The following is a 60,948-nucleotide window of genomic DNA, read 5'->3' on the forward strand; positions in this document are numbered from 1 at the left end:
TTATCCTCACCATTTCTTATTTTCTAGCCAGGATGAGTGATAATAATATTGACCTAGTGAGCGATTCCCTAGTTGAAGCTTTGTTTGCCTCTATAATGGGGATGCCCCCTATTTCTCATCTCCCTCCCTTTGGTCACAATTACTTGGAACTAGAAATCATACCCCTATCTGACGATTCTGACTCAAAAATGGTATCTAGAAATCATACCCCTATCTTTGATTTGAAACTGACTCAAAGCTGATCATTCAAGCATTTTCTAATTTGGATATTGTTCATTCACATCTTCTAGTTAAATGGAATAATACTTTACACGCTATAAACTCCTTTAGATTCAAGATATGTCACATTTTTATATATGAAAATACATGTGTAGATAAATTTGTCGATGCATGTTTTTTTATTATGACATTTGATGAGATTCACTTCCTATTTGTGCTTTTACTTTTTTTAAATAAAAAATAGGTTTATGCTCTATTCGGTAAGACGCATTTTCGAGCTTATATCTTACAAACTCATGATAATTTAGACCTGTTTAGTAACAGTCTTTTTCATCACGGGCCTAGAGCTTATTTTACTAACTTATATCTTATTTTTCAAACGCTATTTCAAATAGCGTTTTTACTTATAACTTATTTGTTATAATTTTTCTTTCACTTTTATCCTTATTATTTTAACAAAAATCCACTTTTGTTATTTATAATTTATTTTAATTTAAAATAAAATAATTATGTATTAAATGTTTTTTATGTTATTTTATATTTATAAGTTAGTTAAACCGTTAATTATATCAAATTCTTCGATTAACTTATTAGCTATCAGTCATCAACATCTGCCATAAATTATAAGGTATCAGCCATTAGTCATAAGCTATAAGCTATCAGTTAACTTATCAGTCAATTTGTTTTTTTTAATCTAATAGAACCTTAACATATCCAACTATCATTTTTGTTAATTTTTTTATGAGATAAATTTTGTGTCCCTCAATTTTTTTCAATTTAATAAATTATTTATATTAAAAAATAAGAAATGTATTTGAGTATTTTAAATTCAACTATTTTATACTCGCAAGGAGAATAAACTGACCCTAAATCCATTTATTATTATTATTATTATTATTATTATTATTATTATTATTATTATTATTATTATTATTATTATTATTATTATTATTATTATTATTATTATTATTATTATTATTTTGGTGTAAAGAACGCTTATCATAATTTGAGTTATAACTTTTGAGCTACAAATGTCCTAATTCACATGTGTAGAGATAAGATTCTCTAAAATAACTACCAACATGCAGTTGTTCAATTTTAATACATGTGGGGAGTGCATATCAACATCTTAAGTTTTTTGATTCTGAATCTGTTCGTTTTGGTGTTCGGATTTATTAAAGAACCTTTGACATTTTTTAAAGAATAAAGTTTCTTGCCGAAAGAATTAAAAGTTACAAACAACTGAAAATATGGTGTGCTGTAAAAAGAATAAATCGTACACGATTTGAAATTTGAAGTCTCATCTAATTTAAAACTACATTGTCAATTCTAAATTGACGTGATCAAAAGCAATAGAATCAATATAATATATTCCTACACGATGGAAATATTCCAAAAGAAAAAAGGTTGACCTTTCGGTAAATTAACTCCAAAAGATAAAATTACAACAAATTTTTTTTTTTAATGATTTGTTTTTTGAACACTTAGTACTAATATATCCATTTTTCTATCATAATTGATAAACTCATGTTTTAAATAAAAAGTAGATCAATTAAGATAAGAGAAAATTTTAGATATAATTTCTTAAGTGTGATTTTTATTATTTTTCAATAAAAAATGACAAGTATACTTAAATATCGTTTTGAAAAAAAATATATGAGAAAATTACATGTGTAAGAGAAAATCATACACTTGTCATATTATCATTAAAAAAATAGTAAAGATCACACCAAAAGAATTATATCTAAATTTTCTCCTTAAGATAATTGGTATTTGCTTTTATTTTTAAATAGGGACGCCAATTGAATTGGCACTCTTTATTTTTTTTAATTTTCTTATAGATTTTTCTGTAGATATGATGTTTCATGCAAATTGGTGTTTCAGGAAAAGGCAACGTTTCGTGAAGTGTTACTGTAGGCAAAACAGTGCAAATCATTGATAAATCTGTTGTTATAGGCGAAATAGTGTACAAGTTGGTAAAAACCTGTTGATGTATGCGAAACAATGCAACGTTTGAAAAGTGTTGTAGTAGGCAAAATAGTGCAACACATAGCAAAAGTGTTGCTGAAAGTGTGTGTTTCATCAAGGGTCGCAACCTTATGAAACAACACCAGTTTGACCTATAAATTAAACATTTCGGATTCCAAATATTTCATTAGAAAAGTCTATCATCTTCACATAACTTTCAAACACTCTTCGCTACATTCAAGTTTACGTTGGTTTTGCGCAGACTCAAAAAGGCTGAATTATCTTGGGTATTCCTGCATCAAAACTCCAAGACAAATCGGTAGTGCTTGAAATATTATAAGGAATGAAGACAAAAACATTTAAAATATAATTTAAAGGTAAAAATATAAATTAAACATCATAAAAAATGGAATGCCATCAAGTTTTCAACATGAAAATATTAAAAAAAAAAGTATTTAACCAAAATTAATAAATTTAATTACTTTTCAAACAATTTATTTTTTTGTATAATAAATAATTAACAACAATTGAGCAGGTTGATGAAATGGGGCTTAATTGATCACAATAAGTGCAGCTTCTGTGATGCAGTGGAAACTCAACAACATTTGTTGTTTGACTGTTCTGTGATGAAGAATGCGTGGAAAAAGGTTCTGAACTGGATCAATATCCAACATGAGCCTCTGAACTGGGATAGGAAGTTGGAGTGGATTGTACTGAATTGTAGAGGGAAAAGTAAGAGAGCTGCTATGTTAAAATTAGCTATCACTGAATGTATATATGAGGTATGGAGGTATAGGAATGAGAAGAGTTTTAATACAAACACAAAAGATAGAAACATAGAGGAAAGAGTTATAGAAATGATTGTGTACCGGGGCTGGCATAATAGTAAGATGAGAGATTATGTAGCACAGCTGATGGTGCAATAGGTTTAGCTTGGGTTTCTTTTTTAGCTTGGGTTTCTTGATTGTGTTGGGCTGGATCCAAGCGATCGCCTTGTATAGTCTGTTTTTGAATTAATCAAAGTATTTTATTGATTCAAAAAAAAAATATAATTAACAACAATTCTAATTGATAATAGAGAAAATAAGAGATGCATTAACCAAATAAAATAACTTCACATTTTCATTCAATAAAACAACTTAGGGTGTGTTTGGATTGGCGGTGTATATGATTTTAGTAGAATTGAGTTTGATAGAATTGATTTTATAGAACTGAGCTTAGCATAATTAATTTATGTTTGGATACATTTATGTAAAAGTGAGTTGAACAGTAAATTTCAGAGTAAAAATCACCCAGAATCAATTCTGGAAGTAGAAGCTACAAATTCTAGGTTAAATAGAATCAATTTTGGAATCAGAATCAATTCTACATTTTATAAAACAAACATCTCAAAATCATCCAAAATCAATTCTACATCTCTAAAATTGATTATAGATTTTCCAAAAGTCAATCCAAACATGCTATTAGATGATTTGATAGATTGATGATTTTTTATTGAACAATCGTATAAAAAAGATTTACACTTACATGTCCATTAAACTTTTACAACAATTACTAAAAAAAAATTATGCATCCCTATTATTTGTTTACATTACATTACTTTATAGTGGTTAAAAATAAAAGTTTAATTTCTTTCAACATTTAACTAACGGTATTAAATTTTATTATCTTATTTAACTTTAAAAAAAGAATATTAGAAAGAATATTTGTCGTTGAAAAAATTACACTTAAAAATAACGGAAAAAGAATAAAGTAACTTTATCAGAATAGTATCAATTATTCAAATAGTTAAAGCCACCAGGAAAGAATATAAAGTTGTCAGTAAAGGTCTGACGTACAGAATTTGGATTTTCAAGTCTTGTCCAATTTCAAAGCATCACAAATTACCTACCGACTAACATGACCATGTCACATGTGAAAACCACAATTTCTATGATTCGAATTTTTCAAAGAAAGATTGCACAATTCAAGAGAGGTGACAAAATAAAAACATAAATAAACGTACCTAATTTCTTGGATTTTTATATTATAAAATTATATTGAAATATAAAAATTTTCACGAAACAATCAAGTATATAAATATAGTATTTTAAAATTTTTAATAAAATATATTATCAAAGATAATAATAATATAAAAGATGTATATATTGGTATGGAAATGAGTTTTATCTATAATATAAGGTGGGGCAGGCTGGCTCCAAACGTAACAGAAAAGCTCAACGACCAACAGCCAACCAAGAGACAAGCTAACAAAAAAGTACAGCAAAGATAAGACGTTTCTAGCAATAAAGAATATCATTAAAGAAAATGATATCATGTTTATTTACATGCAGAATATTTGTGAGCAGTACTGAAAATTTAAATAAAGTTTTTTTAAAGTAAATTATTTAAAAGGAATATTTTAGTAAAGTTTTTAAACCATGTAAACGTGTTCTACAAATGGAGCGATACTTAAAGAGTTATCTGGACTTTTTTAACATAAGAGAAATTGAAACAGCTTAGAAGCATTCTGAAAGTTTGGAACAAGGAAAGTTTTGGTTGGATTGATCTCAACATCGAAGCGGCAGTAAAGAAGATAAAAAGTAGGACGGTTAATGAGTCGGACTGTGCAGGTGCTAAGGATGAGATGTGGAGACATTTGCGTCATAAAGAAAGTTTACTAAGGCAGAAATCCAGACAGAAATGGCTTACGGAAGGGGATCTTAATACCAAATACTTTCATCAGGCTATAAAAGAAAGAAGAAGGAGAAATAACATTGTAGCATTGCAAGATGAGGATGGGAGTATTATTGAGGATGTAGGCGGGGTGCGTAAGGCGGTGCTGAATGCATTCAAGGATAGATTCATGGAACCAATGGAAATTAGACCGGAGCTGCAAGATATCGGGTTTAACAGGCTGTCTGAGGAAGATAGAATATTCTTAGAAGCTGAATTTTCAAGAGAGGAGGTTCGTAAGGTGGTTTGGCAATCTGACGGGAACAAATGCCCGGGCCCTGATGGATTCAATTTCAAATTCATCCAGGAGTGTTGGAGCTTTATGGAGGAGGACATTTTCGGGTTCATAACAGAATTTCATAAATCAGCAACTCTACCAAAGGCAATCTCAGCTGCCTTCATAGCTTTAACTCCAAAAATTCCCAATCCCCAGGGGCTTAAAGAATATCGTCCGATTTGTCTAATAGGGTGCTTATACAAGATTCTATCTAAGTTATTAGCAAACAGAATCAAGGTTGTGTTGCACAAATTAATCTCTTTGTCTCAATCTGCTTTCGTTCCGGGTAGGCAGATCCTTGATGGGGTGCTTGCTCTGAATGAAATTATTGATCATGCTAAAAAGGAGAGGAAGGAGTGTTTTATTTTCAAAGTGGATTTCCAACAAGCATACGACTGTGTTAGCTAGCAATTCCTGAGATCTCGGTTTAGGAAATTCGGTTTTGGTTGTTCTTGGAGCAAGTGGATGGAAGCGTGTGTATTCAACAGTTCACTATCGATTCTGGTTAACGGATGCCCAACAGATGATTTTGCGGTGGAGAGGGGTCTAAGACAAGGAGACCCCTTGTCTCCTTTTTTGTTTACGTTAGTGGCTGAAGGCCTTAATGTATTAGTTAATTCTGCCGTGGCAGCCGGTTCTTTCGAAGGTTACAGTATTGGGGATGGTGTTGATGTGAGGATTCTACAGTTTGCGGACGATACGGTTATCGTCGGAAAAGGAAGCTGGAATAATTTACGAAGCATCAAAGCGATTTTCAGAGGCTTTGAGTTAATTTTTGGGCTGAAAGTGAATTTTCACAAAAGCAAAGTGGTTGGTGTGAATTTGGAAGAGAATTTTATGGATACAGCAGCACAATTCCTGAGTTGTAGCAGGGATAAACTTCCCTTCAAATTTCTAGGTATTTCGGTGGGTATAAACCCGAGAAGGATAGAGTCTTGGAAGGATGTTGTGAGTGGTGTTAAAAACAGATTATCAGGGTGGAAGTCGCGGCTTTTATCAATCGGGGGTAGAGTCACACTTCTTAATTCGGTGTTGTGTAGTCTCCCAATTTATACTATGTCTTTTTACCGTGCTCCCGTCAAGGTTATCAAAGATTTAATAAGCATTCAGAGTCGCTTTCTTTAGGGTGGAACCGAAGATAAAAGAACCATAAACTGGGTTAGCTGGCACAATATCTGTAAACCCAAATCAGAGGGGGGGTTGGGAGTCAAACATATCGGCCATTTTAATAACGCGCTTTTGTCTAAATGGAAATGGCGGTTATTGACTGAAGGGGTGGCACTGTGGAGTCTTATTTTAAAAGCTAGATACGGAGATGTTCATAAAGCTGTGTTTATGAGTGCATTGTTTAAGTCGGAAAAGAAACATTCAGTCTGGTGGAAAGACATGATGGTGGCAAGCATACATAACTCTAACTTTGTTGATTGTTTTGCAGGTAACATTTCATGTGGGCTAGGTGTTGGTAATTCTATACCATTCTGGTTTGGCAGATGGTTGGGTGGTAGTACATTAAAGCAGTTATTTCCCTTGTTGTTCAGCTTATCAAATAGTCAGTGGGGATTCGTGAGCGATATGGGTTCGTGGCAAGGGCAGCAGTGGTCTTGGGACCTTCACATAGAAGCTGGAAATCTTTTAGATAATCCAATTGCAGTCATAGAGGCCCTGGAGCTGGTGGAGATTTTGGCCGAGATTAATCCAATAGTGGGACGTGTTGATTCTTTTAAGTGGTGGCCTAATACCGATGGGATCTTTTCCGTGAAGAGCTGTACATCTTCCTTGAGAGAACATCAATTGGAGCGGGAGGTAGATGCAAATAGTTTAGTGGTGATAAATAGATTTTGGGATACTGCTATTCCATCAAAGATAAAAAATTTTGGGTGGCGTCTTATATTAAACCGTTGCCGGTGCGAGACCAATTAGCGCATAGAAACATCATACATAGGGAAGAAGATAAACTTTGTGTGTTCTGTGCAGTAGATATCGAAGACATTGATCATCTTTTTTTCAAATGTCCATTCTCCAAACAAGTGTGGAGGAATATTGCTCTTTGGCTGGATGTAGATTTGGTGGGTGAGGAAAGTGGACACAATCACTTGGAGCAGTTCATTTTTAGTTTGATTGGTAAGATGCCAAAGCAGAAAGTGTGTTTGGTTTGGTTAACAACAGTTTGGTCTATTTGGAATGCAAGAAACAACTTCATGTTCAACAATGAGGATGTTGTTCTAGATGAAGTTATAGTTAATATTAAAGTGGTTTCTTGGATTTGGTTGGTGATAGGGGCTAAGACAAGAAAATGTAATCCGTTATTTTTCTGGTTCCAAGCACCTTTAGATATACTAAAAGGTGTGTAATGTCTCTGCTTATCTTTGTAATGGCTTTTGGGTTGCTGGTACTACTAGTACCTCTCCCAGCTTATTAATCAATTTGGCTTATCAAAAAAAAAACATACATATTTGTTTCTATTTATTTATCAAACTAACACTATTTAAATTAAGTAATTTTGTCGAATCTCAATGACATTAATAAATCACATGTGAATATAAGATCAGTGCTAGTAAGCAATACAATGCAAGGCTCAAGTACAATGTCAAAAGAGAAAAGAATGTTACATCACCGCATAGATGTGGTAAAAAATAAGCACGAGCTTTTTAAATTTTCGTAAACGAGAGTGCGTAAATAAATTAAGGATTAAATATATTTTTAGTTCTTATAAAATTATTACTTTTGACTTTTAGTCCATATAAAAGTAATATTGACTTTTAGTCCTTATAAAATTACTTTTGCACACAGTTTTAGTCTCTCTACAGGGACTAAAACTGCGTGAAAAAATAATTTTATAAGGACTAAAAGTCAATATTTCTTTTATAGTGACTAAAATTAAAAATTGAGATATTTATAGAGACCAACAACATATTTAACCCATAAATTAACTAATGAAAGTATGATTCATTTTGGAACATGAATTATGTACTTGCTAAAAAAGTACAATGAGGTAACCCTGTGTTTGGAAGTTGTTTTTGTTATTTAGGATACTTTGGTTGTATTCAGGGTTAGCTCACGCAGAGTGGTAAGAAGCTATGTATGTGTATTTGTATAGGAAATTGGATGTTCTGCCTCAGTCTTAGGGTTGAGGTATTTATATAGAGGCTCATTAGAACTGGGCTACAGAGCAATTATGTCAGCTCTTTTCTCTAGAGATGTGGAGAGGAAGAGACTAGTTCTTCCTTGAATCATAGAGGAAGCAATTATTCTACTTGAGTTTGTTGTAGTGGGACAGGTCATCTCTCACGTCTTTTGGATAATTGATCAGTGGGAATTAGTCCAAACGAATATGGCCCTAATTGGGCAGCCTATTATGGATATTCATGCGGCCTCACAGCCTATTTCGAGCGGCATATAACTTCGTGAGACAACTCACCCCCTGCCTGTGTGTTTGGAGTTTCCATATTCTTTCATGGAATATCCCCTCTTAGGATCCAATAAAATCATATTAGTACACAGTCCTTCAGTGAAGGTCCAACAATGTACTTCCTGATAAGGCGACAAGGATCCTTCGGTGAATGTCGATCGATGTATTACTTGATAAGTCGATAAATATTCTTCAATGACTTGTGCTTTTATTTATTGTGCTTTAAAATGATTTCATTTAATCTTGATACTCATGAGATAATTGTCATGTTTAGATCTTTTGTGGGCAACTTATTAGCCTTTTGTGTGGCAACTCGATTACTTTTAGCTGTTTTGATTCGTCAAATATCTTTATAACCGAAAAGAAGTACATTCTTAATAACTCATTCCCAAATTCACATATGTCCCTCTGGTCATAGTTATCGTAGACGCCACCAGAAGCGACATCACTTAAATTGAACTTGAAGCCCATGTCAGTTTTATCGAACCACGCGGTGAGCGTCAATTGTACTTTCTAGAAAAGTACAATTAGGCATCCCTATGTTTGTAAGGCTAATTTTGGTGTTTATGCGGTTTTGCCGTATTTAGGACTAGCTTGCGTAGAGTGGTGAGAAGCTTTATATAGTTGTTTGTGTGAGAAATTGGATTTTGTGTCCTCAACCATAAGGTTGTGGTATTTATAGAGGCCCCTTGGGTCTAGGCTAGAGAGAAATTATCTCAACTCTCTTCTTTAGAGACGCGGAGAGAAGAGAATCGTTCTTCCTTGAATCATGGAGGAAATGGATATTATCTTAGATTCCCTCTTTAAGTTCACTGTAGTGGGATACGTCATCTCTCACGTCTATTGGATAAGTGGGTAGCAGGAATTAGCCCAAAGAAATGAATCCCAATTAGGTGACCTGTTGTGGACATTCTGGTGGCCTCATGGCCTATTTTATTTGATATATTGCTTCGCATGACAACTCGTCTCTTGCTAGAATGTTAGGCCTTTCATATTATTTTCATGGACTATCCCTTCTTAGGACCCAATACAATTATTACAGTATAAATTATAAGCATACTTACAAGAAATCCTATGGAAATTAAGGACACTATGGTTAGGAGAAAAGAAAAGGTGAAATAATCAAATAGCTCGGGATTAAGGTTTGGTACACCATCAAAGTTATATTTAGAAATAGAGTGGAAATTATTGTAGGAAATGAGTAAATGAATAGTATTAAGTAAGTGAAATGAATAGGAGATCAGGAAACAACTCTGAAATTTGTAGTACAACAAAACACTTTTAAAGGTATTAGTGCTTACGCGCCTTAGGTTGGATTAGCATAACACCTTAAGATAAATTTTAGAGAGAATTTATAAGACTTATTTTAGGATATACCTCGAGGAGAAAAGATTTTTCTAGAATGGGGTCTAAATGGGAATGTAATGTGTGTACTAAGAGGTTTTAAGGGCGTGAACGGGAGTATGGTCTTAGGGACGTAATTGTAGAGAGTAAATCAACTTTGAAGTTTTTGTCGACTTTTGATCTTACTATATATAATACATGCCTTATAAAAAAAGAGGAGCATCTTATCAAATATAAGGGTTGGGTGAATGTTCTCAGGTAATTTTTTTTCTTATTAGGAAATCATATATGAATATTTGCCTGGACGGTAAAGTTATACCATGAGAGAGCTTGACTATCCAACGTAGAGTATTCATTTCATATGTAAGAGTCTCTAGGAAAATGAATTAAAGAAGTCACATGGGAGCTCCATAGATTAAGTGTTGGCATTTAAAGAGTGAAAAACAAGAAAGTTTCTAACACAAAATCTTGGAGGGAGGGTTCTAAAACCACAAGAAATTGTAAATGATATGTGGAACAAGATGACCCAAGAGATTGCAAAATTAGATAAAGATACGTTGGAAGAATCAAGACTTTTTGGACTTAGGGGTAAAGAATATAGGCGGTGGAATAGAAGTGTTAATAGTAAAGTTAGGGTAAAAAAAGGAATGTTTTAAAGAATAGTATATGCGTAAAAATACTAAAACTTGGGAAAAGTATAAGAAAGTTAAGAAAGAGACTAAAAAGGCACTGAGCGAAGCAAGAATCCAAGTTTTTGATGAGTTATACCAATCTTTAGGAAGCAAGGAGTGAGAAAAAACTATATATAAGCTTGCTAAAGGAAGAAAAAGAAATACAAATGATTTGCATTACTTGAAGTGTGTTAAAGATGAAGAAGGAAAAGTCTTGGTTCAAGGAAAGGATATAAACGATAAACAGAAGACATATTTCTACAATTTATTGAATGAGGGATATGATAAGTCACCAGACTCTAACATGCTTGAAATTAGAGAAGAAGATTGGAACTACAATTACTACAGTCAAATTAAAAAACAAGAAGTAGAAAAAGCATTAAAAAGGATGAGTAACAATAAGGTGGTTGGGCCAGAAAATATACCTATTGAAGGTGGAAAAGTTCTTGGAGATAGTGGCATTGATTGACTCTTCAAACTCTTTAACAAAATTATGAGGTCAAAGCAAATATCATATGAATGGATAAGAAACACTTTAGTTATGATTTATAAGAACAAGGGAATATACAAAATTATGCAAATTATAGAAATAATAAACTTATGAGTCATACCATAAAATTATAAGAAATCATGATTGAACAGAGACTAAGAAAAAGGACTCGGGTTATTGAGAATCATTTTGGATTTATGTTTGGGAGATCTACCATGGAAGTGATTTATCTACTACAACAAGTAATGCATCAGTATTAGATAGACCAATAAAACTTACACTTAATTTTCATTGATTTGGAGAAGGCGCGTGATAGAGTGCCTATAGAGATTTTTTGGAAAGTCTTAGGAGAAAATGGGTTAGGATTACCTATATTCAAGTTATCCAAGATATGTATGAATGAGTATCGACTTGTGTGTGGAGACATGATGGAAAGACAGAGGATTTCCCTATTACAATAGGATTGCACCAAGGTTCAACTCTAAGTCCCTATCTTTTTACTTTAATTTTGAATGTACTCATAGAACACATTCAAGAGCTAGCACCGATATGTATGCTTTTTAAAGAAGACATAGTCCTACTTTGAAAATCGAGTGAGGATTTTAAATGAGAGATTTGAGATTTGGAGACGAGTCATAGATGCATTTGACATTCACTTAAGCAGAAGTAAGACAGAGTACATGCAATGTAAGTTCAACAAAAGGATAAATGTTTCTAATCTAGAGGTGAAAGTTGGAGACCATATCATTACACAAGTCACACGATTTAAATATCCTAGGTCTGTATTACAAAATGATGAATAAATATAAGGGGATATAAACCATCAAATTCAACTTGGATTGCTGAAATGAAGGAGGGCCTTAGAAATGTTATGTAACACAAAAGTACCTCTCAAGTTAAAGAAATTTTTTAATCGGACAACAATAAGACATGTGATGCTATACGAGACAACATGTAAAGCAGTTAAGAATCACCACGAGAGTAAAGTAAGTGTAACAGAGATGAATATGTTGTGTTGGATATATGGTAAGACTAGACGTGATAAGATTATTAATGACAATATTTGATAGAATGTTGGGGTAACACATAGAAAAATCGTGGAAAATATGCTTAGGTGGTTTGAGTATAAACCCGAAAATTCTGTTGTAAAGAGAGTACATCAGATGACGATGAGTCAAATAGTTAGAGGTAAAGAAAGATATTGAAATAAACAAATTGGAAAGAAATATGATCTTATATAGAATTAGGAAAATATATGTGCGCCCGCACAAATAAATTTATTTAATATTATATAAAATATATTTAAATAAATATGAAAATTTAAAATGAATTCTTTAATTGTAAAATAAATAATGATAATATATATTAAATTATATTAAATAAACATAAAAAAGGGCCCGTGAGATGAAGAAAGAAAAAAAAAGAAAATTTTGATATTTGAAAATAAAATTTTTGTCCCTTAAATAAAGAGAAATTTTAATTAAAATATGTATTTTACTGATAATTACCTGTGAGATGAAAAGTTAGTTGCGTGCATGACTATTGAGAGTTATCCAATTTAGTAAAATAAATTATTATTCTTATAAAATTTAAAAATAAATTAATTATTATTTTTTAAAATAATAAATAAATAAAATTATTTAAATATGTCGTAAAAAATTAAATGCTAACATTATATAATTTTTTACACCAATAAAAAATTAATATAATAATTATATATTTACTTATATATTAATATATTATAAATAATTTTTAATATGCGTAAAAAGCATAAAAGAACTCTATTTTGTTGGTAATTTTAAAAAATATCTTTATTTCATAATGTATAAAATATATTTAAATATACATGTAAATTTGAAATGAGTTTTTAAATTATAAAATAACAATAATAATATAAACTCAATTGTATTAAACAATCATACATAAAGAAAAAAAACTTGTAAATTGAAGAAAAAAAAGTAGAAATTTTGATATTTAAAAATAAGATTTTTATCTCTCAATTAAAAGTAATTTTTAATTAAAATAAAATATGTATTTTCTGATAGTGATACGTAAAACAAAAAATTAGTTATATGCACGTTTATAGAGAATTATCCAATCTAATAAATAAATTATTAATTTTATTAAATTTTAAGAAAATTAATTAATATTTTTAGTAATAAAAAATAAATATAATTAATTAAATATTCATAAAAACAAAATTAAATGCTAACATTGTAGACATTTATACACGAATAAAAATTTAATATATTAATCATGTACTATAATTATACTTATTAATATATTACAAATAAGTTTTAATAGGCATAAATGTGTAAAAAAGAAAGAAAAATCTATTTTGTTGGTAATTTTAAAAAAAATCATATATATTTACTTGTATATTATAATAATTTTGAAAAATAAATATGTTTTTAGTTTACAAATGTGAAAACAATAAAATATTTTAAAAAATAAAATGAGCTAAACTCATCTATATCTAATTTTTTTTTAACTTGTTCTTTTGTTGTTTATAAATAAAAATGAAATAAACTATAATATAAAAAAATATATTTGTCTGTTCTCACCTGTTATCTTTTGTTCTATTTTTTCCTTTATTCATTCATGTGTTTTTTCTTCTTTATTTTACATTATTGATAGATTTGAAAAACAAAAATATATTATTAACTATGAAAAGTATAAAATATTTGTTTGTACTCACTCACTTTTTTTTTTGTTTTATTTTTTATTTTTTAAAATATAGTTTTATGCTTCTTCATTTGCATTGTTGATAAATTTTTTTACAAAATTATTAACTATGAAAAGGATAAAGAAGATATAATCATAAATATATATATATATATATATATATATATATATATATATATATATATATATATATATATATATATATATATATATATATATATATATATATATATATATATATATATATATAATATAATTTGAGAAGAATGAAATGATGAGTCAAAGAGTTGAAAAAGAAATTGTAAAATAAGTAAAAACTTGACACTTAAGATCATTTGTTTGAAGTGGAGTTTTGTTTTGAAGTGGAAGTGAACTAGTTAGATTATTAACTTTTACTTTTTTTAACCTTTTGCACTTATAAATAATTTAGAAGTGAAAGACAATACATAATTTGCATGTATATTTTATTAATAGATTTATAATTAATATTATGCAAAATTTGATCAATTTAACTGAATGTTTTTTTTAATAACAAATTTAAAAAAAAATACAAAATAAACTAAAATTTCAAATAAATTACCATATTAACCATGTCTAAGTTTTTTGTCCGCGTAGGCACTTTCTATTTTTTTTTTTTCGATTACCTGCAGATTTGGTGTTACATGTGGATTTACCTGCAGAAATATTTAATATTTAGTCTGCAGGAAAATCCGCAGGTAAATTCGCAGATAAATCTACAATAACACCAAATCCACAACTAACACGAAAATATTTAAAAAAAAATAGGAGGCGCACCAAATCCACAACTAACACGAAAATATTTAAAAAAAAATAGGAGGCGCCGTGTAGGATGGTGCCTAGATGGACAAAAAAACCCAAACATGATTAGTTAACTAATATTTTTGAAATGTTAGTTTGTTTGGTATTTTTTTTTTTTTTAAAAGTTGGTTATTATAAAAAAATCATCAATTTAACTTACTCAAAATTCAAAATTCTCTCCATTTTTTTTACACCAATACATATTTAAGGTTGGATTTGAATTCAAGGCTTCTTCCCTATACTTTATTTAATTGGCAATCAAATTTCTTTTAACATGAAATCTTTTCTACTATAATCATAAGATTAACACCGATCAAATTACTACAACCCTCGCAAAACCGAACAAAGCCATGAACTTCTCCTCAAAACAAAAGACAGCTCCCCCCATCAATCAAATCTTAAATAATTTTCAAATATCTATCCATTATAAACTATCTACGTGGTCCATTCTTGCCTAAAAAAAGTGTGGTCCATTCTAAAATTTGAAATTCTACTACCAAGTGCTACAAGTTAAATCGAACAAGAAGCAAAAGTGAGAAATAACATTGAAACGGAAAAAGGAAAATGTCTTATGTTGTTGTCATAAACGATGTCTGCCATGTCAAGGCCTGCCTTTACCTAGCTGGAATTCCACCCCCACCATATTCTTTAGACCCACCCATGATCCTTCCACCACCTCCTCTACACCCCAATCCTCGCCGCCCTCTCTTCCTTTCTCGATTCCCATATCTTTTTCTCAGTTCTTTCTGACTCTATACCTACATACTCTATCACCTGAAAAAAAAAAAAACTCATATTTGACCTGTCAATAATCAACTTCAACAATTTTGACCTTGCTCTTATTTTTCCTATTTCAAGTTTTCCCACCTATTTTATATTCCTTCCTCACATTACATCACATAATCACAACACAAACAACATTTCCCTTCCTTTGGTTTTAAATTCAACCTCAACCTCTTCTTGCATTGCAAACCATAACCCTTCTTTCTCCTCAACAAAAAACTAAAACCATATAATGAGTAATACTCTCATCAACTCCATATTATCAATACCAACATCTTTGTCTCTAACCCAACTAATCCCATACCTAATATGCTTCATCCTTTTCCTTCTCCTCCTTGAACAAATCTCATACCTCAACAAAAAACGTTTCATCCCAGGCCCATCTTTGGTGCTTCCCTTCATAGGCAACGCCATCCCATTGGTACGTGACCCAACTAAATTTTGGGACCTTCAATCCACCCTAGCAAAATCAACCCCTTTGGGCTTTTCAGCAAACTACCTTATTGGTAACTTCATAGTCTTCATTAGAGACACAGAACTCTCTCATAAGGTTTTCTCCAATGTTAAGCCCAACGCTTTCCATCTCGTGGGCCATCCATTTGGGAAGAAGCTCTTTGGTGAGCATAATCTTATTTACATGATGGGCCAAGAACACAAGAATCTCCGCCGTCGGATTGTTCCTAATTTCACTCCTAAGGCGCTTTCCACCTACACCTCGCTGCAGCAGATTATTATCCTCAAACATCTAAAGTCATGGGTTGAGAAAGCCCGAGGAAACTCTATTCCCATCCGTGTTCTGGCCCGTGATATGAATTTAGAAACCTCTCAGACGGTTTTCGTGGGCCCGTACTTGGGCCTGAAAGCCCGCGAGAGATTTGAAAGAGATTACTTTCTGTTCAACGTTGGGCTCATGAAGCTTCCCTTTGACTTTCCTGGGACGTCGTTTCGTAACGCGAGGCTCGCTGTTGACCGGCTCGCCGGAACCCTAGCTACTTGCACTGCGATGAGCAAGGCCAAGATGGAGAAACATGAAGAGCCGTCGTGCCTCATCGATTTCTGGATGCAGGATACAATACGAGAGATCGAAGAGTCGAAGGTGAATGGAGTGACAACGCCGCCGTTCTCCACCAACGCTGAGATCGGCGGTTATCTCTTTGACTTCCTTTTCGCGGCACAGGACGCCTCCACCTCGTCGTTACTATGGGCGGTGACGCTACTGGATTCGCATCCGGAGGTTCTTGATAAAGTCAGGGAGGAAGTAGCCAGAATCTGGTCACCGGAGTCGGATACGCTAATAACCGCGGAGCAGTTGAGGGAGATGAAGTATACACAAGCGGTGGCGCGTGAGGTTATTAGATACCGACCTCCGGCGACACTTGTACCACATATAGCGGCGGAGGATTTCCCGTTAACGGAATCATACTCGATTCCGAAAGGAGCGATCGTTTTTCCGTCGGCGTTGGAGTCATCGTTTCAGGGTTTTACTGAACCGGACCGGTTCGACCCAGACCGGTTTTCGGATGAGAGACAAGAAGATCAAATATTTAAAAGAAACTTTCTAGCGTTTGGAGCTGGGCCCCACCAATGTGTGGGCCAGAGATACGCTTTGAATCACCTTGTTCTGTTCATTGCTATGTTCACTTCATTGATTGATTTCAAGAGAGATAGAACGGACGGCTGTGATGAGATCGTGTATGTTCCAACTATTTGTCCCAAAGACGATTGCAGGGTGTTTCTGTCTAAGCGGTGCACAGAGTATCCTTCCTTCCATGGGGTTCAGGAGCATGGGAATTGACTATAATGCTCCTGTTGTTTATTTAAGGTTTTTTTTTTTTTTTTTTATATTTTTAAATATTTAGCCGTCGCAAATGATGTGTTGACTTTGAATTTATTTTTTATTTGATGAGTTTGATTTTCTTTTTTTTGATAAAATGGTGGGTTTGAATTTGAAATGTTACTAGAATTCTTGTAAAAGTCTGTGTTTGAATGTGATAGGTTATATTGATGATTGGATGTTTATTGAAATTCAAATAAAATGAAAAAGACTCCAAATTCATTGAGATGTGGCTCTTTTTCAACTTTAGGGATGATGATGTATTTTTCTAAAATGTGTTTCTTTTTTCTATACGAGAAAGACAATTTAACTAGGTGGTGATTGGCATGGATTAATACTTAATTCATGAGTTGGTAAACTAAATAGATTAGTATATGTAAGGAAAAAGATGTTTGAATAAGACATCAAATACTGTCCCTTTACCTAGATAGATATGATGTTGATTAACACAATGGTATTATAATATTATTAAAGCAGTCCACGTGTCGAATGCTGAAACCACAGATATATTGGATAATAGATTCTCTCAATGACCGAAAGAGAGTGGAATCTAACTCTAATATGTAGATTTGACTACTTTATGGTTGGGAATAAATACAAAGTAACTTCAATGCAATATACGAGTATGAGTAACGCTATTATTAGACCATCTTTATATACCAATACTTACAACAAATACTGTTCACCGTATTTATACGGTGAACAATATTTTTTAAAATAAAATAATAATATTTATAAAAAATATTTTTTATTTTTAAAATTACGGACAACACTGTTCATGTAGGGACGTGCATTAACCAACTTCATTACTGTATTAACTAAATTTTTATACTGCATTAACCAAGTTTGATGATTGCTAAAAAATACTTTTAGTACCTGAATGTTGCATTAGTCAACTTCATTATTGCATTACCCAAATTTTTACACTATATTAACCAAGTTTGGCGACTGCTAAAAATTATTTTTAATACCTGAATATTGTATTAACCAACTTTATTAACCATGTTTTTACACTGCATTAACCAAATTTGAGCAATGCTATTCTTACACGCATGAACAATACTTTACAGTAGTCATCAAATTTGGTTAATGCAGTGTCAAAACCTGGTCAATACAGTAATGAAGTTGGTTAATGCAACATTCAGGTATTAAAAATAATTTTTAGCAGTCATCAAACTTGGTTAATGCAGTATAAAAATTTGGTTAATGCAGTAATGAAATTGGTTAATGCACGTCCGTACATGAACAGTGTTGTACATAATTTTAAAAATATTTTTTTTTTATAAATATTCTTACTTTATTTTAAAAAATACTGTTCACAGTATAAATACGGTAAACAGTGTTCAGTGTAACTATTGGTGTATAAATATGGTATAAGAATAGCATTACTCATTCGAGTATACTATTTAAGAATTTATGAAATAGTGAAAAAAACAAAACAAGTTTTTATAGCTAAATTCTTAGGTGTTCATGATAAATAAATGGCAGCGCCGGACCAATAGATATTGAGGCATAAGGCGGATTTTATAATGAAAAATTTTAAATTAATAATAATAATAATAATAATTATAGAAGTAATTTAAAAAAATTAATTATTTTTATTTTCAACGTATAAAATTATTTATTAAATTATTAAAATCAACTTTAATTTCAAAGTGACAAAAAAGTTAATTTATTTAATAATTATTAAGAGGTTGATTATTTTAAATAAAATTTTATTAACTTTAATTTTAAAAAATTTATTTCTTTATACTCTATCTTTACAAAAGAAATTGATATCATTATTTTAACATTTTAAAAGAATTGAGCTTTTTTATATAATTCTAGAATTGATTAGTTGAAGTAAGTTTGGAATTGACCAATGTCTCACTTTCAAAAAATTAAATCGAGTGATACATCATTTTATTTGCAATTATACTTTAATGTCTGTTTAAGGTAAAAACTAATTTTTTTTTGTCAATATCAATTGATTTTAATATTAAATAAAATATTATTTCATTGTTCAGGTGATTGGATAGGAGGTTTATATAAATGGATAAAATAATACCAGTAAAAGAAAGTAACTTAAATAGAAAAAAAAATAGAGCATAAAGCAGAAGAGATGCAGCGGTAATGAAGTCGTTGTTAAGGCTTTCAAGTCTCCTTTTTTGGTTTCGTGGATTATTAGGAATCGGTGGATGAATTGTATAAATATAGTATCTAATTGGAATTTCATAGTTTCTCACATCTATAGGGAAGACATCAGTTGTGGAGATGCTTTCGCTAACCTAGGCCTTAGTTTATCTAATTTGACGTACTATTTTTCCATTCCTGCTTGTATTCAAGCAGATTTTGTAAAGAAACGGCTTGGTTTGCCATTCTTTAGATTTAGCTCCTCTTGATAGGGTTTCGGTTGATGTCCCCCCTATCGGCTTGTACCAATTTTTGTTATTTCAATACAGCTTCATTTTTAAAAAAAAGGTCAGTAGTATAGCAAAATTTGTAGAATCAATAAGTATCTTGAAACATAGTGACAAAGTAATAATAATTAAATGTTATTACTTTTTTTCAAAGTGAATTAAATGTTGCTATAGAATATACAAGGTAAGGAAAAAATAAATTTAGAGGTCCTAGGCAAATGCCTAGGTTGCCTATACCAATGACCGGGCCTGATAAATGGGTACCGATATCTTTAGTGTAAATTGGTTTATATTTTAAATTTATTTTAAATAAAATAATTGCAAAAAATAACATTGAATAATAGCATTTGATTGAATAAGAGTATTGATATCCAATTAAACTCAAGGGTACCAGAATGTTTACCTTCATAACTTTGTATTGACATTTCATATTTCGCAAAAATATGAAAATATATCAAATTAAATGGAATTACATAGAATTTTTATATTTTTTTAATTAAGGAGAGGGTCAAAGCCTCAAAAAGAAAATAATTACACATAAATTTTTCTAGATGAAACACATCAGTTTGAAAGAATTTAACAAAATTGTTAAAACTACTACTAGACCTATTACATAGACTTGATACGTCTTATAAAAACACTCTAAATTAACAAGGCATCATCATATAAATTGGCTTCTCTATAAGTATGAGTGACTTGCACATACTCATGATCTGCTATCAGCTTCATGATGTCTCTGATCAACACCAAACAACTTGCATTACTGCCAACACCACCTTCAATAGCTTTCACCACTAGCCTAGAATCCACATTTAATTCGACTCTCCTCAAACTTAACCTCTTGATAAGTTTGAGCCCTTCATAAACGCCTCAACATTCTACCACAATTGCACTACAGTGCCCCCAAGTGTTTGAAGAAACCATTGATCCAATCACCTCTCTCATATCTAATAACTCTCCCACAACCAGTTATATTACCCTATTTGCTAGCTCCATCTGAATTGAGTTTCACCATATTATCCGTAGGCGGTCTTCACTCAATGTTCATACTTCTCACTCCATTCCTCTTCACTTGCACTGTTAGATTCTTCGCATGATCATAATCCTTTCTTCTTTATAAAATGTGAAAAGTTGGCTCACTAGGTCTCACATACAACTCATCATGCTCTTCCTAATTTCTCCTCATCCAAATTGCATGACACACGGTAGTCCACACACAACCTTACCGCTTGATACCATCTCCATGAAACTTCAAATTAACTTTCATCCAGTAATGAAGATCCAAAGAGAATAATTCATCAAAAATACTACTCAGAACGATACTTTTCCAAATATGTATAGCTTTAGCATTTTCCATTGAGGCATGCAGAGTAGTTTCACAAGCATTACCAGACTTAAAACTAGAATGGCCAAGCCCTTTCATGCTTTTACTAAGTTTGTTAGGAGCCTATCATTCTTCATGAACCATACAAAACTTCGATATCTCTCTGGGGATTTGATTTTCTCAAATCAGATTCCAAACATCATCCACCAATTCATCCTCAAAACCTACTACATAATGATAAACCTCCTTCATCGAAAAAAAACCTCCATTTCCATTACCTGCAAATTAAAAAAATGTTAGCTTCTTTCCACATACAAGGAGGCAAACACGATCTCATTTTTTCCAACCACTCCTGCGACAACCAATCCTAGAGGATACTCCATATCCATTCCCTTTGCTCATCAACCAAATCACACACCTTGGATCCAATCAGACCAGCAAGAATAATATTCTCAATATCACAAACTTTAAACTTTAAGCGGCAATTCCATAACTAAAAATTCCTAAAGTAATTTGGATGTGCTTGTTTTCCCTTTTAAGACTGTATAATACTCACAAACTTGACATGCACTCAAAAGAGTTTGTTAATTGGTTACTCACCAACTCACAATGAATATAAGTGAGTTGAATCTAATGGGAAAAATATTTGTACCTAAAGATGTCATTTTCAATTAAATAAGTTATCCATACATCGAGTTATTTTCTTTTACTCCATCAGTGTCAGCTACTCCCATCTATATTAATTCCAATATGTCATTTCCCTCCTTTATCATTCATACAATGTCTACAACTCATTATTTCACTTCTCTTGTCTTTAGAACCTCTAGTAATTATCATATTGTACACACCCCTAATCCAATTAACTAGTCCTTAGACCCCAATACCACTCCGACCTTACTTCATTCTCTTGCAACATCACCTATTGAACCCACCTATATCACTAATTTTACATCTGTAAGTGAATATCCCCCTTCACCACCTCATACATCTACACATACTAACTTATCCTCATCCCTTGAGACACATGCTTCTATCTTGACCTCCTCCTCACTTTATACCTCACATATACGAGTTCTCCTCGCCCTCATAACTCATCCCCAAAATTCTGACCATGTGCAAAATAGAGCTAAGACGGTATAATCCAACCCAAATTTTACCCAACACTTCTCCTCACTCACATTGAGCCAATCACATACGAACAAACCTTGACCAATCCTAAATGGTATGCAACAATTCGTGCAAAATATGATGCATTAATCAACAATAATACTTGGATTTTGGTGTCTCCACCAACATACAAACAACCTATGCATTAATCATTGAAATTCTGGGGTGTCAGGCTTCAGATGTCTTATGACATGTTGGGACATCTGATCAGAACAACATACAGGCAAGGTATACCAGTTCATAAACGCTATTGAAAAGTAAATGAACATACAAAATTGTTAACCCAGTTCGGTCTCAACAATACCTAATACGGGGGCTACCAAGCCAGGAAGAAAATCCACTATTAGTAGTATCAATTCGAAGCTAAACAACCTCATGTTTACAACTCCTCACTTAATTCCTACCCAGTGCAACTTCTACCTAAGAACCTCCTAGATAAGAGAGCCCCTATCACTTTCAATCACCATAGTGATGTCTCACATTAACGACCCATGTTACTAATATTGACGGTCCTTGACCAAAATTCTCAATAACAAACATAACACGATTAAGACTCACTTAATCGAAAACTACATAGTCAAGACTCTTGACTAAGAACAATACTTAGAGTTGCTTAAAATCTTCCTCCAAGAACAATAATCAACATTATGCTTCATAGCTTAAGAGAGATAACACAACCTTACAACTCAAGGAATAGATTCCAACTCACATGTCAAGTGGATTACAAGACAACTAACTCTCATAGAGAGTGGTACAAACGACAAGCCCTAGTATTTCTATATCTTGGACCTGTGCCTTTTCTAGGTTACAATGCTTCTATTTATAAACTTTTCCCAATTGGATTTGAGCTTCAAAATTACAGCATATTAGCTGTTACAAATCTGCAGAAGATTCTGCACAAAATAGGTCTTCAATCAAATCTTTCTAAATTATCTCTATATTTAGAAAGTGAATATTCTTCCGGATTTTGACTTTAATCTTTCAGTCCTACTAATCAGTGCCTGAAGTTCAGCACATTATTCCCAAAATATTCTACATAAGTCAGAATCCAAACCTATCCAATTAGCTCAAACCATAACAGCCACGATGTCGAACAACTCCAACATAGGACATCTTGTCTGACATATTGCTCCAGATGATGAAACATTCATCTCAACATGTTTCTTCATATAGTAGGAAATCTTTTTAAATAACTCATCCTATTTAACATAGTGCTCCTATATTTGTTTTACTAAAATTAATGTCAATCTTAAAATCAGAGAACTATCAATCGTTATCTTATAAATTAATTTTGTAAGATTGAGTTAAACTTAAACACATTTTTAAAAATAACTATAAATACATTTTCACTTTCATTCCTTTCAATCAGGGATCTCTATAGTCACCAAAACTCCTTCCCAAGCACACAAAATTACATTTTTACAACATTTCTCCAATCCTCAATAAAGAAAATTTTGCATTTACGATTTTTGTTTAAGAATAATCATAGTAGTGAAGAGGGAAAGAATTGTGTTTAGAGTTTGTCATATATAAGCGCATCAATAAATGAATCTAAATATTAAAATTAATCGTGCACATATTTTATTATTAGGGATAATAGCTATTTTGCCCCCTGCCATATGGGCGAAGTTTGAAAAACGCCCCTGTAAAAAAAAAAATTTGGATTCGCTCCCCAACATATGAAGATTCCTCTGTTTTGCCCCTTCAAGAAATTTAATATTCAAAATTATTGACGTGGCAACCATTTTTTTATTTTTTAAAATTATTTATAATGATGTGGCATGCTTAGTTGGAATTTTTTATTATTTTTAATAATTTTTAATGACGTGGCAGGCTTAGTTGGACTTTTTATTTATTTTTTATATATTTTAATTCCATGTGGCATGTTTTAATATTATTTAATTATTTGTTTGTTAAAATGTCAAATATTAAGCCAAAATTTTGTCTTCCATGGGTATTGAACCCATGACCTAGTAATTACAAGGGGGCACCACCAACCACTAGGCCACTTTACTTTTGTTGTTCTATTCTTACTTTAAGTACTTATATTATAGTAATTTCTGAAAATATGTTCATTAAATATTTATTTAGGTTCTTATATTTTAATATACGTTTTAATATTATTGTTAATCAATGGTAATGTTTTATTAACCAATATATTAATGTTAATATATTTATTTAGGTTATGATTTTTTATTATATGTTTTATTATTATTATTATTAACTAATAATATTTTATTAACTAATATATTAACATTAATATATTACATGAATTGCATATTTACCGTTAATATTTAAAATATTGTAACATAAATATTTAAAAAATTATTAATTAATAACAATGTTTTTCAAACTTCGCCCATATGGCAGGGGGCAAAATAGCTATTATCCCTTATTATTATATGAAGAAAAAAATTGCTCAAAACATGATTGTTAGGTAATTTTCTTTAGGAGTAGATACACATTTTTTATTATTTGGATGTGTCACTGATTGAACAATTTGAAATTATATAACATATACTTCTACGTGTTTAATTTTGTGTTGACGGAATTAATATGGAATGAATTGATTATATAAAATAAATTCTGACTAAAGATAAAATAATTTGTAAGGTTAATAGTCATTTATCCCCTGCCATATAGGTGAGTTTTGATTTACCCATTTTAAAAAAAAAAAATTGGATTACCTCCTATAATTTTTGGGTACCCCTAAGCGTGTAAAAACCAGGGGGATAAATCAAAAAAATATATTTTACAAAGGGTAATTTTTCCTCTTAGGGAGCAAAAGACTTAGAATTTTAAAATTATAGGGGGATAATCCAATTTTTTTTTAAAAGAGGTAAATCAAAACTCGCATATATGACAGGGGGATAAATGACTATTAACCCTAATTTATATTTGAATATATTCATTGAAAAAAGAGCTGAACCGTAAACTTCACTATAAAACTCATGTTTTAAACTCAAGTTATAATTAATTCTAATTCTAGAGAGATGCTCCCATTTCATTCTAGAAAACTTTTCTATAACTCGGTTTAGTGTCTTTCTTCCTTTATGATGGTCCTATTCTTCCAATTTTATGGTGGGCATCTCTCTCTCTCTCACTCTCTCTCTCTCTCTCTCTCTCTCTCTCTCTCTCTCTCTCTCTCTCTCTCTCTCTCTCTCTCTCTCTCTCTCTCTCTCTCTCTCTCTCTCTCTCTCTCTCTCTCTCTCTCTCTCTCTCTCTCTCTCTCTCTCTAGAGAACATTTTTCTTCCATCCATCTTTGTTCTCATGTCTTCGCCATAACTAAGTCTTTCCCCGAACTTTCTCTTTCTTCACACAATCAACCACCAAGCTTCCTTTTCTATTTGTGACTATCACCGGAGCTACCACCACCAAAAAAATGACAAATTTGTTATGAATTTTCTGCGCATCTAAATCACAATAATGGTGTATGCACATCTCTCCTCTGTAGTTGCTCCTACACTCTCGTTGTTGGCAATCTTTCCTTCACCACCGAAGCCGCCATATAAAGTTGTTTAATTTCGGTTATGTATTTGTTATGTATTTTTGTCTTTTAGGGGTAAAGGTTGCACAATTGGTGTTTAACAAAATGCTTCAAAAGAGTTTTGTTTCCTGTAGCATGTTTATGCGTGTCTATTGAAATTTCAAAGTGAGTGAGGAAGCTTATGAGTCCAACATCTATTCCAACACTATCTCTAGTCATCAGTTAATTTATGAACACTCGAGAAGGTTGGACAATATTGAGAGCAAATAAAGTCGAAATGTGCAAACACAAGTCAAAGAAATCATATGTAGTTGAATTTGGAAAAAAATTGTGATTTCTCACTCCCACATTGCCATTATTGATGTTTGCAAGAGAGTAGATTGTTGGATGAAATATTAATTTTGGTTTTGTTGTGCCTTAACTTGCGAACAATCTATGTATAATATCTTTTATGACTAAGTATGATATGTCTGTTTCCATGGTGGAAAAGTGATAAACTCACGTCTAAGGCAGAAGCTACCTTTTGGAGTTTCTTTAAATCACGGCATGAAAACACCTAGACGTATGTTTGGTTGCTGAAACGCCAAACCAAACATGCACGTAGTATTTTCTCTTAGAAGTGGTTCTAAGCTATGTATGGAGTTGTTTACCCTGAAATTTGATAAACACCGCTAATCTCTTATTAAAGGCTACTTGCAAGACCGACTAGAAAATCTCAAAACAATGTGCATGAAATTCTCCAAATAAAGTGCATATAATCAAAGCGTGAATGATTTCGACACTGGGCGAAATCACTTGAAATGATTTGAAGTAAAACTTGACGAAAAAGTAAAGAATTCGACAATGGAAAAGGATTGTAAAACCAAATGTAAATTCAAAAGTAAAGTTTGCTTTAATGTAAAAGATGGTTATCAAACATACATTGCACTCTTGGAACTTATTTCTCTCTTCGCTTGGTACTCTGAGTTATGTGAGTTTTGTCGTAAATTTGACACACCTAATTCTATCTCAAGAACTACTATTTATATTGAAATCTAAATAAGTGCTAAATGCAGACTTTTCTCCACTAAATTTCACGTTCCCTATTGCATGTTCTTCGCTTCGAAAAACTGCTTTCACGCGTCCCTTTAATCGGATAAGGCTAAAAAGGAGTTATTTATCCACGTTGTGCATCTCAACTGCCATGGTCGAACTATGCTCTCTTGTTTGTCGAAAAATTACTAAGTTCATAACTCTTCTTTCGAGCAACTTGTCGATATCTCAATAAGCTATCTTCATGTTGAAAAGTTTCCTCAACATGTGTCGACCGTGCTCCTGAACATCACCAAATTTGGGGACGTCGAATACTCTCTCTTGATATGCTGAGATTTGAGGATGTCGAAAATTCCAGCTACCAGAAATATGTTTCATTTCAATTGTCTCATGATAATGTAATTTTTGTTGGTTTGACTATTAATGAAACTCAGTTTTATTCTAAAATCAAAAAGTTATAATCAATGCTAGGGGTGTACATGAGTTGGGTTGGACCGGGTTTGGCGTAACCCGTTACCCAACCCATTCAAACTTCAATGGGTTGAGTTCGCCGTCCAACCCGCAATTTCATTATCAGGCTATGAACAATGGTTTATGGATTCAACACCCTTCTTTTTCACTTTTTACACTCCACATCATCTTCTCTCTCTTCCACCTAATAATTCAACACTCATTCAACGTTAACTCACTACAATGGTTTTGTTTAATTCAACACCCTACCCCATCACTTTTATTTCATATTCTTACTTTCTTTTATATTTTGTTTTTTTTATTATATATTAATAATTATTGAATGAAATTAAATTAAAATAATTAAAAGTTAATTAAATTTATTTTAATTTTTTCTATTTTAATAACTTATTTGAATTTTATTTTTTTAATTGTGTATTTTTAATTAATTTTTTTCTTCCAAGTAATAAAGATGAGATATAGGGATAATTATTATTAAAATAAATAAAGTTACAAAATTTAAAATAAAATACAGTAAAATAGAATTTTGAATGTTAAAGGGGTTATTGTTGGGATCATTTCACTAAAAAGATGTTTAGAACTACAAACAAGAATTTATCGGAGGCTAAATAAAAAAAGTAGAGAGAAAAATGTCGAATTTTTTTGTGTCCAAATCAAATGAATCAAGTCTCTATTTATAGACAAAAAAATTTATGAATTTTGGTGAAAATAAAAATAAATAAAAAAAATTAATTTATTATAAAATATTGTTCTAAATAATTAGGATAAAATAAAAATCTAAATAATAAAAACAACCAATAAAATTTGGAAATTTCTTTACCCACCTCCTTATGGGGGTCACCCCCAGCGAAAATCCCAATTTACCCCTGCTTCGGAAATGCATTTCCGAAAATGCATTTCCGAAGTTTTTTTTTTAAATTTTCTCAGACTTCGGAAATGCATCTCCGAAAACACCAAATGGGGGGTGTTTTCGGAGATGCACTTTCGAAAACACCTTTTTTCAGATTTTAGTGTAATTCGGAAGTGCATTTCCGAATTATGCAGAAGTCTATTTTTTTTATGCTTTTTCTAATAGTCTCGTACGAAAGATATACAAAACGTATAATATATACAAAACGGAAAAGCCGAACAAAACAAACGACATATCAACGTAAAATACTAATATAATATATAAAATTCAAAAAATATATACAGACCGAGTCATAGTGTGCGAAATATATAATCCGAATACAAAAAAAATAAACCCGGACCCCTACTGGGTATGCCTAACCCATCTCTCCCTGGGACCTCCTCTGCCGCCTGTATGCCGCCGCACAGCCCGCATCAGTGTCGATCCTCTCCATCACGGTGACTGCCTCTGGACCGCCCTGATCAACGATACCTCGATCCAATGCATCCCGCCCAAGCATCTCTATCCGCAGGCAGATCGGCATGAGATCAATGGCGTGGTCATCCTCGGCCTGCTGGTTCTCCAGGATCTCCTCGTGTGCTGGCCTAGGAGCGCCGGGAGCGTCGGGTCTCATCAAAGGATATGTTACCCGATAGAACCATGTGACATACCCCTCTACACTGTGCCAGTCCTGGGTGACCCGAATGCGGCGATACTCCTCCGGGACCACATGACGCTCCCAATCCTCAAATATGCCAGTGAGCTGCACTCGGGTCACTGTGTCGGGAGCAGCCTCAAAAGGTGACCTGGGTATCATCTACACAAATCCAAACTATCGCATGCACCGCTTAGGGAGATACCGCACCATGGTGTTGGTCCCGCATGCCAACCAGCCAGAATATAACGAGATGCTGTCAAAGGGAACAACATCAGTGTAGTCGCTGAATGGCCTCCAACTGATGTCATCGTGCATCATGCGGTCGAGGTACCCACGGTATGGTCCCACTGCATTCTTCCCCCTCAAGAGAACATATCGGGAGGCCCTGGGCATGGCGTCCTCGTACGCAGAATCAACGCGGAAGCCGTGGATGCGGGGGAAGTAGGAGATGACCCAGCTCTGAAACACAAACACGATAATGTATTAAAAATAAATACGAAACATAAATAAATATGAAACAATTAAAATGAAACGTACCGTAAGTAGTGTGCAGGATCCGGTCAACTGCCTGGTCCTCCAGTTGGAGGCCTCATTCAGCTTCTGGTATAGGTATGTCAGAATAGCTGACCCCCAATTCCACTGGTGAACGGTAGTCAAGTCCATGAAATAGCGGAGGTAGGTCACGTTGACGTACCTTGCACTCTTGTCCACAAAGAGTACATCGCCTACCACAAACATGTATCAGCACCGGAGAGCGCAGACACGGTGATACTGCACAAATAGGGCGTCATCCGCCTCCTCGGATTCAGCCGCCGCCACAAGGTGGTGCTCGAAATAAGCTTTCAGTGTGGTGAACCGGATATGAGGCCCATTTGTCGTCTGGCACTCAAAGTCAGCAACTTCTGGCTCCATACCCAAATAGAGCGCCATCCACTCACTGGCTTTGATCCTCTGAATCCGAGAGTGGTCCAACAGCAACCCCCTGATCGGCAAGTGGAGAAGACACTACACATAGTGCATGGTGATCTTCATCTCCCCAACCAGTAAGTGGAAAGAAGACGTCTCCCTGTGTCACCTCTCCACAAAGGCGCCCTGCATGCTGTGGCTGATGGTGGTATACCCCGTCATGCACAGCCCACTAAGCCCTGAAGCTCTCACCGCGTCGTTAAACCACTCAGCCTCCGGTTTAAAGAGATTGAAAACCTTCTGGGAGTGGTTCACCTGTTTCAAAGTCTCTCTCTCCTGTTACAACAAAAATAAATAAAAAAGTATGTTAATTAGACCGTTAAGAAAATCTTGAATAAACAGCTAAATTAAAAACGGTTAAATAATAAAGTCGGGCAAATTATAAAAAATACCTCTCCCCCCCAGATACGCCGAGCGACGTGCTCGTGGTAGGTAATCAGCAAGGTAGTGTCACTGGGCCCTCCCGGATAGCCCTCCTCCTCCTGCTCCTCCTCCTCCCCGTGTGGAGGGTCAACATCCGGTACCTCCTCCGCGTCGTGGTATGTTACTGCCTCCTCCTCCTCCTCTCGTACCTCCTGCTGGCGGGAAGAAGATACCCGAGCCAGAAGACTCCCTGATCCAGATGCAGAAGTACCCTCGTCCATCTGCACGGGAACTCGCACACGTCCCCGTCCCTGCCCCGGTCCCTGCGTCGACGCCAGCTGCGCCGCATGCTCGCATCTAGCCGACGCAGTCTGGGTCTCTCTACCCTGTATGATGCGTGCTGGGTTGCCTGCCATGTTCCTGAAAACAATTGAAACCAATAAGGATGCGAAACAATAGAAAAAACAAGAAAAAATTCAATTCTGGACCACTTCGAAAGTTTATTTCCGAAACTGGGAATGGAGGTGTTTTCGGAAATGAACTTCCGAAACACCCCTATGAAGCAGTTTTCTGCAACTTCCATGGCAGACCCCAAAATCCATCTTCAAAATTAATTTTAATCAATCTAAACAACCTAAATAGCAGTATCAACCTACCCCAATATAATTTTCGCAAGTTCTAAACACTCTAATAGAGATATGAATAATGGATCTAAAAATTGAAAAAAATTGATAAACTTACCACTAATAGAGATTGAGATGATTTAGGTTGAGATTGGGTCGCCTTTGGCAATCTCCGACTAGTTCACACACTTGCTTTTGCAGAAATTTTGAAGAGAGGAAGTTTGGAAGAAGATTTAGGGTAAAATGAATGGGGGAGGGGGGCTGTTTTGCTTATTCTGCAAAACGTGTAGTATTTCGGAAATGCACTTCCAAAATGGTGTTTTCGGAAATGCATTTCCGAAATAAGACAAATTTTGAAAAAAAAAAAGGCGCTTTCGGAGATGCATCTCCGAAAACAGCATTTTCTTGCATTTCGGAAATGCATTTTCGAAATAAGGGGTATATTTGGTTTTTCACCAGAGGTGACCAAGAAAGTAGGGAGGTGGGTAAAGAAATTTCCAAAATTTTTGCAAAGTATATGATGTGGTCCCCACTCTCTTCTCATTCAACATGTTGAATATATTCAACACCAATTAATCCACATCATATTCAACATGTCATTCAACACACCATTGAAAACATTCAACTATTGAAAAAATTATTCAACACCCCATTGTAAATGGTCTCAAAACCAACAAGAACCGACCCGTTCATTTATGGACTGAGTTGGATGGATTAGTGGGTTGTGTTTCAAATTTTAAATTTTTTTTAAAAAATATTATAACAGAATTCAATACATTTATACTCATTTCTAACATTCAAAATGGATGAAGCACATCATATAATATCTAATAATATTCATCAAAATGACATAACACTGGATAAGAGTATAAAATTCCACCCGACACATTATTTTTATAAAATACGGAAGTTGAAAATGATACAAAAGAAAATAAGAAATAACATTTAGGCTTAGAAATTACGTAAATCATTGATCTAGTAGTATTATTGATGGAGAATAAAGTTTTTTTGGAAAAACTATAGTTAGAACTGAGATAATAGTTTTATATTTCTATTTAAAATAATAATAAAAAATAAGAAATTACTAATGTCACTTTAATTGGTTTGGGTCAACGGGTTGTAAAATTCAAATCCAATATCCAAACCAAAACTAAATGGGTTGTTGCGGGTTGGGTTGGGTATACCCGTAAGTGAACAGGTTCAGGTAATTTATGGGTTGGTTTGATTTGGGTGAACGGGATTGTAGGATGATCCGCAACCATGAACACCCATAATCAATGGTGAACAGCATAATCAATTAAAGAATCAAACAAGTCAAAATCAATTAAAGAATCAAACAAGTCAAAATCAATTTTACATTGGAATTATTTGTCTCTTCCAAAATGAGAACCAAAGATACACTATGTGTTGCAAATGAAGTGCTGCACAACTGTAATGAGAAACATAATACTTTTACTTTCAACATCAAAAAAGTATATACTTCTAACCAAACTCAGTATACTTCCCAAACCCTGTTAAACTCAATATCCTATCCCATTTTCTATCTATGTATTGATCACAAGCGAAAATATGGTTAGAACACATGATCTTGATGTGATCATGCGAAGTGTACTTTCAATCAAAAGTTTTCCTCAAAAGAAAAGTAAGGTGAAAGTTTTGTAGCAATGACGGGTGTGTAAAACAACTTCTCTTGTATTGGTTAGTGTTCTAGACCAACTCAATGAGGATACATGCTGCTTTTTCTTTTGAAGACACGATCCGATATATGCTGCTATGATATAAAAAACGAGAAGTTTCACGCCACTCAGAACTTGTTAAGCTGAAATGAGACCCACGTATCCGCCCAGCAAAGCCAATACAGATGAAATCAAATATGCACCTAGTACAATATTTGGTTCTCTGAACCTGAGCAACTGGAGGCGACGATGCAAGGGTGGCATTCTTAAAAAGGCCCAACTTCCTCCCAGCAAACCTTTAGTTATCTTCAAGTGCAAAACCTGAAACAGAAAAGAAAGCAACAAGCTATTAATATAAGGATCCACCAATAATGAGTGCATATTTAGTACTAGTGCTTAATAAGTAACAATATTGGGAATGCTTTTAATAGTTTAAGACCATATATTATCTCAGGAAAAAAACTATATTAATATAAGGATCCACCAATAATGAGTGCATATTTAGTACTAGTGCTTAATAAGTAACAATATTGGGAATGCTTTTAATAGTTTAAGACCATATATTATCTCAGGAAAAAAACTATATTAATATAAGGATCCACCAATAATGAGTGCATATTTAGTACTAGTGCTTAATAAGTAACAATATTGGGAATGCTTTTAATAGTTTAAGACCATATATTATCTCAGGAAAAAAACTATACAAATTAGATTTGAACCGAGACACTCAAAATAAAAAATATATAAATTTTTTTTTAGAAATGATATCAAACCTAGATCATACAAGCCCTGTGTTGAAAATATCAGAAACATATTAAATTTGAACTACTATAGCTAAACAAATTAGATTTGAACCGAGACACTCAAAATAAAAAATATATAAATTTTTTTTTAGAAATGATATCAAACCTAGATCATACAAGCCCTGTGTTGAAAATATCAGAAACATATTAAATTTGAACTACTATAGCTAAACAAATTAGATTTGAACCGAGACACTCAAAATAAAAAATATATAAATTTTTTTTTAGAAATGATATCAAACCTAGATCATACAAGCCCTGTGTTGAAAATATCAGAAACATATTAAATTTGAACTACTATAGCTAACAGATTCATACAAGCCCTTCTCAACATTGTATAGTTTGAACTCAATGTAGTGTTTCAATGAAATGTCCATTGTACTTTCGTAATTCAACAGTCTCGCGAAGCAAGTTAGAGTCATATTACAAGCACTCAGAATGTGGTTAATAAAGCAATTTTGAAAAAAAAAAAAAGATGCCTTCTAGCACTTTTCTCAAAAGGACACTAATGAACATTTAACTCATGAAATAAAAGGAAAACAGAAAAATCAGATAACATAAATGTATGCCATCATTACAAGCAGGGAACAAACCTGAAGAATAACTGATGACGACTCGACTATGAAAATTCCAGAAGAAATTAATAGTGGGAAGAACATTCCAGTACAAGCAGCCATTGCAGTTAATGCACCACCAAGGGCCAAAGATCCTGTATTACCCATATAAACAGATGCTTTGTGTCTGTTGTATAGAAGAAATCCAACACAAGATCCAGCCATTGAAGCTCCAAATATAGCAAGCTCTGATTTGACATATTTACAAATCAATAACAAAAATATCAAACAAAAATTCAAGATATTGTTAAGGATCCATTGTCTATACTCTATTAGTACTAAAATTGACCATTTTCCGTATCCTAGTAAAATAACATAGGAGGAAATACAATATTGTCCAGTCTTAAAAATGAGCAGAGATTTCTCCGTCTGACTAGTGACAACAAGCATGGAGTATAACATGAAAAATCATGGTGACATATTCAGATTCAGATTTTGATGGAGATAATGAACAGGGTGCAATAAAAAATACCAAACGAGAGAGATATCAATAGTATGAAAGTCATTACTGTCGTCTTGCAAATCTCAACATGAAGGTGGAGAGCCGACACGCACAATATGAATTAAAGTCTCAAGAAGAACAACTTTAATAAGTCATATACATTCATCCCTATTGCATTATCATGTTCTAGTTCAGGGTTACAAGATAACAACATGGTAGTCAAAATTACATTATTTACTATATAGAATAATTGGAATATGGAACTAGAATAATTAAAAAAGCAATATCTTCCCTAGAGATACTAGATTTCCAAGTCTATGGTTGACTAGACATGCTACTAACCTGAACATATCGGAAGCACAGCTATTGACATTCCAATAAAAGCCAATGCAGCAGTACCTCCGGCAAGTCCATCAAGAGCATCTGCTAATTTAACCCCATGTGCCATGGAAACAAAACAACACGAGGTCAAGAGATGGTAATATCGCCCCAAATACACAAGGCCTACTGGTAAGGGAAGCAATGTTTTCCTGCATACGTGTAAGTAAGAGAAAGTAAGAGAATGGATGTTTTCAAAGCAAAGTACACTGGCTTAAATTTATCTAATTACACTCCTGACATGGGATAGAATTTTCAGATCGATTAATGGACTGCTCAAGATTTATACTGAATATTGCTGATAAGAGAGATTAAAACTAGTCTAGCGTGTGGTTAACTGAAAACAGAAAAAGTATTCATATAGTTTATTTTTTAATAATTTTATGACTCAAGCACAGAAGGGGGAAATCGTCATATTTGCAACTGCCAATGCCTTTTGTAAGAACAGGTATGTGAGCTACCATCAGAAAATGTTGATCAGATTAGTTATATGTGAGTTACGATCAGAAAAATGTTGATCAGATTAGTTACAAGAAGGTATACATGCCATAGGGTGAAGATATACTGGTGATGTTCAACCAAAACGAAAAGCACGTTCCAACAGCTACCTGTGTGGTATCAAAATGCAGATTTATTAAATAGAAATGGATGTAAGCAATGTAATTTTTTTTAAAACAGGCAACTTATTTTAGTCTTTTTTCCCCCAAATCTAGAGTCCCTTGCTTATAATTTTTTATTTTTCAATTTGAATGTTTTAATGAAGCAGATTTGGATTACAAACTTGGAGACTTGGACTGATGAGGGATTAGATTGCAAAAACTGATATGTAAAGGGATAGAAATATTATCCATGAGGGACCAATATAGAATATTTTTTGGGTTTCAAAGAACAATAGTTCAACTAGTAAGCACATCAAAACCCCACAAATAATGCTTTAAATTATAAAAGTAAATAGAGTAATAGAGTAATCACCTCCAAGAAAACCTCTGCCAGTGCTGGTAAACCTCTCCAATGATTCTTTGTGAGGTTTAATATGTCGCTGAGTAAACCGACTGCTGCAAATGCAATTGTTACACCAGAAACCCCGGACACTTCTATAGATGAGGAATCAGCAATAACATGAGCAACAATTATACCAATAGGTACAAAAAGTAAACCACCCAATGTAGGTGTCCTTCTTTTCAACTGATGTCTAAGAGGCCCTCGTAGCTTCATAATGTGGATAGCTTTCAAATGATGAAAAATTGGGACACAAACATAGCCAGCAAAAGAAACCAGAATGGCTGATACGAGAAATGGGCGAGTCAAGTAAAAAGGTGCTAACGGCAGTCTAACAATTTTCCACACAAACCAATCCACATATAAAAGCAGTACCGTCAAGATGATTATCAGCCCCATAGTGATGAAAAGGCCTAAACTGATCCTGAAATTAATTAAAACCTGATTGAGTTAATGTAACATCACAAAGAAATAGGAAATGCAATCTATAATCATGAGTTACTTAATTAACTACTAGTCTGCCACGGATTGAGATCCTCTGCATTTAAAGGAATTCATTCATACAATCTGTCACTCCGCCATCATTGGATTCTCTTCTCTTACACTCTCAACTTCCAATTAAATTAATTTAAAAACAAAATACAAGTAGCGAGGAAGAGATACCTATGGATGACTATTGGCAATCTGCATCTATCTACCGCGCAATTTGAAATGGATTTAATACAGTAAAATTTACTGCAGTATCCATCTCCACCTTCTAAATAATGAATCATTTGAATTTTAAATGCTTTTTACTGAAGTTACAACATCAGTCCTTTGATCTCCATCCAATAGCTTAAAAGCCGGTAGAAAAGGCAACCACGCACCAACCATAAAGATGCAAATCTAGGTCTAACAAAAAAATAACGAAATTTCAATTCATTTAGGTCCCCTACGCCTTAGTCCTTAGAGGCAAAACATGTGGGAGTTAATATAGCAGAACTCCCATATTTTTCTAATAAATTGCTTAGAGGCAAAACATGATAATATCACACCAAATATCTAGATACCATATAAATGCTATGAAATAATAGTTTAATTTTCAATATATGAAATGTTCCCTTTGACAAATCAGGGTATCCCAAACATAACCATTTCCACAAGCTCTACAACATACTTGCCTATGTTTCTTGTGTCCCCTCCCAATGGTTGCAAGCCGATGAGAAGCCACTGTTAAAGCATCATTATTTGAAGCAGAAGCAGAAGCAGAAGGCAGATCAACATCATTCAGTGGGATAAGAAAGACTTCGTCATCAAAGTCTTCTTCGTCACTGGATAAGAGCACGTATGAAGAACTCTCTTCAGGACCCCAATTATCAAGTATTGGAAAGTCAAATGAATCCTGTAACACATAACAGATGTCACGACATTGAAAAAACAACATTATAGATAAATCACAGATCATGATAAGAAATGACTTGTTAGAGCCTCCAAGGGATTCATGAGTTAAATTCCAGATATAAACTTAGAAAATTAATCAAATAATCAAAATAACTTTTTTTGCTAAATGCCTTTGAAGTTTGAACTAAATTCATTACAGCATCATTGCCAACAACAATGCCTTATCCTACTAAGTGAGATCTGCTACATGAATCGAATTTCGCTATAATGTTTTATTCAATACCATGTTTCTATCCAATTCGTTTATCTCGAGGTTTTTCGTAATAATTTCTCTTATAGTTTTTTTTTTGTCTTCCTCTATCTCTAGTTGTTTGACTCTTCTCCATCTAATATACTCTTTTTACAATAGAATTTACAGGTCTTCTCTCTACATGCACAAACCACTTAAGCTTATTTTCCACCATCATTTCTATTATAGGTGTTACCTTAACACTCTCTCTAATATTGTCATTTATAATCTTATCTCGCCTAACCTTACCACACATCCAACGCAACATTCTCATCTCAGCTAGCTACATTTTCTTTATTATCGTGTTGATTCTTAACCACCCAACATTCTATCATGTACATCATCACGTCCCGTTATAATGCCGTTAGCACCTTTTTGCTTGACTCGTAAAATTGAGTTTCGTGAGATGCATTTTAATTTAAAATTATGAACAATTTCCTCTCAAAACTCAATATTAGAGAACAAATTATGGTTTCAGAGCATCAAACACCTCCTGTTAGTTTTATTGAGATTTATTAGTTCTGGTAAAAAATTCATTGAGAATTTGAACCCTAAAACTGCAGTAAAACTTATAAATAAGGAATGAAATAATAAGTGAGAAAATTATTTGTATTCTTAAAGTGAAATGAGAAAATTTCAACCTAGATCATAACAATCAATATTAAAAGTTATTTAAAATTTTACTTAATCTCAAATACTTGATCATCAATGCAGAGATCTAATGATAGATGTTATCACCAAAATGATCTAAGAAACGAAAGTAGCTCCAATATTGATAGCATAATTATAGCGAATGCTGCAGATTCTTTTGTTTAAACCTAAGCCTCAGTTATGATCAGCACTCATTTTAACATATATTGAAATAACAAGTACCTCGTCGAAAGCTTTAGTAGAAATGACATTACGTCGAACACATAGCCTGTATTGCCGAATAATCAATGGACGTAACTGCAGAAAATTGAAGGATATATCAATTAAACAGTGAATCAGTAATAGTATAGCAGAATCCGCCTTCACGCAAGATGAATAATAATGAATGAAGATTGAAATCGATAGAAGAGTACTTTGAGAGTAGCGCAGTGGAAATGAGAAGAGGGAGAGAGGTGGTTAATCCGGGAGAGACGGAGAGGGAGGTTGCGGTGGTTGAGTAGACCAGAGTAAGAAGCCATTGATGCGTTGCGAGAGAGAGGAGAGAGAAAGTAGATCTGAAGAGAGAGTGAACAAGAAGAAGAAGAAGCAGCAAGAAACGGTTATGAAATGAATTGGAATGCAATGGCGCGAGTATATTCCCTTTCTGAGAAAGGAATTTTTCATTATTTTTTTTTTATATCTGGGGAGGGAAAGTGTCAAATAGCGACATTTTGTTTGCTTCTACTTTGATATCATCGCCGCGTAGCCGAAACCGTTTGCGTCATTTTTATTGGTCACGTGGATTGGTGTTGTCACCACGTGCTTTCTACACTGTTTGGTATTGCTATTTCTATAACTAGTTTTGAGCTTTAACTGCAATTGGATAAATGAGGATACGTTTTGCATTTGTTCTCTTTTCCTTGGTGTAGTTTTGTTTTGTTCCCATTTGCTGCAATTGCTGAGTGTCTCAGCTTGCTAGTGGAATCTGGCATAACTTTTTCTGTTTAGTGTTTGGTGCTTGAAAATATCAAGTGCCTCTTAATAAATTCTGATATTGATATGCCATTATTGATTGATTCCATTTAGTAAATTTGACGTTATATATGAGCATGAAATTGTCATAAAAAACAAGCTACAAAGAATGTGGTAATTTAAACCATTTAAAAATAATCCAATTTATTTAAACCATTTAAACGGTTAATAATTGAGTATATACTAGTATTGCTAGTATATGCTAGCGGAGTCTAGCAAACAGTTCATATGGAACTTGTCATTAATTGGGCTTAGTTACCTTATATTAACTAGGACCGTTTATAGTTTGGTTCTTTCAGAAAACTGAACCGAAACGAACTAAACCATTATATAAAGGCATCCAAACCGTACTGAACCGTTTCAATTTTCTATAAACGTTGAGCTTTGAGCACTCAGAAAAACTCATGTATGGCCTAAAACAAGTCCCAAGGACCTGGTTAAAAATATTTAACATGAAATTAATGAGTTTTGGCTTCACCTCTAGCATATGTGCGACTCATCCTTGTTTACTCTTATCACACCTAACTACTCTATTATCATGCTAACTTATGGAGATGATATTATTGTCACATGCAACTCTCCTACACATATTCAAGTCTTCATTATCAAACTAAACAATTAGTTTGCACTCAAACATGTGAGCAATCTATTTTCTAGGCATAGAGGATTTATTAACAAAATCAAATCTAATTGAGGAGAAAGGAGTGCCGATATTTATGATCTCTAATTTGAAAGGAGGGAACTCGACTTTTTTCTTAGTTCAGGTGTTCGAAAGGGATTAAAACAACTATATTTCAATGAACCGGCATAGTTGCAAACCATTAACAAAATGTAATTTTTGAGCGACACTTTTTAAGCCTAAATAAAACTCATTTAGACACAATGAAAGAGAAAAGAATTATATTACATATCATATAATTTTTAAAATAATTAAATAATTTATATTTTGAGTATGACTAAATGATTTTTATTTGGGGTTGTGCCTATAAAAGTGTATTTCTCCTAATAATCTTCCTTTCATTCATTATTACAACACATCTAAAAAGGACTAAAATTGACTTGATATTTCATCCCTGTAGTAAAACTCTACTTCGGGGATGATTCAAGGCCCTCCTCCAGTTTAAACAACTGTGATAATGTCAACCAAGATCATTTCAATTAATATCAAACATGTAGATTTCAACCCCAACATATTTCTCGTTATGAAATATTGATGCATTGATATGAAGTTATGAGTTCATATTGATACAAAGACTCCTCGAATAATGAGGATTACCACAACAACAAAAAAATGTTTAATAATCCCCAGGCTAAAATTTTTACAGTGTTTTGAGATCCACCAACACTAACTTTTAACAACAAAATTTAACAGTTCAACAAAACCTTGAGATCCACTCAAGCAAATGCACAAAGGGACCCAAGTTAAAATTTGTACATTACTTAAACAGCTGAAAATACAATAAAATACAGTCCCATTGTCTAGCCTCAATCTTACTAAATTGATGCAGGAAGTGGCCGACCTCGTCCGATTGCAAAACCCCGTGTTCCATCAGGCATTCTTGGTCCAGGAGGCGGTTTTGATGGTTCAACAGTATGAATAGATGATGTACCTCCATGGCCTGGAACATTGCAAGAAGTTATTAAAAGAAGGGATTCAAAATAATAATGTAATGAAACAGAACTCCCGAATAATTACAGAATAGAACATACCCATTCCATTTGTAGCACGATATTTATGCTTTCTTGGTCTTGCCTGTTTGGGGTACCTCTGCCCACCTTTATCCTTTGACAAATGCTCCCCATCCTGTAATGACAGGTAAGCACCGGAGACAATCGTAAGCTAAATAATATTGAACCAGTCTTTTAGCCTATTTATGAAAGAATTTTTCAAACAAAAAATTGAAAATCACTGATTCCAATGCACTTATTCCCAAAGTAACACATTTGGTGCTTCCACCATAGTTGATTCTGCAGGCTTCAGAATCTCAAATAAACAGGTTAATACTGGTTTTGCCAAAAACATGAGCATGTGCAAACACAGGCAGACAAGGGGACATGATATAAGCCCTAGTACACATCAAGGCTTGGAATTATAGCTTTAAGAATGTAAGCAGTGATTATTTATAGCTGCTCTCCAAAACACAACTGATGTATCTTAATGCTCCATTAAATCCAAATGACAGAATTGTAGGTATTGTGTAGTGCCGGTCCTCAAGTGATAGATGCAGTGCCTATCCTATCAATTTTTATGATTTTATAACCTCTAGATGATTGGCACATGCCTGGTTAAAAGAAATAGTGATTTCTCACATATGAAAATATAAAAATAATATGATTTTATCCTGAAAGCCAAGGAACCAATAATATTTGAGCTTAAAATTACTAGCTCGGATGCTGCGAAGGTGAAAAACAGATGCAACACAAACCTTTTCCTCATGTGTATCTTCATGATGCTCATGTGAGACGTGATTCTCCTCGTCTCTAGCTTTCTCAGATACATGAGTTGAGCTATTCTTCTCAGAGTTAGATTCCTTCCAAGCTTGTTTTTTGTATGCATGTGACAAATGATTCTCCTCATCTCTAGATTTCTCAGGTGCATGACTTGAGCTATTCTTCTCAAAGCTAGATCCCTTCCAAGCTTGTTTTTTGTGTGCATACTTATCCTGGAGCATAAAACTACCATCAACACCAATTACTGTCAATTTTGTCAATTGATAAAAGATAACGCAACTAACCATCCGATTGAGAAATTTAACCCGCATGCCATTTCTCCAGTCTTGTTCATTATTTAACAGTGCCACCTAAATCAGCATTGACACCACAGATACTAAGCAAATCGTCCAGACATAAAGGCCTAAGAAGAGTGCTAGCACTACATTTTTTAACACGCATTTTTCAACATTCACCCTTTTATTGGTTAAAATTCTTATGGGGCTCATGTGAATGTTAACCGATAAAAATAATGTTGAAAAATGTGTGAGAGTGTGCTGCTAGCACTATTCAAAGCCCTAATTATAATATGAAAAAACATATAAACTGAAACTTACAGCTTTCTCAGCAGCCTCAACAGTCTCATATTCTACAAGAGCATGCAACTACAAATAGATAAAATAGAATGATGTGAAAACATTATTAGATAAGGATATAAAGGAATCATAGGCAGACGAATATAGCCGGTAGGTGCTGACACAAGATAGTAATTATATATCTATCCAAGAGCATTTTAAATGAAGAGCAGAAAAGCGACAAAGTTAACCCAAGAGTAGTCTATCTCTACAATGTGAGGCATCTGTTTTTTTTATAAGAATGTCAGCCACGTCATGACAAACTTTATATTCAACAGTACCGCTCAAGTTTCAGAAGCTTTGATGTCATAACAGAAAGTAAGATACAAAATTACAGGATAACAAAATTGAGGTGGATGGTGATGAGACCCACTGCAGCATTAGTTTAATTTCACACCCAATTAAACACCAAAAGTGTTATCCAACTGGAACAGAAAAAAGCAGGTACATATATGGGAAGTAAAAAACTAGATATTTTAGAACATAATTGTTTACAAAATATGGGCATTTACTTAGTTTAGGGTTGGGACTAGAAATTAAAAAAATTTGTTTCATTCACCCCATAAAATCGAATCAATGCCATAAGTTGTTTAAATCACAACATGTTCATGGGTAAGAAGGGAAAGGCACTTTCTTTTATGTTATTTCTTTCAAAAGAAGGGTAGGCTTCAGATATCCAGTTATTACATTGTAATATACATCATCTGAGAACACAATTTTTTACTTCGCACCCTAACTGTGGTTACAACAGAGACCAACTAAACACAATCATATCCATATGAAATAAAAAAGTTAAAAGGAAAATGTATTTAAAAATCCACTGTTAACTCATTGCTGTACATTTCACGTGGAATTTCAAGTAAAAGTAACAATGCAGTGAAAAATTAAGAACGCTCCATATTATGGTTAACTATCAATATAAGCTGGTTATGTACCTTGCTACCAAGAAACTTGTCTTGCTTGATATGTTTAGCAGACGCTGCAGTAGAACGCGGGTCATTTATAGTTACCTTTTTTACACTGCATATTAGAAGATAATGTCACATAAATAGAAATTTGGGAGAATCAATATAACATCTTTCACGAGACTGGGAAAAATGACAAATTAAGGAAGACATCTTACTTTCCAGCTTTTTGAAATATTTGCCGAATGTTCTCCTTTGAATGGTCCTCCGGCAAATTCTCTGCCAAAACAGTATATAACTGGAATCCAAGAATAAGACTCTGAGATAACACATAACAGATTAAAATAAGTATCATGCTTCTTTAAGTAAATACCTTATGATCTTTCACTTCATTGAGACGAAGTGGATTGACCCTCTTAACTCTTTTCTCATCACCGCTAACAACCTGCAGCGCCCAAAAGAAGAACTCTTAGGACTAAAAGTAAGAGGATTACAATGCACTACATGTTAACAAAACAAGGAAGGAAGAGTCGTACAAGCAGTGAAGATTCCTTCAGTGCAGCAGCAATTAATAATTGGTCCCGTGTGAGCTTCTTCGTTTTTCTAAAAGAAGCAATCACTTGTATAGGAACTGCATGAACAGTTTTAATAGGGATTACATGAAAGGATAATCAAAATACATAAACGAATCTATGGACAAATAGCAACAATAACTACACAATTAAAAAGTAGCAAAGACAGCATAGATGCTTCATTATAGTCAAAAATCTAACAATAAACACGCATGCAGATATAAGTGTGTGAATTACATAGATATGGCTTTAAAAATAAATTAAATAACAATTATCATTCTGCCAAAACTTCATTCCAGGTTTTTATATAATGAAGACTGTTGAGTATTATTCTAGAAAAAGAATTACATAGTTAACATCATTAGAGTAAGAATACTATCATTGTTTATATTACACAGGATTTAGTCGATAAACTGTAAGTGTTCTGCTACCAATCAAAGCATCCCTTTCAATTCAAATCACTAATCACCTTTCCTATTATGAACTTTAACAAATGTTTTGAAAAACGTTGCATTATTAAAATAAGCCCAGTTGCATTGATAAATATGATCTCTTCATCTATCATCTTTAAAAAAGCTGAAATATGATTATCGGTTATCCTACATAAGTATAATTGAATAACCCATACATTATACATCAGATAATAAAATTGCACAGATGCAATTTGTCACTAGAAATGAATATCTAAACAATGACCATGCTGCCAATTCAGCTTTGTTATCAGTAATTCAAAACAAGGGATTTTTCCCAGCTTCATTGATATAAGCAAAACTCAAAAAGTCCAGGAATCTAGAAAGAGGAACACCTAACATTTACCTTCAACTAGAATCTTCTATAAAATATAACATGACCCAAAATATTCCATATTTCATACGAATACATTCTGATGAGCAACAAACACTTTTATTTTTTATGCTTGGATAAAAACACCCAAATGAACTCAGGCACTACACTTTCATATCAAACTAGAATACCAAACCAATATACTAAGAAAACTCGTCACTTACCAAACCCTTCCTTGTTCCTTCTGACGAGACTCAGCAAATACTTATCGGTGGGCAGATTTTCATCACTGAAATAATACTCCACCTTCAAAATCAACACAAATAATTCACTAACTTATCAGACCAAATCAGCCAATAACATAAAGCAAAGTTAATTAGCTAACAGAAGCCGATAAAATTTTCAACCATAAACCCTAGAAATTTAAAAACACAAAATCACTAGATTTTCAATCAAACCTATCAAATTACAGTTTCGAAAAGGTACAAGACAATTCAACAACCATTTTCCCTCAATTTTTCAACTCCAGTCAATTCAAATTCAGAAAACAGCGTCAACGAACGTCAATTACAGTTAATGAGATAAGGTTTTACCTGCTTAATTATCTTGAGCTTGAGATCATCCAATGAGACACCAGTCTCAGCCGTATCAGCCACGTGACTGTGTTCCTGGCCTTCATCATGGTGGTCATGCTCATGCCCATGCTCATCGTGATCGAGTTCATCATGTTCATGAACATGATTATGCTCTTCGTCTGAAATCAAAGCATGATGAATTTCAGGCTCAGCAACGTAATCAAAGTCAACAGCTGGATCGGGAGTAATAACAGCGTCACATAGCGGAGGAGGCGAGGCGGTGGGATCGCCGGCGGTTGGAGCAGTGGCGACGGCTGAAGGGAGGCCTTGTTCACCGATATCCATCGAGGAGAGAGAGGATGGTCTGTTCGCTCTCTCTCTCTAGAAATTTCACCACGCCCTTTCTTTTCTGTTCTTTCTCTCTCCGCAGTCTTTCATTTTTCAGATCACATCGTTTTATAGTGAGACAGTTTTCTCTTGTTCGTGTTTCGCTTTGGTCTCGTACACGCTAAATCAACGGATTTTTTTTCTTTTCTTATTTGGTAAGAAATAATTCATATACTTTATTTTTGTTTTTACCTATTTTTCATTAAAATTTGAACTTTGTAGTTATCAAGTTGAAATGATAATATAGATATGATTTTTTTATAGATAACTATTAATTATAAATTATACTTTCTTTGTATATAAAAAATTAAATTCATTTAATCCTAAATTCAAATCAAACTAAATATCTAATTTCGGAAAGATTATAATGTTAGTCAAAGTAATGTCTTAATTCAATTACTCAAAATGTTTGAGTATTTTAAAGTAAAAAAATGAAGAAAAAAATATATGGCCAGAATATATTTACTTTTCTTTATTTTAAAATTTAAGAAATTATTTTTTAATTCAATTTAATGGGTGAGAAGTTTTATATTCAAAATTAAGATCCAAAAAATATTTATATACCAAAATAATTATATAGTTTCTAATTATAATAATTAAAAAAATATGATATATATATATATATATATATATATATATATATATATATATATATATTTATAGTGTAAAATAATAATTTATACCGATAATAAATCAATAACATATAATTTTTCAAATCACGCATATATTTTAAAATTACTTTAATAATATAATTAATCGATGATTTTTAATTAAAAAACTAAATAAAATTATTTTACATTTTCTATGTATATTCATTAAACTTCTATGGTTAAATATTTTATTAAAAAAAACTCTTTTGCACACATTTATTAGTGCATAAAAAGTAGAAAACCTTTTTGAAAACATAATATAAAAAAATAATTGAAGATGATATAAAATAGACAGTTAGAACAAGAATTATATTAAATAAATAAAAATGACTTTTTATTTAAATAAATAAAACAATAAAATATGATTAAATTTTAATCAAGAGTGTATTATAAGTTTTACCATTTGTAGATAATTTATTTATATTTTTAAAAAATAATAAAAAATTACTAAATATATTTTTTTTATTAAATTAAAAGTTATAAAAGTTAAATCCTCATATATTATAGTGAACATGGTTATAGTTTATCATTTCTTTGATGAGTTTACATATATTAGTGCATACATATTCATGTGTGTGAGTAGGATGTCAATTATGTATCGGTTAGAGTATATCTCTTTAGAGATTGTCCCATGACCATTTTAGGTGCTAAAGATGAATACATTTCCTTAGAGAGGACGGGATAGAGAACGAGACGCTGAAGGATATTTTAGGGACGGGGATGACGAGCAAATCTCTCGCCCTATTGATAGGGCTGGAAATAGGTCAGGCCGATAACAAGGGCCTACATGCTAATTTATATAGGTTGAGGTCAGACCACACATTATTTTTAAATAGAAAAGGTCTAGGCTTTTTTATAAGTCTATTTAGTTAAAAAGGATAGGCCTTAGGCCCTAAAAGAAGCCTTTTAAGACTATCAGGCCGACCTATTTAAATAAATATGAATATTTTTTTATTATCATTATGTTATGTTTTATACTTTGAATTAAAATACATAAATAAAATTTGGTTATCTTGAAGAACTTGTAAAAATAAGATGAAAACATCTCATGAACATTGTTTTCATAAGTTCTCTTAAACAAATAGTCTTGTAAAAATTATGTTAAGAGGTAAGTTAAAATAAGTCAATGCAAACAAATTTTTAGTCTCTTGATCTTTTAGTTAGTTAGTCTATTTAAACATTATTTTAATTGCTTATATCCATATGTCTAAAACAAATAGGCTTTTATATAGGCTAACAGGCTAACCAGGCCTTCGAAAAGGCCAGACTCAGGCCTAAAAAATAAGCCTACGACAGGCCACAGGCCAGACTTAGGCTTCAGTTTTTTTGACAGGTCAGGCTTAGGCTTGGCAAAGCCTAACTCGGCCCAACCTATTTCCACCCTTACCTATTGAGTCTTCGCTCTACTTTGATTAGAATAAAATCTTTAAAAATGTATAATTTTAAATTTCTACGTTGTTTTTGTTTGTCTTATATTAATTTATTTTATATTGAAATTCTGATGTTTAGATTTCAGATGTCTTAAGAGATGTCAAGAGAATGATCTCTAAACAACACATAATGATAAGGTATATAAAAGTGCAGTGTATAAATTTTAAAAAAGAACACAAGTAATTCTTCACCCATTTTGGTATCAACAATACCTAATCTAGGGGCTATCGAGTCAGAGATAAGTCCACCATAATAGTATCAATTCGAAGTACTAGGCAAACAACCTCCGATTCACACGTAAACAACATCTGATTTACTATCTTCTCACTTAATCACTGCTCGTGCTAACTTCTACCTAAGACTCACCTAGGTATGAGGCTCTCCTCAATCCCCCTAAGTCACAATCGTGATGATTAATTACAACTCAAGAAAAATACCAAACTCTTCTATCAGGATGGTATTAGAGAGGCTCACAATAGACTAGACTACACAAACTCTAACACAAATTACAACGTAAATTTCACAAAATAATAGGTTTGATGCTTGCTATTTAAAACAATCTTCTGGTATGGATTTAGGCTTCAAATCGTGGCAGCGCACTCGAAAAAATACTCCTCAATCTTCTCCATGAATATAGGGATTCAATCATTAGTTTCCTAAATATTCTCCATATTTAGAAACCAATCAAAAATCTTGAAAATAGAGACAATCTCTTATCCTTAAAATCAAGCGCCACATGGGATTGCATAATATTCCAAAATATTATGCACCTGTACATTAAACTAACTTCAACATAATAGTTGTAGCTTTAACAGACGTGATATTGAATGGATCCTGCATAGGACATCTTTCTTCAACATGTCTTCTTTAGTTGAAGTGAATAGAACATCTTGTTCAACATGTTATCCTAAGTTAGTTTTATCAAACATAATGTCAATCATAACGCAGAGAACTAACAATTTCCCCCTTTGACTTTTTTTGGCTAAAACAACTTAACAACCAATGTTTAAAAATAAATCAAACACACAAACAATTCTCAGCCCTGTAGAGAATACACATAAGAAATTCCACAATCAGAGATGCGGTAGAAAAACAACACATGCAAACCATGTTAGTAGTCAGTGGAATTTGCACACAATAGTTGAGAGATGTAATTCTTCAACCAGATAGTATGATGTCATGACATGTTGTGTGAAATCTCTGCACACGTTAATCCAGATCTTTTTCACACTTGTTAAGGGAAAACACTCCCACTCAACAGCTCATCAACAACACACCAGAGAGAAAAAAATTCTCCCCCTCCGTCAATGGTTAGTGTAAAAACACACACAATATTACTCCCCCTTTATAGCCATAATAGGAAAAAGTAAAGGTAAGTAAGTAACAAACAAGTATAACCACACACATACATTAGCACAATAGATAATGCTAAATAAATCTTGGGCAGGCTGTACTGAAATTCCTGGATCAAACGGATGCCCTTGATGGTAACAAGATATTTGAATTCTCACTGAAGTTCTGCTAGTCTCGTTGGGAGAGGGGCATTGATCTGATATTCCTTCTTCCTCTTCAGTACTTGACTGCATCCCAAACAGTCATTGCTATAATTCTTCACACACAGACGCCTAGTTTACTCCTTAATTGTTCAAACTGAACTGCATCCAAATCCTTTGTAAAAATATCAATAAGCTGATTTTCCATTTTCACATGATCGATATTGATGACTTTGTCTTCAACAAGATCTCTAATGAAATGATGTCAGATGTCAATGTGCTTGGTCCTACTATGTTGAATAGGATTTTTGGAAATATTTATAGCACTCAAATTGTCACATCGTATTCAGATATAATTTGCTACATCAACACAAGTTGAGAACAACTTCTACCTGCTGCTATATACTCAGCTTTAGCTGTGTAAAGAGATACACAATTCTACTTCTTATTGAACCATGAGATCAAGTTGTTTCCTAGAAAAAAATCCACCAGAGGTACTTTTCCTGTCATCAGCACTTCTAGCCCAATCGGCATCACAATAATCCAACAACTGAGAGTTTCAGCTATGTGAATACTATATCCCATAGTCACACGTACCATTTACATACTTCAGAATTATTTTGACTTGATTTAGATGACTTACTTTAGGTTTTGCTTGAGACCTAACACATACTCCAACAACAAAAGTAATATCTGACCTGCTAGCTATAAGATAGATAAAGCTAACAGTCATGCTTCTATATAGATTTTGATCAACATTAACCCCATTTTTTGAATAACTTCAAGTGTGTAGGAGCATGAGTTCTTTTGTGAGTGGCATTCTCCAACCCAAAATTCTTTACAATATTCTTCGCATATTTTCCATGGCAAAGAAAAATAAAGTCTTCCATATGCTTGATTTGAAACCCAAGAAAGTAGGTTAATTCACCAACCAAACTCATCTCAAACTTATATTGCATTTGCTTGACAAAATGTTGTACCATCTCATTTTACATCCCACCAAAGATGATGTCATCCACATAGATCTGAGCTACCATGAGCTTTTCATCCTTTTCTTTGACAACGAGAGTTTTATCTTTTCCACCCTTTTTGTATCCATGATAAACTGGGAACTCAGTTAACCTTTTGAACCAAGCTCTGGGAGCTTGTTTCAAACCATACAAGTGTTAGTTACCAATTTGTGTAAATATCTTAGGTAATTTTTGGTAACTTTCAAGTCCTTTTGTGGTTAATAGTAGTCTTTTATTATCATTTGGTATATATTTATTCTTATATTTATATTAATGTTGAATAGTTCTTATCTTTGCAATCTATGTTGGATTTTGTAGTTTTTTTTTAGATAATTGGAAGCTTGGACCTTGGAAAAAGGACTTTGAAGATGTTCCAAGACCAAAGCCAAAGATTGCTGAAAAGAGGAAGCGCGCTAAGCGAGGTTGAGCCCGCTAAGCGCGGTTTTGAAGAAAAGAAGGAAGTTCTGGCAGAGAGTTCCGCGCTAAGCGAGGTCTGGAGCCCGCTTAGCGCGGTTGGGCGGTTTGAGCAATTTTTGATGGCGCGCTTAGCGGGCTACACCGCGCTAAGCGCGGCCTGCGAAACTTTGTTTATTTGATTAGGGGCCAAATCACATTCAGAGGGATGTAGAGATATTTTAGAGAGAAACAAGAGCATAATACACTGTAGCAAACATTGAGTTGAAGATTGGAAGCCTTGATCGTCGATTAATCGCCTTTGATGCTTGTTGATCTTCATCCTTTCCTTCTTGTGCAAGCTACCATTCTCATGGATAGCTAAATCCCTTTTGTATCAAGATAAGATGTAATCTTCCTAGCCTTTTGTATGTTTTTCTTGTGAATATATGTGTATGAACAAGTGATGATCAATATAGATGGTTTAGTTTGTTTATTAAAGCTTTTTCTTTGGTATAAATGTTTGAGACATCAATGTTTGTATCTAGACCTAACTCATCATCTTTCAAACTATAAGTTGCAGACATGGATTTAGAGTTTGATGTTTACTAAGTATCGGTTTTAAAACGTTATTTGTATTGTTTAAACGGTGGAGAAATCGTCGGTTAAACAATACGGTAAATCTAGCTATATCGTTGCGGACACGGACGATATAGGTGTCGATACATAATTATATTGATCGTTAGCAAGTTCATAAGCATATATTTATAAGGAAACATACAAACTTAGGTCGATGAAATCGAATCTTGATGCATTTTCTTTAACTTAGAACCTTCATTAATTTACTCTTTGCTACTAAAGTGATTGAATGACCTTTTGCAAACCTAAAACTAAAGTAACATTAACTCAAGACAAAATAGGCTATAGAACGGCGGTGATATTGCAATAATCCCTGTGGATACGATATAAACGAAAAGTACACCACAATACTCTTTCAACAAAATGGTACCGTCTCACTTGAAATACGTGTTTCTCGGTGACAATTCTACTAAGCCGGTTATCATTAATAGTGGTTTGTCTAACAAGGAAGAGCATCGATTGAAGGAAGTGTTGACAAAGAATCAAGAAGCAATAGGATGGGTTTTATCCGACTTGAAGGGTATTAGTCCGGCCTATTGTATGCATAAGATTATGTTAGAAGATGATTTTCGACCCGTGGCACAACCTCAAAGGCGATTAAATCCAACCATGAAAGAAGTTGTTAGAAAAGAGTTTGTGAAGTTATTAGAGGCGGGGATGATTTATCCCATCTCCGATAGCGAATGGGTGAGCCCGGTGCATGTGGTTCCTAAGAAGGGTGGATTGACAGTTGTGAGAAATGAGAAGAACGAGTTGATTCCTTCGAGAGCGGTGACCGGGTGGCGTATGTGTATTGATTATAGGAGGTTGAACCAAGCAACAAGAAAAGATCATTTTCCATTACCTTTTATGGATCAAATGTTAGAGAGGTTAGCCGGAAGAAATTTCTATTGTTTCTTGGATGGTTATTCGGGATACAATCAAATATCAGTGAATCCGGCGGACCATGAGAAAACTGCCTTTACATGTCCTTTTGGCGTTTTTGCATACCGAAGAATGCCATTTGGACTATGTAATGCTCCCGCAACATTTCAAAGGTGCATGCAGGCTATCTTCTCAGATTTGATCGAGAAAAGCATCGAGGTGTTCATGGATGATTTTTCTGTGTACGGGTCGTCATTTGACTTGTGCTTGAAAAACCTTGATGTGGTGATGGAAAGATGTATTGAAACAAATTTGGTTCTCAACTGGGAGAAGTGCACTTTCATGGTAACGGATGGGATTGTTCTTGGCCACAAGGTATCTTCAAAGGGGCTTGAGGTCGATCCGGCAAAAATTGAAGTTATTGAAAAGCTTCCCCCTCCGGTGAACGTGAAAGGCATAAGGAGCTTCTTGGGACATGCTGGGTTCTATAGAAGATTCATCAAGGATTTCTCCAAGGTCGCAAAGCCTTTGAGTAATTTGCTCAACAAAGGTATGGAATTTAATTTTGATGAATCATGTCTAAAAGCTTTCCTAGAACTTAAAGCAAATTTGACTACCACACCCATAATTGTTGCTCCTAATTGGTCGCTTGAGTTTGAACTCATGTGCGATGCGAGTGACTATGCGGTTGGTGCGGTCTTAGGCCAAAGGAAGAACAAACAATTCCATGCTATACATTATGCGAGCAAAGTTTTAAATGAGGCACAGGTTAACTATGCCACTACCGAAAAAGAATTGCTCGCAATTGTATTTGCATTGGAAAAGTTTCGCTCTTACCTCATTGGTTCTAAAGTGGTGTGTTATACTGATCATGCCGCAATCAAATATCTTCTCACCAAGCCTGATTCAAAACAGAGGCTTATTCGGTGGATTCTTTTGCTTCAAGAATTTGATCTTGAAGTGAAAGATAAGAAAGGTACAGAAAATTTGATTGCGGATCATTTGTCTCGGTTAGTGAATACCGAGGTGACAAACAATGAAAAAGAAGTGAGGGAAGAATTCCCCGATGAAAAATTGTACATGGTACAAGAAGTTAGACCCTGGTTTGCAGATATGGCTAATCACAAAGCATCTGGCTGGATACCGGAGGATCTAACTTGGAATCAAAGAAAAAAGTTTTTAAACGATGCTAATTTTTATGTTTGGGATGATCCTCACTTGTTTAAGTTGAGTAGTGACAATCTTTTGAGAAGATGTGTCGCGGATGAGGAGACAAAAAGCATTTTGTGGCATTGCCACAATTCTCCGTATGGTGGTCATTTTAATGGTTTGCGTACGGCCACAAAAGTCCTTCAATCGGGATTTTGGTGGCCTACTTTGTTCAAAGATGCTTACTACCATGTTGCCTCATGCGACAGTTGTCAACGAACTGGTGGAATAGGGAAAAGAGAGGAAATGCCCCTCCAAAGTATTGTAGAAGTAGAAGTATTTGATTGTTGGGGCATTGATTTTGTTGGACCCTTCCCTTCCTCTATGTCAAATGAATACATCTTGGTAGCTGTGGATTACGTGTCTAAGTGGGTGGAAGCGATTGCTTCACCCAAAGCGGATGGTAAGACCGTGATAAAATTTTTGAAGAAAAATATATTTTCGCGGTTTGGCACGCCAAGAGTATTAATTAGTGATGGTGGATCTCATTTTTGTAATGCCCCGCTTGAGAAAGTGTTGGAGCAATATGGAGTAAAGCACAAGGTGGCTACTCCATATCATCCACAAACTAATGGGCAAGTTGAGAGGACCAATAGAGAAATTAAGAGAATTCTTGAGAAAACTGTGTCTAGCTCTAGGAAGAATTGGTCGATGAAGCTTGATGAAACCTTGTGGGCATATCGGACCGCTTTCAAAGCACCGATCGGTCTTACACCATTCCAAATGGTGTATGGTAAAAGTTGTCACCTTCCCGTAGAACTAGAACATAAGGCATATTGGGCCTTGAAGCTTTTGAATTTTGACCACAAGTTGTGTGGAGAGAGAAGAACAATCCAATTAAATAAGTTGGAAGAGATGAGATTGCATGCCTATAAGTCTAATTCAATTTACAAGGAAAAGACCAAATTCTATCATGATAGTAAGATTCGAATTAAGGACTTTAAGGTAGGGCAATTAGTTTTACTCTTCAATTCCCGGTTAAGACTTTTTCTGGGAAAGTTGAAGTCTAAATGGTCCGGACCGTTTTTGGTCAAAGAGGTTAGAAGCCATGGGGCTATTGTGATAGAGGACCAAAAATCAAAGCAAGAATGGGTAGTTAATGGTCAGAGGTTGAAGGTTTATCGAGGAAGCGATTTTAATCGTGAAACTTGTGTTTTATCGTTTGGTGATCCTTGATTGCCTTTGACCGTCGAGCTGACCGACGTTAAACAAAGTGCTTATTGGGAGGCACCCCAATTTGTAAATATTCAGCTTGTTTTATGTGTTTTTTACCGTTTATGTTTTTTGCGTTCTGGTCGAGCCAAAATCAGTCTACCGGTAAAGTTACACTTGCTGGTAGAAGAAAATTTTTTCTGTGTTCTGTCAAGGGCGCTTAGCGCGCTCTAGCCCGCTTAGCGCGCTTTGGAAATTTTGGAACCCTTAGTTCCAGAGATATGCGCGCTTAGCGCGCTTCAGACCCCGCTTAGCGCGGGTGGTTTTTCAGAGAAAAAAAAATATTTTTGAAGGTTGGGCCTTTGTTTCTGACCCGGCCCAGCGCGTTTTCTGAAAGGAAAATAGGGTTTTGAGGTCTTTGTGCCTCATTTTCCCCATTTTTGCTCTTCTAAGCTTGCTTTCTCTTTGCTTCTCCATTTTAGTCTTTGCTCTTTCGTCATCTTCATCATCACCAAGGTAAGCAGCTTCTTCTCCATTTCCTTTTCTATTTCTTTATGCTTGTTTTATATATTAGGGTTTAATTGTAGATTAGGAATAGAATTTTTGTGGTTAGGGTTTGTGTTTTGAAAACTTAGTGATATAATCTAATTTCCAGTGCCTTGTACATGTTTAGAATAGAATTTGGGTGCTGGAAATGTTTGGTTGCAACCCTGGTTCGCAGGGAATTTTTCTGCAAATCGCAGAGCCCGCTTAGCGCGGTAGGCGCGCTTAGCGCGGTCTGGGGATTTCAGAAAAATTCCCTCTTCTGCCTGTTTTTGTTTGATGCAGGGGGAGTGTTCTATTGCTTTGATTCTGATTGTAGCTGTTTATTTTTGTTATTTTTATGTTAACATGTTGGTTTTGTGTTGCCATTTCTTTAATTATTTCAGATGGGACCGAAATTCTTAGGCTCTAAGAAGCGAAAGACCGGAACCGAAGGTGGCAGCTCTTCTCAAGCACCTAGGGCTATTCCGTTTAATCAGAACCGATTTAAGAGTCATGTCCAAGAGGAGAGGTATAAGAAGCTAGAGGTTAGGACATGGTGGCTTGAGCGTATTGTGAGAATCAATCCTGAGGGAACCTATGGGTGGTGTCATAACACCATTGAGGAGTATGGTTGGCTTAAACTTTGTGAGCCTGCACCTAAGTTTCATTTGGAGATTGTAAGAGAGTTCTATGCTAATGCCGTTCCAAATGAAGAATTTCCGGTTGAAGGTGTTCCCTTTGAGTTCAAAACTTGGGTGCGTGGTAAGGAAATTGATTTTTCTCGTCAGGCTATCCGTGAGTTTCTTGGAACTCAATTACCTTTTGAGGATGGTGAGCTGTGTGGGTATCATGTGCAATTAGCAAGGGGTAATTTTTATTGGGAGCATCTGAGGGAGGTCTTGTGTTCGAGGGGGCAGTCTTATGATCTTAATCCTTCACAACAGCCCCAGAAATTCTCTAGGAAGTCGTTGTCTACTAATGCTCAGATTCTCATGTCTGTGGTCCTTCATAATTTAAGGCCTAGGAGTCACACTTCCTCTTTGCCTGCTGAGTCTGCTGCACTGGTTGCTCGTATGATTGAGCATAAGCCGATTGATATTACTCGCATTATTGCGAATGAGCTGAAGAGGGTTGCTTTGAGTGGAACTCGGCATGGTGATCGTGCTCCCTGCAAGCTGATTTTTCCTGGTTTGATCATGAATCTGTGCAAGAAAGCAAGAGTGCAGATTCCTTCTGAGGGGCTTGTGTCTATTGACACTTTTTATTGATGACATTTTTATTGAGCGTTATTGTTTATCCAGGTTGACTGCTGTTCCTGTTGCTGCTGCTCGCCCTGCTCGCCGCCGTAGTAATCCTGATAGAGAGGAGAACTTGGCATTTCATATGGCTCATCAGAGAGCATTCATGTTTCTGCATGATTCTATGTCTCAGCTGAGGTTGCAGATGATCGAGCCCCATGTGGCTCATCCGTGGAGTTCTCGCCAAGACTTGGTGGATTATGCTGATTGGCCTGAGGTCAGTCCATTTCCTGAGGAGGAGGAAGGTGGCGAGGATGATAATGTGGAAGAAGATCTCCAGGATGAGGATGAGTAGTTCTTTTTGGTTGATGCTTAGTATTTTCATTAGTATTTTTAGTGCTAGTTGTTATTTTATTTTATTTTGACTTAAGTATTGGTATGTTTTGTTCCATCCTTCTAAAGGATGAGGTATTTTGGATCTTAGGCATTGCTATGCCTTTTGGATATTTTGACACCTTTTGGTGTTTGTTTTTAATGTATTAAAGTTTTTAGTTTAATTGCTTTATATTTCTATATACTATTGCAATTGTGTTTTAAATTTTTGTTTGTTGTTCTTGTGAAAGTGCTTCCCGGATGAAGCAAGCTTTTACACCCAATTGGGGCGGTGATGATATAATGTGAAATTAGTACGTACAAGGTACATTTTTATCGTTTCTTTAATATACCATGAATTAGATACTTGTAATTGTACAAATTAGATGTAATATTTTCTTTAGCAAATCTAGTTCAATATTGAATCATTTTAGTTCTAAAACTAGTGTGAGGAGCCTTTCCATTGTACATATATATATTATTTTGTGATTATCAACAATGTGCGTTTAACTCATGTTTATTATGTTTAATCTTGCGTTTTTTATTTTAATTGTGTAAAGCATGAAAGTGATCAAAGCATTTTGTTTCGCATTTCGAGTATAACTTCTCTACCATATATAACCTACCCGGTGAGTGTGTGAGCATTTGATAACCACTTTGAGCCATTTGTGCCAAGATTCAAGCGGTATCAATTCCTTGTCTATATTTGCCGATTTTTGATATGAATCTTGATGATTTTCTTTCAACCTTGAAGAGTACCATTAATTGTGGTTAGGAATGTTTCCTTTTCGCCTTAGAATAGAGAGCATTCGTGATTATGTGGTGGTAATATTCAAGTTGGGGAGAATTTAAAAAAAAAAAATATTATTTTGGTTGTATTGGTAGTGAGAAGTAAATAAGTGATTGCTCAAGAGAAAAAGAAAGAGAAAAAGAAAGGGAAAAAGAACCAGAAAAAGAAAAAGAAAAAGAAAAAAGGGCTTTGTATATAGCTAGTTCCTTAAATTAAGAAGGTGAACTCTTGAGCAATAAAATTGTGTGATCGGTTGATAAGGATGTGTGGATATAATCTTGATTTGAATGCTCTCTTAGGAATTGACCCTTTCGTTTCAATGGCCTTGAGAAATGACACTTCCTTGTTAACCAAGCCAAGATACAACCCTAAAGACTTTGTGATTCTTGCTTTTACGCTTTTTATATAAATGTTGTGTAGATGAATGCATAATTAATTCTGGATGTTGGCGACATTGTTGTGTGAGTGTTAGGTCCTCAATTTTGTCTCTTACTAGAGAAATGTGTAGGTTGTGATTCAATTTTGAACTTATTTTGTTTTAGGAACTGTTTACATCAAAGGTGTATTTAGTATTAGTATCCCAATCATGGTATTATTTTAGCAAGGGTGAAATGTTACTTGTGTACTTATGGAATTTGAACCACCCAATTGTTTTTGTCTTAGCTTGTGATTTCTTGGTTGTATTTGTTTTGTTTGAGGACAAACAAAGGTTTAAGTTGGGGAGAGTTGTTAGTTACCAATTTGTGTAAATATCTTAGGTAATTTTTGGTAACTTTCAAGTCCTTTTGTGGTTAATAGTAGTCTTTTATTATCATTTGGTATATATTTATTCTTATATTTATATTAATGTTGAATAGTTCTTATCTTTGCAATCTATGTTGGATTTTGTAGTTTTTTTTAGATAATTGGAAGCTTGGACCTTGGAAAAAGGACTTTGAAGATGTTCCAAGACCAAAGCCAAAGATTGTTGAAAAGAGGAAGCGCGCTAAGCGAGGTTGAGCCCGCTAAGCGCGGTTTTGAAGAAAAGAAGGAAGTTCTGGCAGAGAGTTCCGCGCTAAGCGAGGTCTGGAGCCCGCTTAGCGCGGTTGGGCGGTTTAAGCAATTTTTGATGGCGCGCTTAGCGGGCTACACCGCGCTAAGCGCGTCCTGCGAAACTTTGTTTATTTGATTAGGGGCCAAATCACATTCAGAGGGATGTAGAGATATTTTAGAGAGAAACAAGAGCATAATACACTGTAGCAAACATCGAGTTGAAGATTGGAAGCCTTGATCGTCGATTAATCGCCTTTGATGCTTGTTGATCTTCATCCTTTCCTTCTTGTGCAAGCTACCATTCTCATGGATAGCTAAATCCCTTTTGTATCAAGATAAGATGTAATCTTCCTAGCCTTTTGTATGTTTTTCTTGTGAATATATGTGTATGAACAAGTGATGATCAATATAGATGGTTTAGTTTGTTTATTAAAGCTTTTTCTTTGGTATAAATGTTTGAGACATCAATGTTTGTATCTAGACCTAACTCATCATCTTTCAAACTATAAGTTGCAGACATGGATTTAGAGTTTGATGTTTACTAAGTATCGGTTTTAAAACGTTATTTGTATTGTTTAAACGGTGGAGAAATCGTCGGTTAAACAATACGGTAAATCTAGCTATATCGTTGCGGACACGGACGATATAGGTGTCGATACGTAATTATATTGATCGTTAGCAAGTTCATAAGCATATATTTATAAGGAAACATACAAACTTAGGTCGATGAAATCGAATCTTGATGCATTTTCTTTAACTTAGAACCTTCATTAATTTACTCTTTGCTACTAAAGTGATTGAATGACCTTTTGCAAACCTAAAACTAAAGTAACATTAACTCAAGACAAAATAGGCTATAGAACGGCGGTGATATCGCAATAATCCCTGTGGATACGATATAAACGAAAAGTACACCACAATACTCTTTCAACAACAAGGTCTTATTCAGTTTGAACACATGGTCTGGAAAGTCAGGATCATGAAATCCTTTAGGCTGTTAAAAATACACCTCTTCATTTAGCTAGTCATTTAGAAAGACATTCTTAACATCCATTTGGAACAGTTTGAACTTTAAAATACATGTTACTCCAAGTAGTAGCCTGATAGATTCCAGGCAAACTACAAGAGAAAATGTTTCATCACAGCTCGCTCCTTCAATTTGAGTATACCATTGAGCAACAAGTGTGACGTTATTTCTGGTAACAACATCTTCTTTATCTGACTTGTTCTTGTACACCCATTTTGTTCCAATAACATTAGTTCCTTCAAGTCTTGGTACCAAGTCCCAAACCTTATTCCTGATGTTTCACTATTATCCATAGGAAAGAATGTTCCAACATATTTATAGAGTGTTCCAACATCAACTATGACATCAGTCTGTTTTGGTGAGCCATTAACCACCACATTTATAGACTCCATCATCACTTTTGTTCTTGTGTTGAACACTTTATATTCTTTACTATTGGTAGAGTATCCCATAAATATTCCCTCATCACTTTCAGGGTCCATTTTCCTCCTCTGCTCACGATCAACCAGAATGTAACATTTACTTCAAAAAACATGGAAATATTTCCCAGTTGTCTTCTTTCCTTTCCATAGTTCATAGAGAGTAATCAGAGTTCCAGATCTGGTAGTTACTCTATTGTGGATATAACATGCAGTGTTCATAGCTTCAGCCCAAAAGAAATATGGTAGTTTCTTAGCATGAAGTATGACTCTTGCACACTCTTGGATAGTCATATTTTTACGCTCCACCACTCCATTTTTTTGAGGAGTGATAGGTGATGGTAACTCATGACTAATCCCTTCAATAGAACATAATTCTTCAAATTTGTTGTTCTCAAATTGCTTCACGTGGTCACTTCGGATTTTGACCACATTGCAGCCTTTCTCTCTTTGGAGCCTTTGACATAGTTCTTTGAAGACTTCAAAGACATCAGACTTCTCTCTAATGAAACTCATCCAGGTGAATCTAGAGAATTCATCCACAACCACATAGACATAGTTCTTTCCTCCAAGACTTTCAACATGCATAGGTCTCATTAAGTTCATGTGAAGTAGCTCAAGAACCTTAGAAGTGGTAGTCAGATGTTGAAGCTTTTTATGGGACATCCTTGTTAGGGATGGCAACGGGTCGGGTCGGGTGCGGGTTTTACACAACCCAAAACCGCACCCGAATCCAAATAATGTTCGGGTGGCAAAACAACACCCACGCCCACACCCGCTGGGTTTCGGTTTTTTTCACCCGAACCCGTAACAAAATACACAAAATACATTTTTCCTACAATTTTCCTAAAACTTTCCACAATATATTATATATATATATATATATATAAAATATATATATATATATATTTATATATATAAATATATATTTATATATATATAAATATATATATATATATATATATATATATATATATATATATATAAGCGGGTGTGATTTCGGGTTTCGGGTGCGGGTTTCACACTACCCAAACCCGAACCCGAAATATCGGGTGGCACCCGAACCCAAACCCAGTCAACTCGGGTTTTCACCCGTTGACTCGGGTGCGGGTGCGGGTGGGTCCCGCAGGTTTGGGTCTACTTACCATCCCTAATCCTTGTTTGTTTCCCAATTTGACATTCACCACAGATCCTTTCTTCATCAATCTGGGAATACCTCTAACAGCTTCACTTGATAAGACCTTTCTTACACCTTTTAAGTGTAGATGTCCAAACTTTTGATGCCATAAATTAGCTTCATCTTCATTTGACATCAAACAGGTTGAGAAGCACTCTGTTTCTCGAGGGCTTCATAAATAATAACTGTCTTTTGTCCTGGTCCCTATCATGACAACTTCATCATCCTTGTTAGTTACAAGGCATTCTGATTTAGTAAAGCTAAATTTGAGACCTTGATCACATAGTTGACTAATACTAATCAAGTTAGCATTTAGCCTCCTAACAAGCAAAACATTGTCAAGACTCGGTTGTCCTGCTTGGTCCAACTTGCCCACACCTTTTATTTCACCTTTTGATCCATC

At 34.1% G+C, this 60,948-nt stretch overlaps 3 protein-coding genes across 3 annotated transcripts; 1 reads left to right on the top strand and 2 right to left on the bottom strand.

The window, feature by feature from the left end:
- The first annotated feature begins 15,046 nt into the window (after positions 1-15,046).
- LOC131595535 (cytochrome P450 710A11-like) lies at positions 15,047-17,442 on the top strand. Its single transcript, XM_058867900.1, has one exon. It carries the CDS (start codon positions 15,613-15,615, stop codon positions 17,173-17,175), a length of 1,563 nt encoding a protein of 520 aa, XP_058723883.1. The 5' UTR covers positions 15,047-15,612; the 3' UTR covers positions 17,176-17,442.
- Positions 17,443-31,674: 14,232 nt separating this feature from the next.
- Positions 31,675-39,001, bottom strand: LOC131595536 (phospho-N-acetylmuramoyl-pentapeptide-transferase homolog). Its single transcript, XM_058867901.1, has 8 exons — positions 38,240-39,001; positions 38,049-38,123; positions 36,667-36,887; positions 35,480-35,930; positions 35,051-35,115; positions 34,472-34,659; positions 33,667-33,875; positions 31,675-32,591 (listed from the first exon to the last, which is right to left on the bottom strand). Exons 1-8 carry the CDS (start codon positions 38,342-38,344, stop codon positions 32,409-32,411), a joined length of 1,497 nt encoding a protein of 498 aa, XP_058723884.1. The 5' UTR covers positions 38,345-39,001; the 3' UTR covers positions 31,675-32,408.
- A 1,108-nt stretch (positions 39,002-40,109) lies between these two features.
- On the bottom strand, positions 40,110-45,192 carry LOC131595537 (la-related protein 6A). Its single transcript, XM_058867902.1, has 11 exons — positions 44,756-45,192; positions 44,387-44,468; positions 43,344-43,438; positions 43,181-43,252; positions 43,026-43,105; positions 42,838-42,922; positions 41,885-41,932; positions 41,573-41,638; positions 41,264-41,500; positions 40,548-40,641; positions 40,110-40,456 (listed from the first exon to the last, which is right to left on the bottom strand). Exons 1-11 carry the CDS (start codon positions 45,080-45,082, stop codon positions 40,332-40,334), a joined length of 1,311 nt encoding a protein of 436 aa, XP_058723885.1. The 5' UTR covers positions 45,083-45,192; the 3' UTR covers positions 40,110-40,331.
- Positions 45,193-60,948: the final 15,756 nt, after the last annotated feature.

Source organism: Vicia villosa, linkage group LG4 (genome assembly GCF_029867415.1).
Source record: "Vicia villosa cultivar HV-30 ecotype Madison, WI linkage group LG4, Vvil1.0, whole genome shotgun sequence".
In the NCBI taxonomy this organism is placed as follows: domain Eukaryota; kingdom Viridiplantae; phylum Streptophyta; class Magnoliopsida; order Fabales; family Fabaceae; genus Vicia; species Vicia villosa.

Bases quoted from the DNA above. Each gene is read 5' to 3' on its own strand.
- LOC131595535 (XM_058867900.1), top strand. From the start codon at position 15,613: ATGAGTAATACTCTCATCAACTCCATATTATCAATACCAACATCTTTG.
- LOC131595536 (XM_058867901.1), bottom strand. From the start codon at position 38,344: ATGGCTTCTTACTCTGGTCTACTCAACCACCGCAACCTCCCTCTCCGT. The intron at 34,660-35,050 runs GTATACCTTCTT...ACACGTATGCAG, and splicing joins ATATCTTCACCCTATGGCAT to GAAAACATTGCTTCCCTTAC. The intron at 32,592-33,666 runs GTTTGTTCCCTG...TTTCTGTTTCAG, and splicing joins CGTCATCAGTTATTCTTCAG to GTTTTGCACTTGAAGATAAC.
- LOC131595537 (XM_058867902.1), bottom strand. From the start codon at position 45,082: ATGGATATCGGTGAACAAGGCCTCCCTTCAGCCGTCGCCACTGCTCCA. The intron at 43,439-44,386 runs GTAAGTGACGAG...CTGTTCATGCAG, and splicing joins AAGGAACAAGGAAGGGTTTG to TTCCTATACAAGTGATTGCT. The intron at 41,933-42,837 runs GTACATAACCAG...ATCTATTTGTAG, and splicing joins ACAAGTTTCTTGGTAGCAAG to TTGCATGCTCTTGTAGAATA.